Source organism: Ascaphus truei, chromosome 1, assembly GCF_040206685.1.
Source record: "Ascaphus truei isolate aAscTru1 chromosome 1, aAscTru1.hap1, whole genome shotgun sequence".
In the NCBI taxonomy this organism is placed as follows: Eukaryota; Metazoa; Chordata; class Amphibia; order Anura; family Ascaphidae; genus Ascaphus; species Ascaphus truei.
In genome coordinates, this window is record NC_134483.1 from 173463072 (window position 1) to 173535160 (window position 72089).

The 72089-nt window shown below is 41.9% G+C and overlaps 1 protein-coding gene across 3 annotated transcripts; it reads left to right on the forward strand.

The window, feature by feature from the left end:
- Positions 1–8004: 8004 nt before the first annotated feature.
- GCNT1 (glucosaminyl (N-acetyl) transferase 1) lies at positions 8005–42756 on the forward strand. 3 transcript variants are annotated; one of them, XM_075598571.1, is made up of 3 exons: positions 8005–8246; positions 19771–19919; positions 39118–42756. In XM_075598571.1, the coding sequence occupies exon 3, from the start codon at positions 39259–39261 to the stop codon at positions 40525–40527; it is 1269 nt and encodes a 422-aa protein (XP_075454686.1). In that variant the 5' UTR covers positions 8005–8246; positions 19771–19919; positions 39118–39258; the 3' UTR covers positions 40528–42756. The 3 variants fall into 3 exon arrangements, with proteins under 3 accessions (XP_075454686.1, XP_075454694.1, XP_075454678.1); XM_075598579.1 differs by having other exon boundaries at positions 19774–19919; XM_075598563.1 differs by lacking the exon at positions 19771–19919.
- Positions 42757–72089: the final 29333 nt, after the last annotated feature.

Consider the following 72089-nt stretch of genomic DNA (forward strand, 5'->3'; position numbering starts at 1 on the left):
TGCACACATGAAATAAGCAGCAAGAGGAGGGAGTCCAAATAGTGCACTGTTAGCACTCATCACAAGTCCCCAAAGGTAAGAACCCAATGATAATGGGCAAAGGTAATGATTGGGCAGCCCAGGGACAGAGAGCACTACAGATGGGTAGTGCACAGGGCAAAGAGGAGGTCCCACAATACAGACCAGCGTCCCAAGCTCAGGCACCAGCGTCGTCACGAAGGAAAGTCTTGAACATTCGAATACAGCACACGGGTCAGGAGGAGGTGGGGGTACTGTCACAGCTCTGCTCCGACGGCCGTTTCGCCAAAAAGGCTTCTTCCGGGAGCGTACAATGTCAGCATCCAAGCGCACTCTTTAAGTTGCTCCGTTTTCGCGCCAAAAGTTCTCTCGCGGCAGTCATCCAATAGGAATTTCTGAAAAATAGAACCGCGTCATCTGTTGCTATGTAAGGGCGAGAAGAACTTAAAGGCAATGAAGCATAAAGAGACAGACATGGAGGGACATAGAAAATAATATAGTGTGATTAAAAAGACATAATTTCTAAGCAGGAGGTTAAAAAGCATGGAGAAATGGATAAGGATAAAATAAATAAGTAATAGTAGTATCAAAGGAATGAGTAGAAAAGTAATATTCTCAAGGTAAAGATATGTGGACTGATAATATAACAAATGAGCAAAAATAAATAAGGAATAAAATGAAATAAAATAAAAAGATAAGAATCAGAGTTAGACATGTCAGAAAGTAAGAAATATATTAAGGAAAACCTGAAAGCATAAAGTAGACAAGTAAGAGCCTAAAGAAACATTGCAAAACTGAGATAGTTATTAAGTCCTGTTGGGATCATAGTACCCAACTGTACTATCCATCTGCATTCTTTTCTAGGAGAAGTTGCTCCACATTACCGCCTAGAATTCCTATATTTATTTTATCAATGGCAAAGGCCACCAGGGATGAAGGGTCTGAGTTATGCACATCACGGAAGTGTCGTGCCACACTGGTAATTTTTTAAAAAGATGCCAGATCTTTAGTTGCATTTTTAATGTTCCGTGTGTGCTCAAGAACCCTTACACGAAATTCCCTGGTGGTCATGCCAATGTAAATCAGGCCGCAGGGACAGCTCAGATGGTAGATGATATTCTTGGACTTACAATTAAGGAAATGAAAAATTCTGAATTCTCGGGTACCTTTAGAATTATAAAAGATATTTGTCTGTTTCATATATATCTGCAGGCAGAGCAGTGTCCACATTTGTAGTATCCTTTTAGATTAACTTGGTTGAGGAAAGTAGCTCCTGGAGGGGTAGTGTAATGGCTCCTAACTATCAAATTCTTTAGGTTGGGAGCCCTTCTACTAGTGAGATTGACTCTATCACCAATACTCATTGCTAATAAAGTCCATTCTTTCTACTTTTTCATTACATATTGTTTGAGTGCACCTTTTTGACCCTTCTTTTTCTTTTTGTGCAACATATTCTCTGTGGGTCGGTAGCACCACCAGAGGGTTACTCTCTACCCTGACCCTTGGTTATTTCTAATTACTAGGTCATCCAGGGGTGATTTGACTGCGGCATCTATTTTGTGTCTAATATATATATATATATATATATATATATATATATATATATATAATCAAAAAATAAATAGATGATACCGTTCTGTGGCTAACGAAATGCTTTTATTTGTGCGAGCTTTCGAGATACACTGATCTCTTCTTCCGGCGATGTTACAATGAATGAAGCAAAAGGTATACTTAAAAACAGTGTCTCTTGGAGTGTTATCTGTGCTGTTCCTTCCCCCGGTGTGGATGTGTTTTATGGCTAGAGGTGTCAAAAGGTTACTGAAAGCAAGTGAAGAAAGAGTGTGTTTGTGTATCAGTGTGAATAAAAATGAATGGAGAGCCCACAGTATATACAGTGCTTTACACAAGGTGTGTGTGGAGTGGGAGTGGATATAAATGGTGTGGGTGGGTGTGGAAATGTGAGAGTTTGTAGCACAACTAAAAGTGTGTGTGGATACTTAGTGGTCCCTATTGGTGTATAGGGATGGAAAAACAAGGAGTATTAGTATGTGTGAGAGACAGCTGTGTGTGCATACATATAGCACAGTATGTACAGACATGGCCTATAGCGCTCATGGGACGAGAGTTCACTAGTGTCAGTAATGACTCATAAAATTTCGATCTCTGTTTAGGCCACTGCTAAGTGTCCCGAACAGTTGCATAAATTTGTATTCATGCAACCGTCTCTCTTTCGGGGTTTTAAGATTACCTTTGAGTATGGCAACCCTCAGATCGTTCATCTTATGGCCAGAGTCAGAGAAATGTTTGCCAACAGGACTGTCTCTTGTACCGCGTGTGATGCTGTGGCGATGCAGGTTCATTCTCTTGTTTAGCCCCTGCCCTGTCTCACCTATGTAGTAGCAGCCCCCTGGGCATTTCATGCACATGATGAGGTACACGACATTGCTGGAAGAACAGGTGAACCTTCCTCTGATTTTGTATTCCCGATTCCTGTGTGGTATTTGTATTGTGTCCGCTGTGTAGAGCATTGCGCAGGTTTTGCATCTTGGGTCCTGGCATGGTTTTGTCCCGCATTCAGTTGTACTGCTGAATACTTTACTCCTCACCATAATATTCTTGAGATTATTGGGTTGTCTGTATGATAATAAGGGTGCTTCAGGGAAGACCTGTTGCAGTCTTGTATCTTCCTGGAGGATGGGTTGTAGTTTCCTGGCGATCTTGCGTAGGGCTCCTAGGTGTGGGTTATATGTGACCACTTTGGTATATATATATATATATAAAAGCCCCGTGACGTGTATTAATACAACTAACGGAGACTAATTACTCTATTAGGAAACTCAGTGTGCCAGATTTTATCCATGGACATCTGACATCTCACTGCAAACTGCTGTGCTATTTTACAATAGAGAATGTTTAGCTAACAGTAATGAGCTCACCAGCAAATGGATGGGAACTCTTGTCCTGCTTTCAATCCCCTACCTTTCTGAATAAATGGAGGGTTAATACTTTCCTCTATTGATAGGGTCAGTGCATTAGAGTTACTAGTGATCCTCCATACACAACATAGCATAATTTACCCAAGTGGATTTGTCGCTACAATCCCACCATCTAAGTGTATCTCCACGCATTCACGTCTCTGCCCTATACTATCAGAACAGGGAAATAATCTAGCTCGGTGACATGTATCTATACTACTAACGGTAGCTAGATACTCAATTAAGAGATTCAGTGTACCTGTTTCCAACTATTGACAAAACAATAGGATAATGCTGCACTCCCCAAAATAATCAAATATAATATAAATACCGGTGCTCCTGGTTCAGGAATCTCTGGGTGGTGCTCCAAAATCTGATAGGAAGGAAAAAACCTAGGCACTGCGGATTTCTGCTTTAGAACATTTAATGTGAGCCAATGATGACGTTTCGGCCTCAAGGGCCTTTCTCAAATGCAAATGGCATATGCATTTGAGAAAGGCCCTTGAGGCCGAAACGTCATCATTGGCTCACAATAAATTTTCTAAAGCAGAAATCCACAGTGCCCAGGTTTTTTCCTTCCTATCCAACTATTGACATTCATTGTCTCAACTATTGTGCTACTTTACACTAGACAAGTGTCCATCTAGCGGGGTCGAGCTCACCAGCATACACTGGCGACACACTTTATTCGAGCTCGGCTAGTCCCACGAATTCGGGTATACCCGGGTGTATTGAGGTTTGTGACTGTTTTCTGCCCGAGTGCATTGAGTTATTTTCCAGGCAGGGATTGAAGCATTTTATTCCCGCTGGCTGCAATACTGCACAGTATATATATATATATACTGCATTACAATTCATGAATTTATGCCATCTGGTAGACACGCGAAGCATTGCAGCCTATTAAATCCTAATCATTATCATTTAACAGATCAGCCGCCCATCAGCCAGGCATGAACCCAGGCTGGGAAGGCAAACGCAACGGGGCTTGTCAGAGGTGAGGAGCGGCGCATTCCAGGTATCTGCCAGGTACATACCGGGTATTTGCTCGAATAAAGTGTGTCGGTGCAGTATGTACGGGAATCTTTATCCCCATCTCAATCCCTTACTGTTCTGAATATATCCAGGACTAATACTCACCTTGGAAATAGAGTCAGTGTGTTAGAGAAATCACTGATCCAACAATTTGATATAGGATCACATAGCCTGGTAGTGTTGTGCATACTCACAGAGGTTTATTATCTTGTTCGAGTTTAGACGGGTATATTTGTTACCGCACCCAGCTCTAAACCTACGGTCTGCCTCACTCCACTGCACAGCGATTCCGTTCATGTTACCGGTTTTAATATTATTTTCTTAATGTTTTTCCACTCCATTTATTGCATTTGGATGACCTTTGTTTTTATATATTATTCAAAATAAAAGATTTTAAAGTCATAACACTTATATACCGGGGTGCGCCGTGAAGAGAATTCTTTTCTCTTTAGTACCCCAGTGTACCTTTGCTGCTCTGAGCCTTTCCCAGGCAGCACACAGTATAATTTCAAACATCAAGTTAGAGCGAGGTCCCCCACACCGTATGTGCTCTACTTGAATCTACCTTTGCGAAGAGATTAAACACATTTTCTAAGAACATTTAGCTGCATCCTTGTTTGTGTGCGTGAATTGCATTTTGTTCTAGTAACCAGGCGAACAAGAACTCCTGAGGGTGAGACCTTCAATTATTAGCATATTGAGAAGTAGTGTGAGGTGTTTGGGGAGTTATAGCTCATTTGTTAGTGCCCTGTGGGAATGCGAGTCAGCTGGAAAGCTGGAGGTTTTAACACCTTTCACATACATATGTAAGTGCAAGAGGTGTTCATTCATGGCTAATGTACATGTTAAAAATGATTGTGACATTCCCACTGTTGTTCTTTTATTAAAATATAGACATTGAAGTGGTGCTTTATATTTCTAATTGCAAGACTTATATGGCTCTCCTACTTGTAGATTGTTCCTCATTTAGCTCCTTTGGAACACTACAGTGGTTGACGAACCCTGATGCAGTGCATACGTTGCATGTAACACAAAATGAATGCCTTCTTTAACATGCATTAATTATTCCATTCTTAGCCATGTTATCAATCTTGACTAATGCCTTTGTCCCGATTCTGCAAACGCAACAACTTCCACATGCTTAGCATTCCTCTGAAACTCAACGTTAAATTGAAAGAAAATGTTCATATTAATCCTTTAGAATTATGCATGTAGGTTTTCAAGTATTATTAACAGATTTTTACTGCAGGGCTTTTTTTGGCTATAGGATGGGCCTAATTTTGCCTGATCTCAACTCTAGTTCTGGACGTTGGCCAGGATACAAGTTCATGTTGGGGGAAGTACTGAATTATGTACACAAAAGCTGGGCTTCTCAGTGCCAAGTGTATAGGGTCTGCAGGCGGGGCTTCTAAACACAGTGTGCAGGGAATGTGTGACTTCAATTTCTGCTCTCTAGTTAGAAGACACTTCAGACACAAATGTGTAATCATTGTCAGCACCTCCGTTCATATGAATAGTAGACACATTGTTTTCACAGCTTCTGCTATTTGCCACCCCACATCACTAGGAACAAAGAGGAGAGACACATTTTAAATGGGTGTGGGGAAACTAATATGATTAGTAAGACATTAAAATTAGCAAAACATGTGAAGGTTTTTTTTTCTATAAATCAGTTCCGTAGTATTAAATAATAGTGACTGTTTTTTTTATTATTATCATTCAACTCTTGATGCCATTTTTAATGAGTTTTAAATGACCCTTTCATTTTTATAGCAGGTTCTAGCGCACCACCCAAGCAGTGCAAGATCTTTGCAACACTTTCCTGTTTAGGATAATTTGTTGCTAATTTTCCCAACAGGTTGAGCAGTAAATTGTAACAATAGATAATGTCACTGTAATATTAGGATACATTGCAGCTGCAGAGTTACATTGGCTGAAACAGCCATTGTGTTAGGAAAAACAATCAGGATTTTTACATATTTATAACAAGAGCACCAAACGATTGCCAGCTTAGGTACGAATGTAAAATTATACTTTGTCACATGCTTTATATGTTAAGGAGAAAAAAAAGGGCAGGGGAATGTAGTATTGTTGCTAAAAGTAACACTACTTGAGGAGTAGGTTTGCGAAAGGGCATATAGCTTGAAACATTACCTATGTTGCTGAATATTTATAGACCTTGCTGACATTTGAGGAATAAAAGTATCTAGATCTGGTATTGAATCTGCATCCGTGTACTGTGGACTTTTTGCTTTCTTTGTTGAGGAGTGGAAGGTGAGAAGATTTTGCTTTCCTTAAACAAAAGTACTCGTCCTTAGGCACATATATGAGGGTTTTTTTCCCCTGAAAATTGAGAACATTTTCCTTTTCATTAGAGATTCTGAGAAGGTGAAAGTATGTGAAATATTCGCTTCACTCTTTACCTACCTCTCCGTTCATAAAATTAATAAGGGGAATGCCCAACACAGGGACAATATTTATTTATAAAATGTTTTACCAGGCAGTAATAAATTGAGAGTTACCTCTCATTTTCAAGTATGTCCTGGGCATAAAGCTATAACAATACATGGTTACATTAAATGAACAGGGTTTTACAGTCAATTCACAGACATTTCATGGACAGATACAGTTGGAAAACTGGGTACAGGGGGATAAAAGGGCTGGTTTTAGATTTTAAAGCTTCTCTATTTCAATCAACAAACGGCTCACACCCTTAAACCGCCCTTTGGCTGCACCAAAGGCTGTCTGCCTTTGGGGTGATGCAGATGTACACTGAAGGGGTTCCTGACGAAGCGAATCTTCGCGAAACGCGTAGAGTTTTACAAGCACCAGCCCAGAAGGAACCGGCCTGTGACGTCATCACGTGTGACGTCAATTGAAGCGTCTGCATCATTGTCGGGGAAACACGGAAGTGAAGCAAGCCTCCGGCTGCTGTGTGCGCAACAACAGCTGATGCGGTACACTTCTACCCGACACCCACAGCCGTTTTCGAGCACAGCGCCAGTATCCACTAGGGCGGACTTCGTACACTGTACCTTTTGGGGAGCAACATGTGAGTGATCATTTGCTATCTATGTTTTACTTGCGATTATAGTGTTACTCCCTACACTTAGTCCGTCTCCCTTGTGTTTATTTTTTCTGCTCCACACGTCCATCTGAACCACAGAGGTGGCTAGAAGAGAGTTAGAACTGCCAAGTTACAATCAACATAAAACCAAGAGGTACCCAAGAAGGGCACAACTGCTGTATTAATCACTGCAAAGTGTGAGTGTACACCTATATGGGGGTATATTCCATTATCTAACACACTTTATCTCAACGTTATTGCACTATATAGTTTTTTTATTTTTCATTCTTTTCACGGTTCCTGAGCTCCCCACATCTTTCATCATACAATTAGTAAATGATATATTATAGGTTAGAATACATGGTCAAGCAAGTGTATAAAGTAAAGCAATTGCCAGCATATAGGCAAAATAAGATTGATGGAATTGGTAACCATTGTATTGTTTCAGGTAAATAATACACTGATAACATTATTACTAGAGAAAGGTCAAAAGGAAGTACACGTGATTAAAACTATGGCATATGCAAATAGGTTATTTTGTCTTTGCAAATAGATGGAATCTGAAATGTTAATGTGAAAATATTGCAACAAAACACCTCAATGAATCACAATGGAGAAATAGTAAATTCTGTATTCATAACTAAATCTATCGAATGCACGAGGAGAGTGAGATGCTTCCCATGAGCTCCAGAAGGGGGCGCAAATTATCTTTAAAATATCTCTCAAGCAATTAAAGAAAAAGAAATCCGAAATGTGACAGGCTCCAGGCAACAGAGCCTGAGATGACTACACTGTAATCCCAGCCGGGCAGCAATATTCTTACAGTATAACTAAAGCACCCCCTGGGTAGAAGCCTAACCCATTGCAAGTGGCGGATCCGGGAGGAGTCGGAGAGGAGGTGCTAGTTCCTGCCCACCCCGCCCTGCAGTGATGGAGAGTAGGAGGAGGGGACGAGGTGGTGAGGTTTTGTATAGCTGCTGCTCCTGGTGCTGTGATCACCGGAGTGCACTCTTATAATAACCCTGCATGAGCTGTGTCTCTGCCCTGCCAGCAGTAACACGGGAGGTCCCTGTCTTCTGCCCCCACACTGCATGACTCCCTGGCCTGCCAGACTCTGGAAGATGTGCCTCTCACCTTCATGGAGGTGCTTCAAGGTAATTAAACATTTATTTAAAACTAGATCGCCTTTTCCCCCACCCCTCCCCTGAAGCTTTTAATAAACGCCCGAAACCACTAAACAGCCACAGCAGTAATTATTCACAGGATGGTTAGGTTTTGGGAGTAAATAATGTACTAAACTTTGTCTTTTTGCAGTGTTTTTTGTTGTTTTGTCTGCTAATGTAAGCAGACGTTTCGACCAACAGGTTTTGTTTAACATTTCTGTACCAGATAAACCTAATGCAACTATCAGATATACCTACTTTGTGATAAAAAACACACACACACACACACACACACACACACACACACACACACACACACACACACACACACACACACACACACACACACACACACACACACACACACACACACACACACACACACACACACACACACACTGTTATAATACATGCATATTGTACCTTCAGAGAGTTGTATGTAATGGTACATTTACACGTGTGTTTATACGTGTTACACAGGGTCCTACAGTCAGCAAAGAGATAACACATCTTATTGACCTGTTTAGAGCCTGTTAATTGCTGTTTGACCTAGAGCCATCTGTGATGTGCCTATGTTTACACAACGAGATGAATGAGGACTCAAGGATCAAGCAGTGAGCCTCTAACGTTTTTTATTTTATTTTATTTTGGAGTGGTTCAAGCAACAAAAGGTATAGGCTTGTAAATTCCACCTGTTGTGGGATTTGGGAGTAAGGGTGTTTTTTACCTGCATAGGATAAACCGGCAAAGAAAAAAAAAGTTGTTACAATATTGTAAGCAGAGTTTATAATTCAGTAAAGAGATGTTACTAGCATTTATTTAATTTTACCACAGATTATACTTGGAACGGTAATGCACATATTTGTGTGTTATCACCTGTATAGCTTATTACTGTGGCCTATCACCTATACTACTACTTAAGGCGATGTTGCTTCATGACAACCAATACCTAACAATTTTGCTTCCAGGCAACGCATTGCAAAGCTATGAATCGCAGCTAGCTCTGGCTGCAAAATAGTCATTTAGCATGTTACAAGAGGGTTATGTGGCTTTACAGGGTCCCAGTCTCTTCTGTAACCCTCACCAGTTCCCCTGACTCAGATACTAAACAGGAAGCCAGTGCCTTCCTGAAGCTCTGTGAGTTGCTGATGTGGTCATATTGGTCTGACCAAGTGAAAGGTTTTTATCTGTCCAGTCACTGATGAATATCCATCTCCTTGCATAGCCAAAACCTTTTTCTCCTTCTTTTTTTTTTAATGTATATTTTTCTTTATTGGCAGCTTTCCTCTTCTATCTCACTTTTTACCTACCTTGTCCTCCTCCTCGCTTCCCCCAATTTCTCCTTGCTACTTTCTTCTCTCAACTGTGTGTTTCTCGCTCTCTTTTTAGCACTTTCTGGGTGGGGAACTCTCAATAAAACCGTTACAGCTATTACTGAACAGTATTTGCCTCCACAGATTAATAATGAACCCTTCTCTGTGTCTTTCTCTATTTCTAAACCATGAATTTCTGCCTCACTGGTTTTGTCACAAAGTTTCTGAGATGCACATTGTGTAACTTGCATCTACCTTGTAGTCGTGACACCTCCATACTCCATAGTTTTGCCTTGAATCCCTCCCTGCGTCTGCACTTCAAATCAAACAAATTATTAGTATACTTTGTCATCTGCAGTTAAACCAAAAATACATTAAACCCTAGAGCAGGAGATGCAAACATTGTGGGCCATATTTGCTAAACAGTGCTATGCTCTTTCCTGCGCGGGGAGATGCCGTTTCTGCCCATTCAAGCGACTGTGATGCGTACGTTTTTTCTTTTGACTTAAAAAGGTTTCTTATCAGCACAGCTTGGTAAACAATGGCCCATGTACATCCTGATTTATCAGGATATTTACCTAAATGATTAACCTGTTACCTAATTGCTTCATAGTCATTTAATAACATTGTAACTGATTTTGTAAAAATGGTATTGATTTTGTTAACTAAAAATATTACAATAAAAAGGCAAACTTATGCTCTATTTTGAAAAATGTATTTGAACGTCTCATCACCTAGTGCAGGGTTTCCCAAACTTTTTTTTCCGTGACCCGGTTATTTTTTGAACTTCTCCTTCGTGACCCACTAAAAATTTTATCGCCTATACTGGCCTATAGGGCCTGCACAGACACACACACAGCCACTGATACACACACACACAGCCACTGATACACACACACACAGCCACTGATACACACACACACAGCCACTGACACAAACACGCAGCCACTGACACACACACTGATACATACACACAGCCTCTGATACACACACACGCAGCCACTGACACACACACGCAGCCACTGACACAAACACGCAGCCACTGACACACACACACACGCAGCCACTGACACACACACACGCAGCCACTGACACACACACACACGCAGCCACTGACACACACACACACACGCAGCCACTGACACACACGCAGCCACACAGATACACACACACACACACACTCGCTCTCCCCTATACCCACACACACTCGCTCTCCCCTATACCCACACAGACACAAACAGTGAATTACAGGCAACGACGGATGTGAGTGACTGGAGAGGGGGCCAGGGGCACTTGGGTGGGAGGGAGGGAGGGAGGGAGGGGGCCAGGGGCACTTGGGTGGGTGGGTGGGAGGGAGGGAGGGGGCCAGGGGCACTTGGGTGGGAGGGAGGGGGCCAGGGGCACTTGGGTGGGATGGAGGGGGCCAGGGGCACTTGGGTGGGAGGGAGGGGGCCAGGGGCACTTGGGTGGGAGGGAGGGGGCCAGGGGCACTTGGGTGGGAGGGAGGGGGCCAGGGGCACTTGGGTGGGAGGGAGGGGGCCAGGGGCACTTGGGTGGGAGGGAGGGGGCCAAGGGCACTTGGGAGGGAGGGTGACCAGGGGCACTTGGGTGGGAGGGGGACCAGGGACACTTGGGTGGGAGGGTGGGAGGGGGACCAGGGGCACTAGGGGGACCAGGGGCACTAGGGGGACCAGGGGCACTTGGGTGGGTGGGAGGGGGACCAGGGGCACTTGGGTGGGTGGGAGGGGGACCAGGGGCACTTGGGTGGGTGGGAGGGGGACCAGGGGCACTTGGGTGGGTGGCAGGGGGACCAGGGGCACTTGGGTGGGTGGGAGGGGGACCAGGGGCACTTGGGTGGGAGGCAGTGACTGGGTGGGGTGACTTACCTTGCCGCCGGACGCTTTCCCCTGCTGCCCCCGATATCCCCTGCTGCCTGGGACGGGAGGTGGGCTTGGGGGGACGGGAGGTGGGCTTGGGGGGACGGGAGGTGGGCTCGGGAGGGGGTGCCACGGGAGGTGAGCTCGGGAAGCTGGCTGCGGGGGGAAGCTGGCTGCGGGGGGAAGCTGGCTGCGGGGGGAAGCTGGCCGCGGGGGGAAGCTGGCCGCGGGGGGAAGCGGGCCGCAGTAGGAGCTTGAACTTCCCCCTCCGTCCCACGTAACGTGCGGGAGCGGGGGGGGAGGAAGGGAGCGGGCCCTGCTTGCCCTGCGCAAGCGCGCGGGACCGCAGGGGGAAATCGCCGGCATTTTTTTAAAATTGAGCAGGGGGGACGGGAGACACCGCGCGGCCAGCCTCGCTGCGACCCGGCAATTTTGGTGCCGTGGCCCGGTGCCGGGTCGCGACCCACCGTTTGGGAAACGCTGACCTAGTGCTTTCTGTGCCCTAACCTTTCCTATGTACAGTATGACTTTCTGGAGATAATCTTATTCATTTTAAACGAGATCAGCATTTTCTCTCTAGGCAAGAACAAAATCAAGTTCGTGTAATGTGAAATCTTAGGAGAATGTGAGGGAAAAAAATACACACACACATATATATATATATATATATATATATATATATATATATATATATATCTCATAATACTGAGTTAAGTTATGGTGAGTAAAAAAAGTGACAAAAACCCTCCACAGGAAAGTAAATATGCAAATATAGCTGTATGCTCATCTGCATGTCTTAGGCAGGTCTGCAACCCCGCCTTTCCCCATTATCACCCAGCATACAGCACTTCCACTGCAGCAAGGGATTCTGGGATGTGTGCTCATTTGCATGTCATTTCCCAGAATCCCTTGCTGCAGTGGAAGTGCTGTATGCTGGGTGATAATGGGGAAAGGCGGGGTTGCAGACCTGCCTAAGACATGCAAATGAGCATACAGTAATATTTGCATATATATATATATATATATATATATATATATATATATATATATATATATATATATATATATATATATATATATATATATATATATATATATATATATTGGTATTTCTGTATTTTCTCTCCTTCACGAAGGGTTTGCTTCTTTAGATCAGCAGCAGCACACCACCGTACACCCGCTGTATAAACATGTCACATTTTGCCCACCCTGGGTTGGTGGCAGATTCCAGTGGGATTTCCTTTTCTTTGCATTGTTTGCAGGGACAATAAATCGCAAGCATTTTTCGAGTTGCCCTATTGGTTATTAGCAGCGAACACTACAAGAAAAGCAATGCTACAGACCTTGCAAGGTTGATGTTGATCGCAGAATGTTCCAATGTAAGACATGCCTACATCAAACTAGGCAATAAATAACTATGTCATATTGCGCTTTTCTCCCAATGGGACCGAAATCACTTTGCAGTTACAGTATACAGGCATACCCCGCTTTAAGGACACTCACTTTAAGTACACTCGCGAGTAAGTACATATCGCCCGATAGGCAAACGGCAGCTCACGCATGCGCCTGTCAGCACGTCCTGAACAGCAATACTGTCTCCCTACCTGTACCGAAGCTGTGCGCAAGCGGGGAGACTATAGAGCCTGTTACACATGCGTTATTTACATCAGTTATGCACGTATATGACGACTGCAGCACAGTACATGCATCGATAAGTGGGGAAAAGGTGGTGCTTCACTTTAAGTACATTTTCGCTTTACATACATGCTCCGGTCCCATTGCGTATGTTAATGCGGGGTATGCCTGTAGTTAGCGCACGGTATGCAGCACGTAGGCATTTTTGCAGACACAGTTCCTGCCCAGATGAGCTTACAATCTTGGTTTCTGAGGCACTGGGAGATAAAGCGACTTACCCAGGGTCACAGGAGCTGACACCGTGATATGAACCAGGGTCCCTACTTCAAACTCTATATTTACAGAGTCAGCGCCTTTACTCACTGAGCCGCTCCTTCTCCCTGACGAGGGACCTATACTTTTTATTTATTTTTTTTGAGCCGGAGCATATTATTTTAAGATTTTGGGAGTATTTTTTGTATGTGTATGTGTGCAAATACAATTTTTTTTTTCTACATGTTTCTGGGTGTTGTAAAAGACTGAATACCCATAAAGGGTTTAAAATAACATTTTAGGTAGTTAGTGGCACATTTTAAAATGCATCATGTGAGACTCTCATATTTGTTTTCAGTGTACGCTTGGTTACAACAGAACTAAATGTGAAGCAGTGTGCAATGCTTCCAAATTGCTGACTGCGTTTCCTGTGGTTTGCATGGCTGAGTTTGTGTGCTTGAATTTTTTCCCTTGTTTATTTTTAAATTCCCATATAAGCATGAAACTTTCCGGCATATACACAGACGTATCACAGTACACGTGTGTTACTACTTTCTCCCATAGTGAGAAAATACATTCTATAACTTCTATTTATGTAGCATCGGCCAAAAGAGGGGTGGATAATAGTTCCCCCTGTCTAATTCAATGTATAGAACCTGTTATATTGATTCAACCGAGGTAATCTATGGTTTTTATAACTAGTAACTATAGACCTGTCAGGTCTCTCAGATTTAGTTCATTCATTCACACTCTTGAAAGTTAGTTATTTATTTGGATATCCTCTGGCTGCTCCCTTTTTGTGTAGTCTGCAAGTGCTGATACGACCAGAGGCCCTCTTCCTACCTTCGCTTATCTTTAGATGCTCTGATAACCCTGGTGAGATAAGGGTAAAGACACCTGATTTCTCATAAAGAGGCCCCTAAGTAATTCAACTGTCCGACAGTGGAATTGCAATTTTTAAATGATGATAAAACAAGGCCCATATGACTCTTTTTGTCCATGAGAGTGGCTGTTTAATATGTGATATGCATTGCTTTTGACTTTACTTGTATGGATGTGGTACCAGGTTTTATGCAGCTTGTGGAAGAATGACATTGTATTTCTCATCACACCCCACTCCTCTCAAAAGCCTTTTAAACAAAGTGCCCCCTCTGACAGAATGATGTCAGACAGCAATGGCACAAATTGCATCGGTTTTCCATCTGCGTCACTCCTTGGCTCTTTACTGTATGTAAAAAAAAAACCTTAACGTGTGAACCGTCTGACACCCAGAGCATTTCACTTACTCCAGTTGAGACCCGTTTTCCATGCTGGCTTGGCAATGCAATCGGGAGTTTGGAGATGGAGCAATCGGAACCTGTTGTAATCTATCCGTGTCCTGCTTTATTTCTCCCACAAAATTGGAAATAATTATTACATGGAATCCTACTCCACTCCCAAAGCTTCTGCTGCATCAAGCAGGTTATTAAAAGGGAGCGCTGCAGGCAACTGCTTTTATGCTGTGCTTTTATTTCTTTCTAATTGTCCTAAAAGTGGTTTGCCAGTGTTTCTCCTGGTATTTAATAGAGTTGTGCGTGTGTGTGCGTGTGTGTGTGTGTGTGTGTGTGTGTATGGAGTCTGGCAGGTGCAACAAAAGAAGCACTTCTTGTTTGGCCAGTAGTTCTTGCTTCTATGGCATTAGCAGTTTTGTTTCTCTAAGCTTTTTTTTTGGGTCTCCATGCAGTGTGCTTGTCGGTAAAACTGTGCTGTATTCTATCCCTCTCCCATTGAGAATATTTTCTATGCGGGACTGCTATGTTTTTAAAGTATTTTTTCTTTTCTAACCACTTCCTTGCCAGTAATGCAGAGCACAGGAATGCACTGTTTGCCCGCTCGCTGCTGTAAGGTCGGGGCACATCTTGCCTTGGTGGAAGGGGCTTAGTTTGCCGTAGAACTTTTGCAACATGCTCAAGCTTGCTAATTACAACTAATGCATTTCACACCGAGCAATACTATAATTATTCTGGGCTGATGTGGCAGCGTTGACCCAGCTCGTCCCCGTTGGCGGACCTGACGACATTAATGAATATCTAGTTGTTGTAATGTGTCGCTGTTCCCTGTGGCAGCAGGGTTGTCATTTTAAAAGCAAGCTAGTCAACTAGAAGACGTGGTTATGGGAAAACTGCTTCTTTACTTAAAGCCACAATCCCGTCCCCTATATGAGTTTAGATAATATAATGCTAGTATATTGTTCTGTTTGTGTGTGTTTTAAAAAGCATGATTTTCTTAGCAGCGGAGGTTACCATGGTGACCTTTAGACTGCACTGTGGAGAGTTCCATTTTCATCTCTGGACACTTATTACAGATGCAACTGCTGGTTTTAGACCACTTGCCACGGAAAATCTGTGACCATCTCGCAGTAAGACTAGGTCCCCAGTGGCCATGGTGGCGTATGCGGTGAAGACAAGGTACGGCCCTCTATGGGGCCGGCCTCAGTAGCTGCCTGCGCTCCCCGGCACAATGCGCGATGCACAACCACACTTGGCAAAAACAAGGATTTTGTTTTTTTTCTCGTGGCGACGGAGCGCTGTCCACGTCACGGTGGCGGTTCAGACAGTGAGGGCGAACCAACCACGTGACGTAATGGCCGCGTCCTCGCCACGCCTCCCCGGCGCGCGCTTCCAGGAGTCCACCAGGTTGCGCTGCTGCCGGGAATGAGCACCGCCAGGCACCCCATCACGTTCGCAGTGTGCACAGGGGCCTTAGACTCGTGAGATGGTCCACAGAAGGCTGTAATGGCCCATCGGATTAATACAGCGGGTGTCCCTGCATTTGAATGGGACTTGATGCCCAGTAGGATTCACACAGCGTGAGTCACATTCAAATGCAGGGACCCCCGCTGTGTTAATCCGATGGGCCATTAGTCTGGCTGCAGAAATTTCACAGCATTGGACTGGTTTTAGTGCAGAATTCTTAAGGCAAGTGGTCTACAACCGGCAGTTGTAGCTGTACCTCCTGTAGCTGTACCTCCTGTAGCTGTACCTCCTGTAGCTGTACCTCCTGTAGCTGTACCTCCTGTAGCTGTACCTCCTGTAGCTGTACCTCCAGTAGCTGTACCTCCTGTAGCTGTACCTCCTGTAGCTGTACCTCCTGTAGCTGTACCTCCTGCAGCTGTACCTCCTGCAGCTGTACCTCCTGCAGCTGTACCTCCTGCAGCTGTACCTCCTGCAGCTGTACCTCCTGCAGCTGTACCTCCTGTAGCTGTACCTCCTGTAGCTGTACCTCCAGTAGCTGTACCTCCTGTAGCTGTACCTCCTGTAGCTGTACCTCCTGTAGCTGTACCTCCTGCAGCTGTACCTCCTGCAGCTGTACCTCCTGCAGCTGTACCTCCTGCAGCTGTACCTCCTGTAGCTGTTTCCATAGCGCTACTGTTAAATGATATGCCAGCGTTGACGCTACGCAATAACAGCTGCTACATCTGTATCTTCTGAACAGAGCATTTAGTTTTAAAAAATAAAATAGTATTGGAAAGGGAAAGAAGAGATCTTGTGAAGTAATTACACAATTAAATTAAAAAATCCCCTGCAATCAGTGCACACTGCTGCTTTAATACTTATGACCATATGAAAACTGTTTCAGGGAGTTTGGGTAGAAAAATTAAGGAGATGTATATTTGTTTAACCTGTATTGGTTTGAGGGTATTTTCTTTGTTTTTATTTATTTTTTTATTCCCTTTCATTGCCTCCAACTCATACCTTTCCATAATGCAAAAAAGCATATAGACTGATTTTTTTTTTATTGTGGAACTGGACAAAGACACATTTATTTATCATGCATAGTGTTGGGAGTAAGGACAAATATTTTAGACAAGGGATGTAGTTCAAAGTTCTAGTTGGCATATCTGCCCTGAAGATTTTGTGTGTTTTTTAATACAATATATATTCCTGCACTTTTTTATTTTTTTTTAAGCTTTTTTTTTTAAATGTGGTGCTCCGTCCAGGAGAAGTGATTCAAATAGTAAGTGCCCGGAGCAGGTAAAAAATGTTTTCCCAGAAACTGTGGCATCTAAAGGTTACCATAGTAACCACGGAAGCTAGAGATGAAGAAAATCATAATTTTTAACACTCTCTTTTTTTTATTTTAAGAGCAGGACATGCTCACAGGACAAGACACAAAATATGTATAATTTAAACTCATACAGGCAGTGGCATCTGGGTGGAGTTTTGCGCTACGGGACTAACATGAGTTAGAGGAGATTACATTTTGCTACGTAGTATAAAAATAACATACTTGTGTTTAATTTCTTTTAATGTCTAGTAACCCCAAACCACTGGCTGTTGAGAATAGGGTAGGACCTCCTGAAGGATACCAGGTTGCTATGTAGAGTGACAGGTTTTGACAATATTGCCATCCTGGCTCATGTCATTATGAGACTAGTTCTGGTCTCCATTATCCAAAAAGAACTATTGATAACCAGAATGTACTGGAGTTAGAATCGAGGTCTCGATGTCATGGAGCACAGATGGCAAACTGCTTCTTGTGGCTGTTCTAGTAAGTTCCTCGTCTTCCAGCTTCAAAGCACAAGTTCCTGGTGTTTTGTTTTTGTTGTGGTGTTTGTTCTCTGGAAAATACATGCAAGATCATTTTAGAATAAATATGTCACTGGAGAATTATTCCAGGAATTGAACTTGCTACCTCTAGCGTGCAAAGCAAGCTATCTAGCACTTGAGCTAATTCCCTAGACCCCAATGAATTCCCCAAGTTTTCATTATATTTCATCAACTCTCTGAGGGCACTGACTGGAATACAAAGAAGTAATACTGTATCTGTTTTTTTTATATTTTTCAATGATTTTCTATTGTTCTAAAAACATAATTCTAAGATACTGTATGTTTGATGCACCCCCCCAAAGATTGTATGATGCACACCGCTGCTGTAGTCCGAAATGGTGTGCTTTCCTTATGCGGGAGTTGTCATAGCATGACGCATGTGTAACCATAGAAAATTGTATACAATCCTTTTATTCCCAGAAGTGCTTACGTTGCAGTATTCTGCAATTCTTTGCCAGACCTTGCATCCTTCAAATGGGTTTATACTGAACAATGTGGCTGAAATCAAGGGCTGCTGATGAGAAAATCAGCAAAGTAGGCGAATAAAGTGTATTTGCTGCCGTCAAATTCTGTGTTTTACTATGCTGCTCTTGCAGTCAAATCAAGCACAATTAGAGCTTAGTGTGTGTGTGTGTGTGTGTGTGTGTGTGTGTGTGTGTGTGTGTTTTTATTATTATTATATATTTTTTTTTTCTCAGAGTTAAAAATATTCTTGGGTAATAAAATGGTATTTCGTATAAAGAGACACAGGAAGGATAATTTTGAAGTCTTCGATATAAGCCTAAGGCTGCGCTTATAGTGACTTGCGACGTCGCTCCGAAACAAATCCATTGAATCCGTCGCAAACGCTTAAAGTAAGCGCGACGGTGACAGAGCAACTAAAAATTTGGAAGCCGGGTAAATTTGATTTTTTTTTTTTTAGAGACAGTCGCCACATGTGACTGTCTCTAAACCAATCAAATTGCGCGGCCCGCCCCCTCTATTGATGTCACTGGCCTTGTCGTCGCCAGCGACGCTGCCAAAAATCAAATTGCAACTTTCACTGGGGGGCGACAGTGACGTCATCGGTCGCATCGCCAGCACTATAAGCGCGGCCTAAGACTTGTTAAAAAGCATAATTGGGAAGCCATGTTTGTTTCTAGGCAGCACTAATTGTATTCGATGTGTGAGAAAAAGGCACATTTTTATGACTTGAGGCATTCACCAAACAAAGGTATTTTTTTTTGCTGTACTCTTTCCATTGTTAGGCAATTATACGTGAGCTGGTGGAAATGAAATTTGTAAACTATCCAAAACTCATTCTCTTGTATAAATGGATTGTAGTGTTTACCCACACAGAACTCATTATGCTCTCAAGCCAACCATGTCATTTCTCTACGTGGGTGTAGCGATTGTTGGAGGGGAATTTGCAAAATGCCCAAGTCTGCCAATCGGAGCTATTTTAATTAAACTAAATACTATATTTCTCTAATGAAGCCGTTCGTCTGCAGGAGGGTCTCGCTGATAAAGTTCAGTGTGCCTGGGTGCACTGTGACACTGGATGTTTACATTGGTATACAAGCAATCCATCTCTCATGATCTTTGCAGATATCAGTTGGTATTTTATTAGGGGATCAACTTTTTGGTCCTCTTTATAGGTATATGGTTGAGCTAAATACTAACAATTTGACATTCTCTAATAAAAACAAGTTGATATTTTCAGACAGACAAGGGCCTGTGTGCCAGTTTATCTCTTTAGTAAAGAAATATCCCTGTAACCGTAATCTTATTTGTCATGACAATTTTTGTCTTTTTTTTTTTTTAATCATTTGGTACAACTATATAAAAAGTGTGTATCTATCCTATCTAGAAGATGGGGAATACAGAGATCTGAATATGGTCACCGGCTTTCCGAATGGAGCTGAAATCTTCCCAAGAAAGGGTACACCGTGTCACAACATATGGAATAGGGGTCAAAGAATGATCTTTTCAAACAGATGATCACATTGACATTTATGGGTGAGCCAGATGTCTGGACTAGAAGGTCTTCAAGGAGCTGGGTAACGAGGGGCTAGATATATCAATATTTTTATCCTATATCCATTTGTATTTCCTAGTACTTTTAATTTAAAAATATGGATATACAAACAAAGCTACCGTATATGATGAGCCTAGAAACAGATTGTCTTAATGTATTAATGTAATCTGTTAAGGAACCTCAAGGGGTTGACTTTAAATCTGTGAGCGTTCTTATTAAATCTGAAACATCACAATGCATGTACTTATATAATTTTAGAGATGGGTTTATGCCCCTTCCTGTTCCCATCAATGTCAGTTTAATTTGTTTACTTTGTCCCACTGATTTTCTTTGCATGAGACAAATGTTTCCCTTTGCAGGTTTATATGGGTAATTGTGTGATGCACCTAAAAACACAATCACAAGATCAATGGACTTCCAAAATCACTCAAATCCAGCATTTTATAATTAACCCATTCTTATTAATATTGTGCTACTTAACCGCCTGCAAATCTTTAACGATTTTAAATTGGGGTGTTGGTTACATAATTTAGCCAAAAGTATTGATACACTTGCCCACGACATTAATGATACCCCAAACCAGGCAAGTCCTAACTTCTTATTTCATTATTTTGTACATTATTCTCTGAGCTGAATTCCTCCTGCCTCTTTAGTTTTTATGAAAGAAGAGTCTCCTGAGAGTCTTGTAACATGTACTTTGTGTACTTTACCGTTTAGCAGATCACTAAGGAGAACTCTGAAACCAACAATTAACCCTCACTGGGACACGCCATAAGCATTCATTGTAAACCCCTTAGTGCCAAAAGGACAAGCATGTGTTTGTTTGCAGTGGATGGTAGAATGCAGGTTCGAGGCACCCCTCAAGTGCTGGTAATTATCTATGCCTAAAATGTTCACAATATAGATTTGTGAGATATACAGTTGATCTCCAAATGATGGTGTGTGCCTGTCTTATTATTTTGATACTAATGACTGCAGTATTGATAATTTGTAAACAAACATTTGTCTTTTTTTTTTTTTTAATTGTTTTAGATTCAGTGGTACTGTCATGGAACAAGAATCATATTTCTGTTTGACCCCCCTTGCAGCTTCTGCTTGTCAGCTCCTTAGTTTCAGCTGCATGTATTTACACACACACACACACACACACACACACACACACACACACACACACACACACACACACACACACACACACACACACACACACACACACACACACACACATTGTGCCTGTGTGATATATTACTATGTTGCCTTTTCTGCCTCTGAGCATGTAGCCAGCGAGTTGCTACAGCAACCCCTGAGATCTGTTCTCAGAATGGGCTATTCTGCCCTCCCCCCTTTTGTGCTGACAGGTAGTCTGTCCCAAGACTATTCCTGTTACCCAGATTCCCCCTCACTTCCTTTTCATTCCTGACTTTGGCTGAGTGAGTACCTTCCTGTCACACTCCTATGACAAGGCCATCTCTTTCTACCTGCCCTTAACTATAAACTCACAACTACACAACATCCACAAGAACCTGTATTCACTGCTGCTTTTCCAATAAAGTGAAGGAAATATTATAGGACTTGGCGTGATTTGGAAAGGGGGCTTAGTTAAAGCTATCTGGGGCTATTCACACATCACACGTGACCCTGGCTTCAGAATAGGTATCAAATATTTTTTTAACTTGGGGAAAACCACAACAACCAATATAATGGAATATATAATAGCACAACATTTAATTATGTTGTGTAGCTCTCTCTTGGCTGTCTCCTAATTGGTTTGGATGTCCATTTGTAGAAGGGGTTAACTGTGTGGTCTCACCAGGTTCTGCCCCACACAATTTGCTTTGTCATTATGGGGTGCATGTGTGTGTGTGTGTGTGTGTGTGTGTGTGTGTGTGGCCATGTCCGTATCCCAGCAGTCAGTTCTTCAGAGTTCTAACTGCGATTCGTGTGTGTCCTACCCCAGCGGTGCGCAAACTGGGGGGCGCGAGACTGCCAGTGGGGGGTAGGGGCGTGGGGTTTACAGAGGCCCTGCGCGCTTCCCGAAGGCACTTAAATTAAGTGCCGGGGGAGCTGCAGGGTCTCTGTAAACCTTCACTTACCTAGGCTCCGACGGCTTCCATCCTGCGTCGCCATGGCAACGCGGCATCAAAATGGCAACGTGATGTCATGACGCCGGAGCACAGGTGAGTGGGGGTAAGCGGGGGCTCGGGAGTGAGGGGACCGCCGGTAGGGGGTGCAGGGAAAAAAGTTTGCGCCCCCCTGTCCTATCCTATGGGAGATATGGCGGCTACTAAACGTGTGGTGCGTTACCTGTGGCTCACAGGAGGCCTGAACCTCCGCTGCTGGGAGCCAGGAGTGTACCTGATCCGTCTGGTGACAGCGCCTCCACCTGTGCGGGATCCTACTATGTTTGATAACCTCGTCCCAGGACCCAATGCAATAATACACAGACTAATAAAGATAAGTTTATTGCATGCATACGAAAAAGGAATAACAATATAACACCCACACCAAATAGGCCACCCATGGCCGTAACCACACAGTGCCCACAATCGATGTGATATTTCCCCAAAGTACTGAGGTGCCCCTGGACACCCAACCACTCTGATGTCCACAAGAGTCAACCCACCCAATGTGTGCGACAGCGCTGCCCACAACTAGAGTGTGATTTGTTGGTGCACTTGAAGATACCTGCCGGGTGCTCCAGCAGACGGAAGACAAGAGCCCGTCCAGTCCCACGCCGTCGTCAGCAACGAGTCCGCCTCCATGTGGGGTGGTATCCAGCTGGAGTGTCCTACCATAATAGTCTCTCTTTCTTGGTCTGGTGATCTTGACCCAGATCACCAGGTCACTGCTGCATCCTGGCTGTGTCCCTCATGCTGGGTACTACAGGGGCAGTGTCCCTATCTACTGGGCCTATATCTGCAGCAACCACAAACTCAAAGGGAGAATCGGGGCCTAACTGGGTCTCTGGCCTAGTGCAGGGGACACAGATACATTGTACACACACATACCCCCCTCCTTATCCCAGCTCCGACTGGTGTGGTCCTCAGTGTGCGAAATGTATCTGTGGCAGGGGACTTCTTTGTAGCCCTATTGGTTGTGATCCAGCACCTGACTAGCTGCCCCTATGCATTGTTGGGTCTGTAGTCCCCATGAAGCCCCTTTGCCTGTAATGGCCGCTGGGCTGTCAGTACCCTTCTGCGCATGTGCAAGGTGTCACTGCGCATGCACGAGCATAAACATGCCTGCAAAGGTGAGCCACCGGGAGCCTCCCGCTCACCATCCATGTATCCTGTGCACTCCGCCACCAGCACCCGCACGCCCCCGCAACTTTCGTGGAGGTATGGGGACATGGGGTGCCCAGAGGGAGGACCTGGCCACAATAGGTTTAAGTGTTACTAGTCTGCAGCTTGCTATGTCTTTCACCTTTTTGTTATTTTGAAATTTAATAACATACCTGGAGTGAGGATCAGGTCGTTCATGTACAGTATAGGGAAGAGGTGTGCAGTTTATTTCAATAGGGTTGCTAAATCGGGAACCTGTATCGGTCGGATCGGCCCACTCGATAGGTAGAGGTGCAACACTGATTTCAAGCAGGATAATTCTCTTCCCATCTTTTTGCTATTGATAAATAAGATAAGAACCTTCTAGAGGATGATTCCCTAAACCTTCTATTTTGTATGTGTGTAACGGGTGTTCGTGTCTGGTCTGACCCATCCAATCTCACATTGGCCCATGTAGTCTATCCAGCCCCGTTACATGTCTGTGTATGGTGGTGCACCTGTAGGCAACAGGACTCCTGAGTCTCCCGCTTGATGGTATTGGGGGATGTCAAGGCGGACAGTATCTGAGGTAGTGGGTGTTGAGTCTTACTCGCATTACGTGCAGCGCCTCCACCTCATCATGATCTATGCAGATGCAGGTAGATGGTCCTGATGAGGAACTCCTTCTTGGTGGTGAGGGCCCCCGGAGAGTAATTGCAAACTCATACCAGGGGGTTTCCTTTTTACAAGTCATCTTTATTGTACCAGAGGTGGGCGAGCTGCCCTGTGCAGTGAAACTTCTCAGCCGCACATTCTCCGTGATTCCCTTCAAAAGGTACGCCCTCCCAATGGAGTGGGATTCCCTCTCCCCGTAAGGAGATCACCCCTGTTACAGGTCCCTGGAACCGTCGGCCGTAGCTCACTTTAAAGATTAGTGGGTACCCCTAGTTACGACACTAGGGGGCACCTTAAACTTGTAACTTCAACCTTCCACTTCTACTCCCGTACGTGCGCGCACTAACTTTAGGCAGTGTAGTGCCTTATATACCTCAGAGGCAGGCACATCTCTGAGGTCACTAACAATGGACTCAGAACATGTAGCCACTCCCATCCATACATAGAGCACCTCACCAGGGTGTGAGGGCAAACCTCCATAATTACTGCTGGCACTCTTGTAACTTACCAGGTCTTATTGCCAGCAGGAGAGATGACAGTAGGCATTGTTAGGCATGACTACATGTGTTTGTATCATCATGATCTGTGTCTACTGCCCATTACTAGTCCTACTTTCTCCTACGCCCAGCCAGGACCAACCCTATACAATCTATATGGCCCGAGAAACTGAGCATATACTTTAATGAACGATCAGATGTGATGCCGGGGAAGGGGAAGTGACCATTGTAATTACAAAGTTGCTGTTATCAGCATTTAGTTCAAAAACCCTTTCTTTACAGAAGTAGTCCCTTTTCATGAGTCTGCCAATAATAATAATAATAATAATAAAAAATTATATATATATATATAATTTTGCAGCAGCAATCTATATGTACTGTAGACAAATTGTGGTGTTACTGGTATCCGTGCTACCACTTTTGGGTGTTTTAGGCTGGGCTAAACTGTTGTGAGGAAGTTCCTGTATCAGTAAAGGTGCCAGGTGCTTTTGTATTGAAGAAGAATAATCCTGTTATTGAATTTCAGCATCACACATTAACGTCACTGGCCAGCAGGTTTCCTGAGATCCCACCAGCAGGGACATAATATTAATAATAATCTTGCTTGGAAGGGCTCCCCAGGGGGCGTAGCCCTTTATTGTGGTACAGATAAGACTACCCTAATCAACTTCCCCCATTACCTCACAGTTAATGGCAAGAAATTTGCTTGTGTTCACTGATGAATTGGTGAATTCCGTACCAATATCTCTTCTGTAAATTACCTTTGTATTACAAGTATCTGTTGTCCTTATTGCAGCATTTCTCAGAGGATAGGGGAGCGGAGGTATCAATATGCAATGAAAAACAAATAGAAACGCAACATAGTGCAAATAAAGTTTTTTCTTTTTTTTAAAGTTAGTGTGTTCGGTGAGGTTCTTTCAAGTGAAGACTCACATGGTTTCAATCAAAGAAAGGCATTTCAGAGATCAGCGGCACTTTGCTTGACTAGAAAGATGTAAAACACCAGTAGGAACAATCTAATACGGTGTTGTCACTCAGCGTAATCAAGTAAAATATAGCAATTTTTATAAACACCAATAAAAATTCAACACTTGCAGTGTCATAAGAATATCAGACACACAAAAGCGTGATGTATCACCAGCCCGGTTACTCCCCGCGCCCTCCGTCTCCGACCTCTCAATCACGGCACGGCACTTCCGGGTTGGAGGGCGCACCAGGACCCGGATTGTTGTCCTGATGAGAAGAGGGACTTTGCGGCCAGCACAGCTTTTAAAGGGGGAGCGGTCAGGAGTTCTCTGGGTACGTCACGCCGGCGACTCTACGCGTTTCGCTGGCCGTGTAGCTTCGTCAGGAGTCACTATTGCAGCACCATATACTATGTTTGTTCTGAACCTGTACATTGTAATCGTGACCAGAAGCAACAGCAGAATAAACCTGTCTGCTCTCTTCTTACCTCAGAATAAATATTAACTATAATAAGCAATAAAGGGCGGCTGTGGCCGTGTAGGCTTAAAAAAATAAATAATGGGAAGTGGTTAAAAACCCAGAAAAACGGCTTTGGAATCAATTTCCAAAAATGACGTCGTTGTTGTTTGTTAATATTATTCAGGGATTGCTAACCTCTAATTTCCCAACGGCCTTTAAGAAGTCACCCAATGGCCAATGCATGTGGGAAACATCTATACATCATAGCAAATTTCTGCTTATTCATTGGTTTGCCAGAAATGTAGACACAAGTCACTTTCATTTTTCAGCTGCAGGGCATTCGAGGCTGTGATTTCCTGAGCTAGGGGATTTCCTGTGGTAACATTCTGATGGTTTTGCATCAGGTATGTTGTCAAAAAGCACAAGTGTGTATTGAACCTATGAGTTGCTTTAACACTTCAGATACAAGACACATAACCATATGATCAGCATATAGATTTGCAATGTGAACCCCATTAATTTCAGTTCCGGGGACCTCCTGCTTCTGGAGATACTTGTAATATGTGCCGGCAGCCGTTCCAGCTGAGTAAGAAAGTGTTTAAAGCCCCTCCCCCCCCTCCGTCACATGGGCAATAGGAAGCCGCACCAGATGACATCATGGCTTCCTGTTAGCCCAGATGCTTTGAGAAGCAGCCATAATGTGAACCCTAGAGTGGCTACCAGCACCCCCTTCGGAGTTAAGTGCTGGAAGTAGGGGTTCCCAGGAGATGAAATGAATGGGGTTCTACTATAGAGACCCCCTGCTTCAATCCTGTATTAAAAATATGAAGATGCAAGACGCATTACTATATTGTCAGCATAAATAAAAAGGTCATACCTGCAGTAAAGGTACAGTACAGTAATTCAGTGGTTCTCAGCCTGTGTTTCGTGGGACCCTGGGTTTCTGTGGGTTGTTTTTCACAGGTTGTATGACACAGGTGTTGATGGCAAACATTTCACCTTCAAGTAACCAACATTTTATTGACCTTTTTAATGTATTATTTAAAAAAAAAATAACAAGTCCACAGCACTTGTATGTCCGTATGAATATAAAAAACTTACATTTCTTCCATGTGCCTATTGGCAAAAAATAAGCAACGTTTCCAGTCACCATTACCCTTTCTCAAGCTCTAAAAAAGTTACTGATATACTGTAGCATTCTAAATGATATACCATCAAGAAATCTAAATATATGCTGTACCACAACCATAGTATTGGCAAGGATGTAGGAAATGGACTATAATTCAGCAGCCGCAATACATTTTTAAATAAATCACTGCACGGATGGCTTTCTGTGTGTTTTGTTGTTTTGTTTTTCCCAGTCTTCTCTTATGACAAACTCCTATAATGGGTGATTCCTACAAATCTGAAACCCAAGCACTCTAAAGACATGACATGCTCCATCTCTGCAGCCAACTCATACATATTTTTTTCTTTTCCATTTTTTTCGGTGAAAAATATGGGGTGTTCAAGTTTGAGGTCTGGTGCAAGCTGTGAATTTGAATGTGCTTTTTGAGAGACATACCAGATTCACTAAATGGTGTCTGTTTGCATTGCATCTTTTTCTTTTGACCAAAATGGATAACACAGAAGTTGTGTGATACAAATGTAGTACATGTACCCCCACCCTCTGGGAGATGTTACTCTGCTACTAACTTAGTGTGATGCTGACGTACCTGTGAGGGTCAGGAGAGATGAGATGTCTGCGTTGGTTCGGAGACCAGGACAGGCTTTTGGGTAGTTCATGTTGTCGGCGCCTCCAGTTGTAGTGGCGCCAGAGTCTTGTGGAAACAGTCTCCACTAACACACGCCATCCCTGCCCAAAGACTGATATCCAGATAGGAGTTATAAAAGGGATGATTTATTGCAGTCACTGCAGTTCTTTATCATTCAACGACTCTGAGGATCCAGGCTTCTGGGTGGTGCTTGCTCATGAGACTGGAGCATCAGATCTTACAGGCCCAGTCAGCCATGAGGGCTGCCTGGCTTTTCTCACTCCCAGCGGGGAGGAGAAGCTCCCACTCCCTCGTCTAAGGAAGGAGAACAGACTACTTCAAATTGGCACTTCCTCTCTGAGGAACCAGAAGGGGAGGGCTCAAGGTCTGTACCTGATAGGCTATACACAGGCCATGTGTCACCACCACACTTCAGTCACTCAGAGAGGACCTGTCACAGCCTATCCTATTAAGGACTTATAATGATGGGGGAAGAGACGGGCAGAGTTGACTAACCATGTTACACAAAAATACTCTGATAGTTTAAATTAAAAACATTCTGTCCACCAATTTCAAATATTTACATTCATGTTCCAGTCTAAAACATAATACTTTTGAATTTTTACACATGGATCGAATGTTACGTGGTTGCCAATGCATGAAATTTATAGAGAGGGCCACTAAACCAGTTTTTAGGAAGGGTAATAATGTAAAGTGATCTATATTGTGAGTATCCAACACACCAACTGAAAGTTTGCACTTCTCCTATACTTGATGTTTTAAAGACATTATAAAATAATGGCGATCACAATCAATTGTTCCGATTGCACTATAATGTTCTTTTAAAGCCAGAATCCCGATATTTTTTTATTTTATTTTTTATTTCAAATATTATTTATTTTGCATAATCTGAATTAGGATGTGTACCAGAATATGACCACATAAGGCGTATTCCTTCCTCCGTTTAAATGACCCACCAGTCATGAGCGGCAAAGTCACCTTAACCGGTTTGATGCGAGACCGGAAATCCATTGGTAATGAAAAGGTTAACATCACAATCCTTGGAATGTAAAAACTTGGTACATTGCACGGACAACATTAATAACCAGCCCAACGGCCGTAATAACTTTTATCCATCATAGGGAATCGCATAAACTGCAGACTGTGACTTTAAAAAAAAAAAAAAAAATGTTTTGGGAATAGAGGTGTGTGTGTGTGTGTGTGTGTGTGTGTGTGTGTGTGTGTGTGTGTGTGTGTGTGATCACAATCTCTTTCCCCACCCCCATAGCTCACGTAAATAAAATAAAAAAATAAAATTTCAAGCCATGTGCATTGTTGCTTTAACCCATTAAACTTGTTACTGCCAGTGGCTCACTTTTGTGTTGGGGAAACTAAACCTTTAAGTGTAGGAAATGTGCAATTTTTCAGATAATATGTTGGATTCCAATAGTGGGATAATACTTGCAACATAACTTTACGTGTAACCCTTACTAAAAACTGCTGATTTTAAAGATACTTTAGTGAGCCTCTTTGTACATTTCATAGATTAGACAAACAACCAAGATTCTGTCTGTGCAAATGAGGTACATTTGCCTGTGAACAAGTGCGGTGGCTATTCCTAAAACCTGGTATGGTTGGTGGTCCCCAAGAAGTCATTTAGAAACCAGTGCTATGGCCCCTTCCGCTGAATTCTGGCATATAGGTTGAGAATTGTCCCTACACTATTTTTCCAGCTCTTGCTTTTTCCATGGCAAACGGTGACCAATGATGTTTAAGTACTTAATAAATCAACGGTGATGGAAAGAAAACATGCCTCATATCCTGATTGGTGTAAGAAGCAGCTGTCAAATTAGTTTATGCTTTTATCAGGACATACATTCAAGTGTAGCCCCCCCCCATCTTAGTAGTCAATGCGTTAACGGCCTTAATGGGTTGACTGGGTGGGATAACTCTGCTATTGCCCCTCCCCACTGTGTGATGTATGATGGCTTGTGACCAGTGATGTCATCAAGGGAGATAGAAGGGTATTTATAACACCACCCAATGTTCTAGTAGTCCGTTCCTCTGAGTTGTGGCAGAGGGCCTCATTGTGAGTCCTGTAAATACGTTTGTGTATAGGTATGTATATTAAGAGTGTCCTGTTACTGTTTATTGTTTCAATTAAGGAACCTGCCCTATATAATTTGGCGCCTCTAGTAATGGTATATAATACAAGGAAGGGAAAGGGAAGGAGGAAAACACTCTCGCGACTGTCTGATAGAAATTGAGGTGCTGGGGCTAATAACATATGAACAAAGGAAACCTATCAAGAAAGGATAGGAATATTTTATATTATATAACTATTAAAGTTTACTTTTTAACTAATACATCATTACATCTATTGGGAGTGCTACTATAGGGGCCTTCTTTTCATCCTATCCTTTCTTGATGGGCCATTACTATAGGCGCAAAGGAAACCTAAGATTTGTTCTCAGTCGGGAAGAGTTGTGAGCATGTACTTGGTAGGTGTTCTCAGAGTAGTAGCTCTGGAGCATAATCGGACCAGCCCTACCAGAAAGCCCAAGGTAAACTCCCAATCCAATATGCATGGATGAAGTATGCAGTACACAGAAAGCCGATTGTATTCCCAACAGGGACCCACTTGAGACGGGGCACTATTGACGCTATGCAGGAGATTGCCATTCTAACCAATAGTAAAGGCAATGAGCAGAAGTACCTCCTCACTGTAGGAGTGAAAGCTACCAGGGGAAAAAGCACTGAGTAATCTAAGGATTTGCCATTGGTTAATGTCTAACGTGAAGTATGTCCTTGTATGATGAGCCTTATAAACACATGTGAGTAAAGCTCTTTTTGTAATATAAAAGTTCTTGGCGACCATCATTGTTATATCTGCATATCCACGGCCAACCTTCACCCACCCAACACCCTGAATAGGTATGAGATTGGGTATTGCCATGTATATACAGTAGTTCAACTCATTTAGAGCCAGGCAAGGATGCTTACGTAAGATTCTACCACGGGTACACAACTGCAGTCCTCAAGGGCCACCAACAGGCCAGGTTTTAAGGCTATCACTGCTTTAGCACATCTGTCTCAATCAGTGGCTGTTATTTTGATCGAGTCACCTGTGCTGAAGCAGGGATATCCTTAACATCTGGCCTGGTGGTGCCTCTTGAGGACTGGAGTTGTGCACCACTGTTATACCATATGAAAAATTGCATGCGAATTGCTCTCAAATATAATACACTCATTTTTTTTTTCTCTCAGTGCATCTAGTGCTCTTTTTGGCACTTAATAAATTGCGAAGCAGTCTTTTTTTCCCCTGCTCGGGGCGATTTTGTGTTTTTGAGATGCTTTGGTACCGGCGCCAGTGAGGGGCACGTGCCTGACATTGGAACTTTCCTTCTAAATAACAACTTTCAAAATCGCTTTCAAAAGTTCTACAGGTTCTGAGCCTCCTGTTGCTTAGCAAAGGGGAGCACAGAGGCAAAAATAAATCACACTATACTCATTCCAAATATTATTATTTGTGTTTATTTGCAATAATTCAGCACTGAAGTGAAAGGTAAATGCATGTATGATGGGTACCTTTTTTTATTTTGACCCACAAAAAATAAAAGGCCAACAGTTAAAACCAGAATATGCAGGTAGGTAACCCTCGCACAGCCTATAGGGAAGAGGAGAAGCTGCACCTCCGGGCTAGGTGTACATGGAGACTATAACTAGAGACACACAACCCAGTTATTGGCGCACTGTCACCTTAAGTAATGAATTGAGGATAATAAATCCCGTTTTAATAAGTACATTTAAAATAAAGTACTGTAGTGACGATCGACGAACTGTACCCAGATTTTGCACGAAGTAGGTGCTAGTATATGCAAAAACATAATGTAGGAAATATACAACCTGCATAACCTACCCCACAAACTCTAATCGGCGTGAAAGCAACTCCTTGAGGGATAGATGGGGTTAAACTTCCTCTATTGATGCGAGGAGTCGCTCTCTCGTAGATCGAAAACACTATCCTAGTAAACTAGTTTGCAATGTAGACCAAATAATTTAGTGGGGGGGGGGGGTGGGGGGGAGGAGATCAATCCCCTTTATCAAGTAGCTAATGTATAGATAGATGCCTGTCAGTCTGGCTGCAAGGTATACTTGTACTGAAGTTGCTAGTACAGTCAAATAGTTAACTGCTGCATATGTCTTTACTGGAACATACCCACAATATAATGGTTTACTGTATGTGCAACCCAGAACCATAACAGTAGCAACGGTGCCACGCTGTACCCCTAGTAGTAAAACTACCCGGTCGCCTCGCACCTTATTTCCCAACACCGTGTTCAGAATAGATGTTAAGTCCCTTGGTCACTTATCCCAGTAGTGTCCCCAAAGAACCCACCCCTATAGAGAATGGAGGGGGTGGGGAGGGTATAGGGAAATATATCCTATTATTCTTAAGATTACACCTCCTATACTACATCCTATTTCTGAATTATGGAGTTATTTTCATTACTTGCATATTGGTTTTATACAGGCTTACTATCTAGAGTCTTGAACACGCTTTAAACTATTGCATATGTCACTGTTACAATACAGGCATACCTCGGTTTAAGGACACTCACTTTAAGTACACTCGTGAGCAAGTACATATCGCTCAATATGAAAACGGCAGCTCACGCATACGCCTGTCAGCATGTCCTGAACAGCAATACCGGCTCCCTACCTGTACCAAAGCTGTGCGCAAGCGGGGAGACTATAGAGCCTGTTACAAATGCGTTATTTACATCAGTTATGCACGTATATGACGATTGCAGTACAGTACGAGCATCAATAAGTGGAAAAAATGTAGTGCTTCACTTTAAGTACATTTTCGCTTTACGTACATGCTCTGGTCCCATTGCGTACATTAATGTGGGGTATGCCTGTACAGTCTTTAAGAAAAAGAGTAATCATTGTACACAGATAATAAACCTAGAGGCGTGAATTGTGTTTTCTTTTAGTTTCATTATTGGCCTCATTGAATAGCCGATTTCCTGTTCTCGTCAACAGCCTTTTCCTCTTCCTCTCTGTCTGTCTGTCCTTAATTGTAACCTGTTACCGCCCCCCCCCCCCCCTGTCTCATATCGGGGCCTTTACTGGAGAGCTACGCTGTTACTAGGTGTATGGTGCTATACCTGTTAGTTCACAGGAGCTTTGAGGTCTGTCTGCGGTGTTATGGAGATAGGACTGGCTTTAGGATGGTCTCAGAACTGGTGTCAGCGCCTCTAGTCCCATGGGTCCTGACTAGAATCAGGGGACTCCCTTTGGAACACACACATACCTCCTTTCTTCCACCCTCAAGAGATCCAGGCAGGTATACTTTATGTCAAAAGGGTATTCTTTATTGTATCCACTGCAGCTCATCACACAGCGACACAGTACAGCAGCAGATCACAGCTTCTGGGTGGTACAATGGTACAATGGGTGGTACAATGTCAACTTGTCAAATAGGTTTATACTTTTACATTATGCAGTGCCTCTTCTGTCAGTGAGATTAGTGCTCATATTTGAAGCTTTCTGTTGTTGCCTCTGGGCTTCAGGTCTTAATTAAGCTCTCTTTAATTTTTTTTTGTGGTATAGTATCATGCTGTATGGGGAAGTATGGGGACATGTTATTTCTGTATTTATTTATTTATTTATAAAATATTTTACCAGGAAGTAATACATTGAGAGTTACCTCTCGTTTTCAAGTATGTCCTGGGCACAGAGTTAAGACAAATAATACATGGTTACAAATACAGTTACATAAATGAACAGGGTATACATTATATACAAGACATTGCATGCACAGTTAAAGAAAATATATGTTATGGGAGAATGAAACAGTTACAGACCAGATTAAAATGTGAGACAGCCTTATATTTGAAAGAACTTAAACTGGTGGTGGATGTGAGAGTCTCTGGTAGGTTGTTCCAGTTGTGGGGTGCACGGTAAGAGGAGGAGGAACGGCCGGATACTTTGTTGAGCCTTGGGACCATGAACAGTCTTTTGGAGTCTGATCTCAGGTGATAAGTGCTGCGTGTGATAGGGGCGAGGAGCTTGTTCACGTAGCTGGGTAGCTTGCCCATAAAGAATTTAAAGGCAATACAGGAAAGGTGAACTTTGCGCTAGACTCTAGTGATGGCCAATCTAGTTCTTTGAGCATTTCGCAGTGATGTGTGTTGTAGTTGCATTGGAGAACAAAACTACAAATTGAATTGTAGAGGGTGTCAAGTTGGCTAAGGTGGGTTTGAGGTGCCGAGCCATATACTATGTCTCCATAGTCAATAATTGGCATTAGCATCTGCTGTGTGATATGCTTTCTGACCAGGAGACTTAGGGAGGATTTGTTCCTGTAAAGTACCCCTAGTTTGGCATAGGTCTTGGTTGTCAGGGTATCAATGTGCATTCCGAATGTTAAGTGGGAGTCAAACCATAAGCCCAGGTATTTAAAACTAGTGACAGGGGTTAGGGTGGTGTTAGTGTTGGTTCTAATATGGAGCTCAGTCGCTGGAAGCTTTAAGAATTTAGTCTTGGTCCCAAATACCATTGTTACAGTCTTGTCAGTGTTTAAAAACAGTTTGTTTTGGGAAATCCATTTTTCGAGTCTCAAAAAGTCAGACTGAAGTATGTGTTGAAGGTCAGAGAGGCTATGGCTGTGTGCATATAGGATTGTGTCTTCTGCATACATGTGTATTGAGGCTTCCTTTCAAGCTGTGGGAAGATCATTAATGAACACTGAGCAGAGTAGGGACCCGAGAACAGAGTCTTGCAGGACACCACAGGTGATATCCAGGGGGTTGGAGTTAGAGCCTGAGATGGACACATGTTGGGATCTTCCTGATAGGTAGGACTGAAACCAGTTTAAAGCATGCTTCCCTATTCCAGAGCTCTGGAGTTTGTTAAGCAGGATAGCATGATCAACTGTATCAAAAGCCTTTGCAAAATCTAGGAATACTGCACCAGTGAGTTGTCCCCGTTCCATTCCACACTGGATTTCATTGCAAACTTTTAGCAGGGTAGTTACGGTGGAGTGTTTGGGACGAAAGCCAGATTGGAATTGGCTAGGGAAATTTGTCTTTTTGTGTAGTAGTCGTTTAATTGGGAGTGGACACATTTTTCCATGACTTTGGATAGAATTGGGAGAAGTGAGATTGGTCTGTAGTTTGAGACAGTGTTTTTTTTCCCCCCTTTTGAAGATTGGGACAACTCTGGCAGTTTTCCAGGTCTTAGGGATATGGCCTGCAGACAGGATAGAGTTGACTATAGACGCAATTGGTTTGGCAATGGCTGGGGCACCAAGTCGTAGGAACCTAGATTGTAGCAAGTCAGGTCCGCATTGGCTGCTTAGTTTTAGTTTGAGGAGCGCTTGTGTAATCTCCTCTTCAGATACTGGGCCAAATTGAAAATTGTGGGCAGTGTTGGGAAGGGGTGGGGCTATGTGGGCACTCCCAGGATGAGATTCAGGTTGGTGGTTTGGGCTGCGTTTCGCTAATAAGTTAGTGGCACACCCCACAAAATAATCATTGAATGCATTTGTAATGTCAGTGGGGTTTGTCAGAGTAATATCCCCCTTAGTGATATTACTTGGTTGTTGATGGTTAGGAGGCTGGAATATATTGTTGATAACTTCCAGAAGTTAGCTGGGTTTGATGTATTTTGGTGGAGATTGTCAGAGTAATATTGTGCTTTTGCGTGCCTTGTTTGCCTTGTGCACATGTTCCGCAGGCATCTGTAGTGATTGAGATCCTTGGTAGTGCCAGTTACTTTGTAGCTTTTCCACAAGGTATCCCTGAGCTGGTAGAGTGCAATAAGGTCAGTTGTAACCCATGGAAGATGGGCCCCCCGTACCCTTATTTTGCATAGTGTTGCATGGGTATCGCAGAGTTTTAAGAACTCGGATTGGAAATAGTCGAGCGCAGAATCAGGGTCGGGAATTAAATCTATTATGTGCCATGGGCAGTTGGTAAGGTCATCCAGAAACTGTTGTGGGTTAAAGTTTTTAAATGTTCTAGTGAGGAGAACTTTAGGGCTTGAATGGGGCGTTTTAATTTTCCTTACACAGTACACTATTGCATGGTCACTGAAAATGTCCGGAAGGATGCCAGAGGATTAGATTCTGCTGGGGTTTGAGGAGAGAATCCAGTCTAGCAAGGAATGGTTATGCGATTTCAGGTTTGTCCGTGTGGGTTGGGAAATGAGTTGTAATAGTTTAAGTGACTTGAGTTGTATCTGGATTTTATGGTTTTTAGGGTCAAGCCAGTTAAATTTGAAATCCCCAAGAACTAGCAGCTCACTCTTCTCGTTCAGAGAGGAAATGGAGCCAAGAAACTGGGTGATATCAGCCAGGGATTGTAAAGGGGCTTTAGGGGGGCGGTAGATGCCAGCGAGCAAGATGGGCTTAGAAAAGGGGAGGCAGATTTTGCCAACTAGAATTTCAAAAGAGCGTGGGCTTGGGGGGCAATTTAACAGTGTAAATTGTAATGTGTCTGCAATATAAAATAACACCCCTCCTCCTCTCTTTGACCTATCTCTCCTAAAAATGGAGTATCCCTAAATGGCGATATTTGCATCAGGGGTTTTATGGGTTAGCCATTTTTCTGTAAGAACAATGGCTTTGGGTTTATGCATAAGGCACCATGCCCTTAGTTCGTCCAGTTTGGGCAGCAGGCTCCGAAAATTTATATGGGCGACAGATAGCCCTTTTTGGAATTTAAAGGTGGAATTCTCAGTGGCATGGGACAGATTTGAAAAGGGAGGACCTGGGTTTGGTTCAATATCAACTGCTAAAGAGAGTAATAGTATGAGCAGAAATTTGGGTAGTTGTTTGCAACTTGTAAATTTGTGGTGTTTGCCATTAGAGTGAGCAGTGGTTGGTGTGCTGGTTATTAGAGTTCTCCACCAACATTCCGTAGATAGTGAAAGGCTTTTGAGTAGTCCAGGGTGTATGGTGATGTTGGGTGTGGGCCAGGATGGAGGAGTTTGTAGTGTATAGAGGGAGTAACATCTCCATGAGGCCAGGAGAAAGAAAAAAGTTAAGATACATAGCCGGTTCATGATGCCAGAGGTAGGCAGTGCTGCATGGAGCTGTTGTGAGTGTGTGCAGACTAAACAGCAGGGGTGTGCCTGTTCCTTGTCAAATGTTTTGCTGCATTGCAATGCAATTCAGTTCTGGGTTTCAGTGGGCTGAGTTGGTGTGGGAGTTATTTTTGTGCAGTCAGTTTTGGGAGAGGCTGCAGTGAAATAAGTTGTAAAGGAGTGTGGGGTTAAAATATGCAGGTTAACACGCATGGGATCAAAGTGTGGTCATATAAGCTCACCGTTTGTTGACTTGAGTAAGAGTTTGCAGAAAGGATGCAGTCCCCAGTCACCTCTAGTCAAATTATAGTCTAACTATATTGTCACTTAAAATGATCACTATAGTTTAACTATATTGTCACTTAAAATGATCACTATAGTCTAACTATATTGTCACTTAAAATGATCACTTTAAATGCATCACTCTTAAGATGCCAATGCTTCCTTGCCAATTCAAGGGGAATATGTGTTTTATACATCTAAAGCAGTCACATGACCCTCCCCCGCCCCAATAAATCAGCTTGTTCCAGTTGGTCAATTAACAGCACAGAGTTAAGAGGGGGGAAAAAAAACACCTTTTGATATTCAAACATACCAAACTTATCACTGCTTAAGGCCACTGAGTAAATCTTTTAAACAGGACTTGCACATCATGAACATACCTGTGAAGAGAATGCAATTAGATCGAAGTCATATCTGCGGAGGTTGCATGAAGAAAGTAAATATATAACTATAGTCTAACTATATTGTCACTTAAAATGATCACTTTAAATGCATCACTCTTAAGATGCCAATGCTTCCTTGCCAAACGTTACATGATTTGCCACATCCTAAAATGACAGCATCCAACACAAACACATGTATGTTAATATAAACAATCGTTCTTTTAAAAGTGGAACCCTATGAAAAATTTTTGAAGAAACGTTCTGTGTGTGTTTTTTTTTTCGCTGTGAAATCTGTGTTATTTATGAAGGGGGGCATTTTTAATATTTAAAATTTTGTTTATTGGTTTTAATGAAAAAAAATAACACATTTGAATTTAGCGTTTATACACTTTGTTTTGTTTTCATACTTCCTTTGGCTTTTCATTTGCGTCCTTTCTGTGGCTAGGTTGCTAATTCAATAGGAAATGATGGTTTGTTTTACAGTTTTTATTGGTTTTACCTGGAAATTCAAGATTATCAGTCTGTGTGTTTTCAGTTAAAACCTAAAACCAGAATCCTTGTTTACTCGAATCTAAAACTTGCAAGCAAATATGTCTGGAGTGCTGCACCTTAAGAATGTTTAAAATCACTGCACAGAGATTGAGGGAGTAATAATAATAAAAATGATGCTCTTATTAAACACAGATTCTGAAATAACGGACTGTGTTTTTATTTTTGTAAATTATATATTTGATGTGGAATTATCTAGATCTCCTCCTCTCCAACCTCCTGTACTCCGTCTCCTCTGCATTATTCTTAATATTTCTGTGCAGGTAAGCTCAGCAGTTCCTATTCTACCATACCCAGGTTACTGTAACTGATGACACCAGTCATTTGTGTTATCTAAATAAACTTGCATGGTGGGACCTTGGAAGAAGGGATTATCTTCCTCAAGTACTGTATGTTTTCACTTTTTAGTGCTATCAACCACGCCTGGAACTACTATTCAGCTATTGGTATTACTAGAAGTGTTAAATCTCCAGCAGTGCGCGGCAGGTCTGTCTGATATAAAAGAGGTGAAGCGTAAGGCTGCGCTTATGGTGCGATCGCTGGAAAAATTGACTTGACTTGGCTTGGTCGTGATCGCTGGTCAAGTCATCACGTCGCTTCTACTATAAGCGCACGCAACGGTGGCAATACATTTGTTTTACTGCGCCGTCGCCGGCACTATAAGCGCAGCCTAAGGAAACATGCTTCTTCCTACAAATACTACAAGTGTGGTAACATTTATTTAGGCGGCTGATCCCTGAAGTCTGTAAGGTAAAAACTGAGACAAATGCATCTTGTTCTATTTACCTCACTCGTGTATCTTGTAATGTTTTTCAAATAGTTGGACAATGTTGTGTTTAAAACTGCAGCTATAGTATGTTGTAATAAAAATAAAATGCATATTACATAGCCACGAAAAAGTTAAATAAGGGTTCCTCTTCCGCCTCAGCACAAAATATGCAAGTGCCAGAAACTCGCTCATTCAGACGCTGTCTGGGTTTTCAAATGTGAAATGTACTGTGCATTTGTTCATAAGATTGGTATCTCTGTTGGTGAAACAGTCCTAGCTTTGCTCCACGTATTTAGTGAATTCAGAGTGACAAATTCACCCTTCTCCCCTCCCCTTCCCCCCCTTTTTTAAATCTTGATTTTTGCTGTAACATAATAATGTTACTACTTTGCAATAGCACTGCTGTTTTCAGTTAGTTTTCTAATTTTATGTGATCAGAAATGTATAATTTTACTAATGTGTGTTTTTCTTCATCTTTCTGTATCTTAGGATATATCTGCTTCATCCTGCCAAGAAATGCATAACTATAGTTGACATCTGATTCCGCTTCATTCCTTGCTGCAGAACAAAGAAGGCTTTTTTGACTGAAGGTACTTTATGCCATTTTGAAGATCTCGGCTCTTATCTGAAATGCTGAGAAGAAAAATCCGTCATTGTCAAGTTAATCGAGTCAACGTTTTTCTTTCGATTGCTCTCACGGTGGCAACACTTACGTTGGTGAAGAATCACCACAGCCGGAACTTGGAACTTGGAGATGATAACCCCGACATTCAAGTTAACTGCACCAAGGTTTTAAAAGGGGATATAGAGGAAATCCAGAATGCCAAACTAGAGTTGTTAACTGTCAAATACAAGAGACGGCAGCATCACCTCACAGAAAATGATTACATTAACATCACAAGAGATTGTGATGCCTTCACCAAAGACCGTAAATATATCCTCTATCCACTCAGCAAAGAGGAGAAGTTGTTCCCTATAGCATATTCCATAGTGGTTCACCATAGGGTTGACATGCTGGAGAGACTGTTGCGCTCTATATACATGCCTCAAAATTACTACTGCATTCATGTGGACAAAAAATCTTCGGAGTCTTTTTTGGCTGCAGTTAAGGGCATTGTGTCTTGTTTCGGAAATGTTTTCATTGCCAGTCAGTTGGAGAGCGTGGTTTATGCATCGTGGACTCGAGTGCAAGCTGACCTCAACTGCATGAAAGATCTCTACAATGTTAATGCACAATGGAAATACTTAATAAACCTATGCGGTATGGACTTCCCAATAAAAACCAATAGAGAAATGGTAGAGAAGTTAAAAGCATTGAAAGGGGAAAATAGCCTCGAAACTGAAAAGATGCCCACACACAAGGAGATAAGGTGGCGAAAACATTATGAGGTTGTGAACGGTGGTATTAGGAAAACGGAAGTTGACAAAAAGCCACCACCATTTCAAACCCAGATATTTTCTGGCAGTGCTTACTTTGTTGTTAGTAGGGGGTTTGTTGGCTACGTCTTAGGAAATGACAAAATTATATCTTTTCTGGAATGGTCTAAAGACACTTATAGCCCTGATGAGTTTTTATGGGCTACCATTCAAAGGATTTCAGAAGTACCGGGTTCTGTTCCAGCTAATGGCAAATATGATGTTTCGGACATGAATGCAGTTGCCAGATTTGTGAAATGGCAATACCTGGAAGGGGATGTATCCAAGGGAGCTCCTTATCCACCTTGCACTGGAACCCATGTCCGTTCCATTTGTGTATTTGGTTCAGGCGACCTGCAATTTATGTTACGGAAACACCACTTATTTGGTAACAAGTTTGACATTGACGTTGATCCTACTGCCATTCAGTGTCTGGAAGAACATTTAAGGCACAAAGCTTTGTATCCAGAAACACACGTGTGACATGTTCATACCTCTGGGGTGTTGTTGCACAGCATTGAGATCTCTGAAAATGATTTGAAATTTGAACTTGCACATTATTTGGTAGACCTGTCATGATGAAGATATCACAGAAGAATTGCTCATTTAAAAGGCAATTAACTATAATCTTATGTGGTGCGATTGGCCAAAAAAAACCATGACCTTGAATGGAGTTTGTTGGCCAATTGCTCGTTAAGATTACATTATATTACCCCCTTCGTGTCTAACATGGAGATATCTCTTTAGTTTGAATTAAAGCAGCAGAACATGGTGACACTCCTTTTTTTTCCTCCAATAAGATTGAAACTGGTGACCTTGCTTCCCGAAATACTTGACTTCATAGTGGGTGCCGGCATCTCTGTGCCGACGGCAGCTCTGACGGGGCTGTGTCGGGCTATCAGAATGGTGGTGTTTAAATGTCCCGCGGGCCAAAAGAAAGCCATGAAGTCATCCTGTGCGGCTTCTTATTGGCCCACATGACCAGGACATTTTAAACTTCACAGTGATACTGGTACTCCCTACGAGGGTAAGCATCTCGGGAAGCCATGGATCCCCAGAACTGAAATTAACACCGTTCAGCTCCAGAGACCCCCTGCTTCAATCCTATTACTCGGAAAAAAAACACGTGGTTGAAGTGTCAAGTTAATGGAAAATGTGTGTGCCCATTTTGTGCTTCCCTACACTGCTCTGATTGTCCCTTTTTTATCCTTTGGAATGAAGGATCGAGCAATTAGCAGGTGTAACATGTTCTACAATGGTGAGAGAAAAGAGTGGATAATTGCAAGGCTACCAGAAGAGTGATCTTTTCAGTCCGCTCTTTGAAAATGCGTCTTGTCACTCTTGATAAAGGATCTTTTCTCTGTTCTGGTTCAGTGTTTTTTTTAAAAAAAAAAATTTTTTGTCATGCACCCGTAATAATCCTAAAAAGGTATTCCTCTTGCATAACATCCAGGTTTGCAGCTGACCCTTCTCTCTTCCCCCCCCCCCCCATCTGATTGATTTTTGTTCACTCGTCATTTTGTCAGGAAGTTATTGAAATTGAAATTCTTGTCCATATAGTTTTCATACTGTATTTGGCATTCTTTGTCGAGCATACACACTGTCTCCTGGTTTTCATCCAACTTTTTTTTTTTTTTTTTTTAAGAATAAAATACATTTTTGAATAGTAAAAATGATGAGGACGCAACCGGTGGATTACACTTATTTTTAGCAGCGCACACTCCTTTTTTTTTTTTTTTTTTTTTTTTTTTCTCTTGTTTAAAACATTTGGATGTTGCACATAATGTGGTGTTTTGTTTTTTTTCTAATTTCTGACAAAGTGCTAAAATTCTACAATTTAACACTGGACATGTGCACACAGCAAAGACACTTTGTGACAGATCCATATTTCGATATGTACTGTAGTTTGGTGAGGCAGTAACATGCTTTTTCTCATAACCAAATTTATGGAAAATAGATTGTCGCGCCATCTCATTATAAATGCTCCATTTTTGTAGGTTGTTTTTTTTTGTACAAATCAAAAGTGTATTGTAACGTATTTTTTTTTTTTTTTTACAGAATAATGTGTGTAAGATGAAGCAGGACAGGGGACTATTTATTATTATTATTATTTTTTTATAGTGGGCAATCAACTTTATAAAAATAAAAAAAGCTTCTGTTCTGATCACTATAAAACAGGGTTGGGGGAAAATCTGCATAACATGAACAATGGCAGAGCTGTTGTTGTCATTGTTGTATGAAGGGCCTGAATACAGTTGACATACAGTAACGGGTGTGTGGGGGGGTGGAGTCCTGTTCATTGCAAGTGACAGCAATAAGCTTCTGTTACCTTTAAATTATATTTAAAATGTCATGCAACATTTCCTATTCATTTTGATACCAAATTGAAGTGTAATGAACTTTTTATTAGAGAGATTTTAATAGGCATGGTTAATTTGTTCAGAGATCATGTCATGGTTACGGGTGCACAGCTTTATTTCGGGGGCATTCTGTAACCTGTTAAGTGCCTGTACTATGGTTGTGTGAAGAGCAGGGGCCTTTATTTTTGTACATAATGAAATCAAACGTCTTTATTTTTTTCCTGAAATATTTCTGGGACAAATTAATTTGGGAATGTGATGATCTGGGTTGTGCCCAGATAGCAGTGCAATGTCAATATTGAAATTGTTGCTACTGATTTGGATAATTAAAGATGAACTGTATAAATTACAATGTTTCATTGCATTATTTCTCTGCCCCCCCCCCCCCGATCCCCCAAATCAGCCACAGCCTATTTAAATATCTAGCTTGCAAATAATATTTGGACAATAAGCATTCATTGTTAGTGATGCTGTTGATCAGTGTATGTGGTATAAAACAATGGGAATTGGCACAAGCCTAAATTTATTTTCCAGGCAGGAAGTGTGGGTAAAATATTACTACTGACAGAGTCTTTACTGGTTTCCTGTGCAGCTTAGATCTGTCACACGCTTCAAGTACCAATGTCCATCTTGCACAGTTTAACCCTGTGCGTGCCTCAAGACATACACTAAATTGTCCATGCCTCTGCATGATATAGTGCCGGGGTGCGCAAACTTTTGGTGCTGCGCCCGCCTGCCTGTTCTCACCCTGTGCTCTCGTGAGTTCTCCCCCCCTTATCTTTGTGCCAGCGTCAAATGACGCAGCTGAGTCACATCGCATGACCCCGCGGCATATGACGCTGTGTTGCCAGAAGCTGGTTGAATCAAGGTAAGTGAGTTACAGAGGCCTGATGCGGTCCCCCGGCATTTAATTTAAATGCCTTATGGAAGCGTGTGGTTTTTTTTTTTGTTTGTTTTACTAGTGTACAAAACAGGATTTTCTTTATCTCCTAGTTTCTGAGGTTACTGTGGCAATACCTAGACTGCAATGAGCTTCATTTTAAGATCCCAGACATTTAAAGCAGCAATACAACTTTCCAACTTTGTGTGTGTGTGTGTGTGTATACTATATGTATGTGTATATGTAGCCCCCTTTCCCTGTGCCTAAGGGAAGTATGCGTGCTGCTGTACCTGTTGCTCACAGGAGGCCTCTGACTCTAGGAGCCTGGGGTGAGCTCTTTCTCCTTGCGTGCAGTGCCTCCACCTATGAGGGATCCCAGCTTGGTGGGATAACCCCTCACAGGAACCAATACACAGTAAAGAATATATCACACAATGTATTTAAGGTTTACTGTATACATATACGAACACATACACTAACGGTAAGAACAGTACCCATAGTTTACACCCAATGACCCAACACGTGGTGGTTCCCCCAAAGTACTGAGGGTGCTATGACACCAATACTCCTGTGTCCTGTCCCAGCAATTCCCACCCAAGTGAGAGGTAGCGCTACCCGCTGTGGATGTAGGTGCAAGTTGGGTACTCCAATACCCAGGTGCTGCTTGGCGTAGTGAGTTGGAGCAGGTCCCACGCAGCTGGGCCTCCAACACAAATCCCTCTCTCCTAAAGCCTCCTGATCCTCCTCGCAGTGTGAGCTCCAGCCGTAAGGTTTCACACAATGTCTCTAGATCCTGTGACCTGGTCCCAGGCTGCAGAGCACCGCATGGCCGTCCAGTCACCGGTGCAGAAATAACAATAAGGATGAGTCGCTATCTGGGACCTTCTCTACAACACTTCTCTCTTATGGCTCAGGGCCTAACTGGAGCCTAGGTGCAAGATCTAGTCCTAGGCCAGGAAGCACTGCTCCCTGGACACTACCATCTTCTTAGCCTGCGAGTCACTGGACAGAGGAGGCATTCTGCGCGTGTGGGATATCCTGTTCCTCCCAGTGCTCGCATCCCACTGGCTGGTGTAGTCCCATGTGGTGCGGTCCCTCCCGCTAGGGATTCTGAGACTTGTAGTCCCGCGGTTGTGTCTGCAGAGCCGTCCTAAGATGGCATCGCACTCCTCACACAGCGCATGCATGCCTTGCCGCATGCGCGATTAACAAAATGGCCTCCCCCACACTCCGTTCGCGTGGAACTCTGGCCAACTACTTGACAGCTTCCCCGCACCGGACACAGGGTAGGGGTCTTGGCTACATATATAAAGCATGTGACCATGTATAATTCTACATTACATACCCAAGTTAGCAATTGTTTGGTGCTCCTCTTATAATCCTGATTAAGCCATTCTGTTAGTCACTAGTCAGTGTAACTCAGTAGCTACAATGTATCCTTATATTACTACAGTAAGGTAACATCTACTGTTACAGTTTACAGCTCCAACTGCAGGGAAATTTGGCAACAAATTATCACAAACAGGTACGTGTTGCAAAGCTCTTGCACTGCTCGGGAGGTGGTCTAAACCTGCTATAGAAATCAAAGGATGCTTTAAAACTCATTAAAAATGGCATGGAGTTGAATAAAAATGTAGGCTCGTGCATGGAGGTAACGGGCATGGAGGTTTAATTTGACAGCTCCTTCCTGCCCAGCCATATAACAAGTTATACACCATTAATATTCTGCAAACCACTTAAAATTAAGCATGGATTGCGAGGATCAAAAGTGATAATGGCTAATGAGGTTCCATTTATAACGTAATACAATAAAGATTTCAATAAGATCAAAACAATAATAAAAAGTGATTGGTACCTCCTGCACCAAGATACGATTCTGAAAGATCGCTTACCGCGAAATCCGAGAATAATTTTTAAAAGGACAGACAATATCAAGACTAAATTAGCACCCAGCTGGTTCAAATCACCAGCAGTGACGAATCCTTCGAAAAGGTTTTTTTTTTTTTTAAGTGTCTAAAATGCAAAGTCTGTTAACAAGGCACTACTGATGAGGTACATTTTAAATCAACAGCAACAGTAGAGCGTTTTAAAACAAAATAGTTTATTAACTGCAGAACACCCTTTGTGATCTATATGCTCCAGTGCCCGTGTGGTCTGTAATGCGTGGGGCGTACAAGTAGACCGCTAAGGGTACGTATATTAGAGCATATAATTTATAACGCACAATAACCACTTTTCTGTAAAACATAACAGTGATCCGAAAGGCCGTGTATATCGATCAATAGAACAAGTTCCAGCCAATAGCTGTGGAGGAGACAATTGAGATTGGCACATACGGAAACATTTTGGTTATACAAGCTTAAGACTCTGTCTCCATCAGGTTTAAATGTGGATATCGACATAGGGGCATTCATCCAAGTTAAATCCACCTTTAGCAGTCCTCAATTTTATTCAACACTATTCTGCACTTGCTAACATCCACTATTTTCGATCTTTCTCAATCGACGTATTGCATTAATTCTTTAAATGTACATTTTTAAATATTTTGTATTAGAACTGTTATTTACAAAAAAAAAATTCAAAACAAATTTAAGTGTATAAAGAATCGTAGTATCAAAGAACTGCCTGCATTAATTATGCATCTTTCTTTAAAACATATGTTCATGTATGTGTATGGATTCAATGCTATGTCATGCAACTTTAATTTGTGATGATCAGTTTGATGCATGTGTATAACATATTAGAAAACTCTGTTACCACAAGAATTGGTTGAGTTTTCAACCACATAATACACTTTTAATCAATTGTAGTAAGACATTGTTTTTAATTCTGGGACATCAAATTGGATTCCCTATTTCCAAACGCACGAGTAGAGATCTAGTGATATATTCTGTAACTATGAATGCATAATCTTCTGCATATTGCTAACTTTAATTCACACATCTCTTGCGTGTAATAAGCACTATGACACCACGATTAGCGAATATTGAATCAATGAAAAATCAATCATGAATAGGTATAAGAAGCACGTTAAATCCATGATCCCACAGGAACCTGATGAAGCATTGGGTAATGCAAAATGCGTTGTTCCGAGGTGGGACATGGAGCTAGTTTGTCCGTAGCCCTACAGAGCGATCTGTCTACAGTCCCACTGACCGGACGCGGGAGCGGGAGTCCACTGCACCAAGGGACAGAGAGAAGCTGCGTGTAGCCGGGACGTGTGTTTTTAATGTGGGTTACTTGATACGCTTTCAATAAATAAACTGCATTTTTACACATGGCCATTTGTCATCCAATTCAGTCATATTGAGAGGACGCCGGGCGTCTGCATCCATATCTCATTGAGATTCAAAGAACCAGAGGCTGACTGACAAACACCGGAACTAGAAAAATTACTTTATTGATGTGAATCCTACTCGCACATACAGTAGCTGTGTGAGTAAAACATTGTTGGAAATAAATCAATCAGTCACTCTCACGTCCCCATTTCTCCCTTCGCCCCCACCCCAGCCATTCCCTCCACCGCTCCTGTGTGAACTCTGATCTACTGTGATTAGCAGCATTCACATTACTTGAACCATTACTGTACACACTATTTCTATTTTCTTTGTGCTCACTGAAATGTAATACTAGAGTAGGAATGCGGCCCACTTATAGGGTTTAGGGGTTTAATGTTCAGGGTGATGTGTCCCAGGAGCTAAGCACTGGTAGGGGAAAAGTGGTATAAGAGGTACATGGGTATATGTCAGGTTGGGGTATAGCTAGTGATTTAAGTACATTTCATACGGAGGAGTGCTTTGGCCAGTATAAGAGGGATGTGCAGATGGGGCAGTCTCTTCTTCCCTTGAGGATTTGGCAAGGGAGGGGTCGCCGGATTATACCAGCGGTTCCACCAGATCCAGTGAAGCACGAAAACTACTGTTCTAGGCCGAATTTAAGTTTAGTTTTCATTGTCTGAAGTTTATTATATTAAGCAGCTGTATCTGGAAATACAGGAATAATGGCTGTTTACATTATGGATTTAGCACCGAAGCAGTTTTAGTTGGCTGAGGTTAGTCAGCCTTTCTATAATGGTTTCTATAATGGCGCGCACACGGCAGTGAGCGTGGAACCGGCCGACAGGGGAGAGGATGAAGAAAAGAAAGAATTTGCGCCGCTACCGCCGCTGAAATGTATGTATATGTTTGTGTATGTACAGTATGTACAATATTATTAAAGTATTTATTTATTTCGAAACTTATTTAAACACACATACATGCACACAGTACCTCATTCGCTCACAGCATGCACACAAAAAGCGTGCGTCACGTGCACGTGCGTTCACACAGGCACGCGCACGGCCGCACACACTATAGAACAGCCCTAAGCCATGTGTATGGAACCACTAGCCAATCACATACGTAGAAACCCAGGTATTATGGGACTACAAATGAACACCCAAACCTATAAGGTTGCTCTTTATGCGGATTATGTGTTTTTGACAGTGTTGAGACCTCTTACCTCCTTACCCAACCTTTTTCACCTCTGGGGTTCCTTTAATAAAATTTCAGGCTTTAAGATAAACAATAATAAATCAGAGGCACTAAACATCAATGTTCCAAAGGAACAGGACACGTTGTTAGCAATTAATTTTAACTTCAATTGGCAGCCCCACTCCATTAAATATTTGGGAGTGAATCTCACTAATAATTACAATACGTTGTACCAGGCAAATTACCCCAACTTGATTCGGACTCTAAAAGAAGATATCAGAATTTGGTCAACATATAACATGTCATGGATAGCCAAGATACGCTGTATCAGAATGAATCTTCTCCCCCGTATACTTTATCTGTTCCAGACTGCCAATACAGGCTTCGCTTTACAACGAATGGCTTATCCAACGCTATGCAATGCATACCTATATTCATTTTTACAACGCCAAAATGGCTTATCCAACGCTCTTACGACGCTTTGCAACATTGTGTGTGTGTGTGTGTATATATATATATATATATATACACGCATTCACATAAACAACGTTGCAAAGCGTCGTAAGAGCGTATATATATAATATTATACTATATAATATTATATTATACTATATAATATATTATTTATTATGTTATATTATATATATAATACAGTATATACACTATATTATTTATGTGTGTGCTGCATATCTTATTGCCTGCATAAAATATTTGGTGTATTTTAGTGTTAAAAATGCCTTCAGGAATGGAACCTTTCATTTTAACAATGTTCCTATGGGGAAACGTGTTTCGCTTTACAACGTTTCGCTTTACAACGCCATTTTGAGTAACGCATTGTGTCGGATAACCGAGGACTGCCTGTACTGATTAGGTTAAAAGATATCCTTTCTCTACAATCCCTAATCACCAAATTTATTTGGAATTGAAAAAAAAAAAAGAATTATAGGTAGGGTTCTGGAAAGACCAACATTGGCAGGGGACTTAGTGGTACCTTGCTTTGATATCATACTATAAAGCGGTTCAGCTAAGTCAAATTTCAAAATGGCACACAGATCCCAGTCGGAAACAATGGGTAGAATTAGAGGGAGAGATGTGTTCTCCAGTCAATTTATATAATTTAATCTGATCTCAAAAGTCAATATTTAAATCCTTCAAAGAGCCGCTATCCTCGATGTCCAACGCATTGGAGGTATGGGAAGCTACTATATTTCGAGGCGGGTTAACCTCTAAGAACACGCTGATGACCGCAATATTTGATCATACGAACTTTGAACCGGGCCTGAATAATAGAGACTTAGGCATTTGGAAACCTAATGGAATTCTTAGGCTTAATGATTTGCAGGCAAGAAAAAATATTAAAACCTTTGAACAAATTAAAGCAGAAAAGAAAATTCCCCACTCTAATTTTTTTTAGATACTTCCAATTAAGCGCATGCTACATAAACTTATCACCTTTTCTCCCCATTAATAAATTTTGAGCAGCTCTGTCTTTTGATAACAGACACGTGGACTAACTTCCCAATTGTATAAGGAAATAGTCTGTTCTGGCCGTGTGTACCCACAACCCTTACAATTAATTTCCCAATGGTAGGCACGCTTGGGGGAAACCCTAGAAATAGCTGATTGGGATGAGACATTTTTGGCCACAGCGGAAAGTTCAATCAGTTCGTCTCTGAAGGACAACGCATATAAAGTAATGATGAGATGGTATCTCACTCTGTTAAACTGATCCAAACCTGTTGCAGGGTACTCCCCATTGTGTCCTAAGCAATGTGGAGAACGAGCAGACTTGTTGCACATGCTGTGGTCTTGCCCTCGGATCCAGCCATTTTGGAAGGAACTTCACATTTGGCGTTAGAGATTTTGGACCTCGAGATCCCATTTGAGCCATGGCTGTTCCTGCTAAACAGGCCAGCCCAGCAGCTGTCCAGAGAAGAAAACAAGTTTATTGTGCATATAGCAATGGCAACAAGGTGAGAGATCGCAGCATTGTGGAAACAAAAGGATTCTCCAGTAATCACAAAAATTAAAAACAAATTCTGTTTTTTATGTCAGATGGAGAAGCTCACAAGCCTGGTAAATGAAACATGCACCAAATTCCAAAAAGTATGGCAGCCATGGCTATCCCAATCAAACATACAAGGGGTGAGTTGACCACACTTATGCAATGATAGGTCCAGATGCATTCTCGTTCATTGACTAACCGGAACTGATGGCTGGGTACACCCATTGAATATATACTAAAGCAGAAGCTGGGAGGGCCCAACACGGTTTAGAGTAACAAACCAATGCTCATAAGAGTGGAACTGTTTAAGATTAGAGACAAATTGGACTCGGAGTGGAAGTACCTGTATCCCCCCCCTCGCACACCTTCAAGTTCTTTTTGTTTTCGTCTTTAGTCCAGTTCCATGTTTTAATTGTATTCTGGACATAATGCCTTAGATGTCGTCAAATGTCATGTATTGTATGGATATTGCATTGTGTCGGTGCATATTGAAAATAAAATTTAAGTTGAAAAAAGAGTTGAATAAAAACAAAAAAGTCACTATCTACTGTAATACTACAGAACTGATTAATTAAAAACAAAACACGTAGTATATTGCATGGATAGCTCCTTTCATTGGCTGATTTAAAAAAAAAAAAAAAATTTTAAATAATTTTTAAAGCAAGTAGAAGTGATGGTTTTATGCTGCCGAAGATGGCGGCTTTATTGTGTAACTTCCAGAGCAGGTGTAAGTACAAGGCTATTTTGCAACCAATGCTGGTTAATAAATATTTTTCACTGATTGGGAATCTAAACTGGTGTGTAATGATGCATGAAAAATCTCTTCTTGTCTTACATATACTAACCTATCTATTACATGAACCACTTCACTGCCAAAACAGCCAGCGACATGAACAATAGTTTTTAAAATGCATTTCTGTTTGTCACGGTAGACCAGGTGTCTTAACACATTTATATTTCAGGGATCAGTCAATTGGCAAAACAAGGCAGTGAAATAAAATGGGGTTTATTTGGGTAAAACCGCGGAAATACAACAAAATACAGACATATACACACTTACTGGGGTCTGGGGTATGAGATATTGTCCCGATACTCCTGGAACTGTTTTCGGTAGGAACTCCTGACCACGTCCGCTACATTCTCAGATGAGAACTTAGTCCTCACATCTGACAGGGCAGACTTTCCTAGCTTCAAAACGAAGCCGGTTCCTCTGCTATTTGGGACAGAGCAACTTTGAAAAGCCCGCCCTAGCTTCATCGACTCAAGCCATAAAATCGTCTGGTTCTCTGACTGGGGCTTCTCCTTACATATCCTCCACTGAGCTATGTTCAGCATAGAGGAAGGAAGAGCAACCAATCAGAGCATGGGAATTCTTCCCCGCTATCCAATAGAAACGGGCTTGTCTCTGTGCTGACGTCAGAGGAGGGGCGTGTCTCTGGGCTGACATCAGAGGAGGGGCGTGTCAAGCCGACTCGGGATGCCCTGTGGGGGATATGAATCGACCATTGGGAAACACACCGACATTCTGCCGTTTCCCATGGTCAACCCATTGCCACCTACTGGGCAGGCTCCACTAAGTCTGGCAGACCAGAGCGTCCTCCCTGCAGGGGGTATCTGTTCTACGGACTCAGTACTCTGCCCTGCCCTGGCCACTTAGCACCCCAACACCTCTCAACAGCTCGTCTCCTCTTTGATCTGTGGACTCTATACAGACTTGCTGGCACCTCAGGCAGATACCTTGGCGGACTGTATAGAGCCTTATAATAAATGTATCAAACGCATTAAACATATTTTAATATCTCTTTGGGGAGATTAATGACTGTACGGGATATAGGACTGAGATATCGGGGCTCGAAAACCAGGAGTCTGGGGGACACGGGGCAGCCTCGGTGTAATCCCACTTGCGTACCGGCAAATCATGCCTGCTCGCTGGGAAGAATAAAGGTACTGCCGGTAGCTCCGGTACCCTAAATCCTGCAAACAAAATAATTGCAATCTGACCCAAATATCCCACCTAAAACTGACGCACAAGAAATCTCACCGTTCTAAGGATAAGGGAATATGAAATCAGAAAAAAGCAGGGGTCACTTTATTTCCCACATGTATTATCCCTGGCTCATAGAGCTACCAGGGACCCCATGGTCCCAGGGCTAACCAGAGGGCTTAACCTTTACTATATAGCCTGGTTACCCTCTACCGTCACATTATTTTAAATCGGGGAGGGGGTGAGGGGGGTTCCAACATTTTCGGTTCCAGTCTTGTCCTTAAGGCAAACTAAATGGCTGTCAAACCATGAGTCTTTAGAGGGCTGCAAAACATGACTGATATCTATTTGATAAATGCAAGTGCATCTTTTAAAAATAAAAAAAATAAATTAGGTAGTGCACCAGCACCCAAATGTTGTCTGGAACTGCGTGGTCCCTGGAGCAGAAAATCCCCAGTGGCCATCCTGTTATTTTTTTATTTTAACATTTTGGATCAAATTGCTTCTTTAAATGTACAGTCCAAACAATGCACACCTTTTTAATATTAATGTACAGGCAGTCCTCATTTTACAACGCTTCGCTTTACAACGAATGGCTTATCCAACGCTGTGCATTGCATACCTATATTCATTTTTACAACGCCAAAATGGCTTATCCAACGCTCTTACGACGCTTTGCAACGTTGTGTATGTGTGTATATATATATATACACATTCACATAAACATTGTTGCAAAGCGTCGTAAGAGCGTATATATTTAATATTATACTATATAATATTATATTATACTATCTAATATATTATTTATTTTGTTATATTATATATATAATACAGTATATACACTATATAATTTATGTGTGTGCTGCATATCTTATTGCCTGCATAAAATATTTGGTGTATTTTAGTGTTAAAAATGCCTTCAGGAACGGAACCTTTCATTTAAACAGTGTTCCTATGGGAAAACGGGTTTCGCTTTACAACATTTCGCTATCCAACGCCATTTTGAGTAACACATTGTGTCGGATAACCGAGGACTGCCTGTACACTTTTCCATACATAGGCCATTTTATAGAATCGAATTGCTCAGCTTATGGTTGCAGAAAAACTGCTTTATCGTGTGGTTTCCATAACGGGGGTTTCTTGTGTCAAAGCCTAGAAATAAGATCAATGAGTCAAATACAGGGTTCAAAAAGTAATACATGAGTTTATCTGTACCAAGGCACAATTTGGGAGACAAGAATTCAGAAAGAACTCAAGAATCTGAAAACATATTGCTTAGTATCACATTTTTATACATTTCAAAATGAGTAATACACCCCTTAAGGGGGCTGGCTTACAGATAAGTGATGATATGATGACATGCAAAAATATATTAGTTGATACATATATATGCTTTACATTGCTATATTCTTATCGATAATTTACCATAATGTGGGCCTCCCAACCCTGTGACATAAGGGAGTTACTGTGTTCAGCCCTGTATGTATGCTGTGGCTGTCAGATAAGAAAGAACTCAGATCAGCAGGAATGTCTAATCGCTTACGAATGCTATTTCAATTCTTGCCTGCCTTGTAGGAATTAAAAAGGGTTAGTTATATCTAGGAGCGATACTCTGCAGATTCAAACATTCACAGTTCATTCATTCACGAATGAGACAAATATACATTCATATAGCAAACACTCAGAAAATGGTGGTTTAGGCCAAAATGGAGGTGATGATAGCCACTCACATTATCTCAATCTTCACAGTCCTCTCTTTTTATTCTTGAAAACATAGTCTTTTAAGGATAATTCAGATAAAACTCAGAAGCGTTGCACTGGCCTGGAGGGCCCCAATTTGCATGGCTCCGATAGTTCTGGAAACTCACAGAGCTGCTGGCTATCATCTCAGCCAGGTTGGTCTTTCTGCCATCATCTTCATCTGTATTCCATTGAGGAGGACTGACTTTTCCTTCTGAGATTGCATCTTCCGTAGTGTCGTCTGTGATCAGTGGCATGGCCTGGGTAGAGGGTTTTACACACCTTTGCAGTATGGATTTACTGCACATGGCACAGACATACAAAACAATCAGAACTGCAAACACACAGACAAATCCATTCATCAGTTTCGCTTCTAGAAAACCAACCAACATGGTAATTCCTAACGAAACCCACCTCTTATCTCCACCTTTCCTTAATCTCTCCTGTATCTTTGCGATCTTCTCTACCTCATGCTCAATCTTACCACTTTGATCTCTAAATAACATAACATTGCTCTTTAACTCGGGCACACACGCTAAAATATAGTCCAGAGCCATTCTATTCTGTAGGGCCATTAATCTAATCTGTACCTGTTCTTGATTAAGTAAATTAATGAATGTAGTTGTATGATTGAGAACATCATCCAGTACATCCGTAAGTACATTGAGCCTGTCATATAGCAACTCAACTCCTACATTAGGAAATAAGCTAGCCCAAAATTATTCTTTCCATAGACTACTTTTCAAACCCTGTGTGTTGGAAGTGGCTCTGCTATTCCTGATCCTGCCAGTGGGTCATTGTAAAGGCAGGTACAACTGTACCTAGATAGCAGGACCCTGTCCAACCACATGGTAATACTCTGTAGGCCTATTTTCCACAAATCCAATACACTCCCCTAGGTAAACTAGAATTTGTGCAAGCACATTTTACTATCTTAATTAAACTGAAAAATTAAGGCTACATCCTCCCTGTAAATTTTTAGTTCAGGGCTGTAAATACATTTTCATACAAGTTTCATCAGTTGGTGGAGACACCTGACCCATAAATTGATTGTTGTTCCCAGTGTAATTTCCACCTACAGGAACCTCATTTACCAGTGGAATTCGGTTTAGAAAAGTTTCCTGTAAACAAATTCAAATTAACATTTCATCATTTTAAATTCGGCATTAGTGTAAGGTATCCCTACTCAAGGGGTTAAATGTAATTCTCTCTTACATCATTGGGGGCCACTAGAGTATGGCAGGGATTCATTGTATATATTCCCTTGTGACCCATTAACCTGTGTAGCATTGTGCAAGATTGTATGATTATCTGCAAAATTATGTGACCATAAAACAATAAACATTACAAATATTTCAAAATTGATCATCCCTTATCATCATCTGGATGGTGTAGGCTGATCTTGCCTAGCGGGGCATTTATCTTAAAAACACACTCTGAAGCATAAAAATAATATGGAGTCCTGAAAAAACAAATTGTTCATTTAAGTCCGGGCCTTGATAATATTGAGTTCAGAAAAAGCAAATTGTTCGTTTAAGACCGGGCCTTGCCTGAAGTCTTAATTCCTCGGTGGTTAAATGTTCTAGGATTATTGTGCCTAGAAACACTAACAGTTGGTAAAAAACGCTGGCTTGATGATTCTTTATCTTTGTTAACTGTTTACGGTGGTGCCGGCACTTTTTTCTTGCGATGATGCTGCTTTGTATTCTCCTTGGTAGACTGTATAAGCTGCACCTAAGTTTGGAGAGACTTAAACATTTCATTAATAAAAGCACAAGGAGAGCGCTTTTAGCCACTATAATTTAGTATCAGCACAAATTTTTTTTGTTTTTCACCACTATCTTGGCATCCGCGTATAAAATAAACACAAAAAATACCTTGCTCACCAACTTACAAAAGAAAGAAATCAACGGTGCATAGGAAAGTATCGTAAGAGAACACTGATAAGTGGCAAGAGGTTGTCACTAAAAGTCCCTAAAGCTTGCACTCATTGTAAACTGTAAAATATACATAAAGTACCAGTTAAATAACTAATACCACTAATATCAAATTTATTACAGACCAAATGGGAAATATCCACATAAACTTAACTTTAACACAACTAAAACGTATACAACTTTTTTACAAGCTAAAAACTTACAAAATGCATAAAATGACAACTAATAAATCATAAATAAAAGAGTCCCCATGTGAACGAAACAGACAGTATACGGTAAACAAAAATGCTAATATGAACACAAAGCCCTATCAGAACATGAGGGGCCAGTGACCATAATATACTAACAATGCTAATTAGCTTCACCACAAAACACTGCGTAGTAGCAGCTTATCACATTAATACTTAGTTCCCAAACAGACTCAAAATAAAGCTATCCAATAGTTATGCTGGAAAATGTAAAGAGATGGGGTATATCCCTCTCTATATGAATATTCATGAAATAACATGTTGCTATGTGTAGCAATGAGTAAACAGCACCAAAACACAACACAATATGAATGGAGTCATTTCGGCAAGAAATGTTCAAGGATAAATAACAAAACAACACACATAAGGTAATGTTGCAATTAACAAAATAGGCAGAGTCCGCATATAGACAGGTGTGTAATGGAAAATCATATAAATTATCCTCTCTTTTGTTCATATGCAAATCCTATGACATGTGAACAATATACGACATAAAGGATGATGGTATTTAAAACATCAGCAGCTTGAGATTTAAATATATATTTATCATGAATTTGACAATAGCTACTGCTTTAAAAAATAAAATCTAGATAGCCTACAGTTGCATTCTTTAAAATGAGAGGCTATAGATCAGGGTTCAAATTAAGACACCTTTTGGAGGGAAAGGAGAGGTAATGGTTAAAAGTTATAAAAATACATCACATATGCAGTTAACTTTATAGGAAAAATTATTTCATATCTGATTTTATGCTTACTTGTTTATATTGTACGCTTTGTGAAGTACTGAGTATACTTTTGACACTATTCAAATACGGAAATACATATTAAATATTATTGTATTGTTAATGAAACAATTATAACAAATAGCGTTAAAAAACATCTCCTAATTAGAACAAATAGAATTGAAATGTGTTTACTGGTTTCTGCGTAGAGGTATTTTGGATACTGCATGTGGGGATTATAACCCCTTCTTGTAATAATTCCTACATAATGGGAGCTATGCCATCTAAAGCATTTCATAAACTATGAGGTATTTATCCTAAAATAGATACAAAAAACAAAAAGCATAATTTCACATTTCTCTGATACAGAGCAAAATGAACTTTACAAAAAATAAGATAAAACCCAAAACAGACCTGTTTGATCCTGCAAACTCAGTCCCAAAAATAAATACATTACAGTATCATTCTCTTTCCCCATACTATAACTAAGCTGCTTTTAAACATTTCTTTTTTTTCTCTCAGCTCCTAGTTAACTTTTCATGCCTGGAACGTGGTCTTTGTACATTCCTTAAGCTGGAGGAGGGGGGCCAGCCCGCTTGGCTGCTTTTAACCTTCCCTCTTTTAAATGACTACTGTTCAAAAATCAGACGAACAGTGTATTTAAGAAAACAAACCGTTAGTTTCCTAATATAAGTTTGAACAGAGAAACCTTGATAACTACAAACAAAACAAAACATCTCTGCAACCCTTCTTATAAAAACATAAATCTTATTGTTTTATTTACTATATATTTATAATTCCTTATCTTTCTTACACACACCCACATAGACACATACACACGTTCTCTGAGTTTATCTTCTTTTAACATTCATTCTTCTTTCTACAAAACTCCAACACGATCTTAATCTTATGGGCCAGAGTAAAACTTAATAAAGCTTCCTTACTCCATAAGATCAGACTCTTTCTTTTTGTTTAAATAAAAAATAAACATTTACTTTTTAAAACTTTGCATTCTAGATATACCTTTCTTTTAGTCCTGACTCCTCTAAATCAGCACATAAAATTTAAATTTAAAACTTCATTTAAATATTGTTACACAGTATTTCCTACGCCCAGGAACAAACATGTGCTACTGTAAAAATACAAATTCATATTTGAGTCGGGGTGAAATGACTTCTTTTTACAACTGCCAAATTTTCATTCTCTTTTAAAATATTACACTAACAGACTTTAACATACAATACTTCCTAGGTTTATTTTAAATGCTACTGTCATGCCTTGTAAATGGCAGCAGGCTTAATACACTTTGACAAAAGGGTTTAAACTTAAATGACCCTTTTACAAGAGATTATTTGTTATTTTTATGATTAGTACAACAAGTGACAATGTGAAGCGCTATGTACACTAATGGCGCTATATGAATAAAGACATGCATGCATGCATACATACATTAACTATCAGAGTGACACACAAACACTTCACTCCATGACATGTATATTATTATGCCATCAAACTAGTTACTATCTGAGCTTTCTAAGATGAAACAAACAAAAAACATTTAAAGAGGATGTCCCCTTCTTTTCCATGCAATATTAATGCATTCAGTCCTAAAAAACTACTTTAACATTCTCAAATTCAAGCCATTTCTTCCTAGGTTAATAATTAACTTCCATGTCTCACAGACATGTAACTCCTGTGCCTCACAAACATGCAACTCCTGTGACCTTTCAGTGAAAAAGGGTGAGGGAAGGGAGATGAGGAAAAGGGGATTAGAAAAAAGGGGGGTCCAATAATGCTGCAGTTATTTTTAAAACCGAGCCTGATATGTTTCACTTTCCTTCTTATTCAATATATTCTGCGTCACTAAATATCCATTTTTAAAACATTTTATTGCCATAAAGTCCACACAAAATTTCAAGGGACGTACCCTTCGCCGGCGACTGCTGAGAACGTAGGTTTCCCCATAATTCTCCTCTATTACACCGATCAACGTTAGCTGACCATGTACCTTACACCGATCAACGTTAGTTGACCATGTACCAATAAGGTGCCCCAACCCTTGGTATAATATAAGTAGAATATAGAGTTAAGGAACAGTGGCCTTAAAAACAGTTTCCTGCTGTTCCTTAACAATAGTTCTCTCCCCAAGTTCTAGGAGACTTAACACCTTATTAATTATTATACCTTCCGGGCCCTTACTTGGCCCTGCCGTTTAGCGGCACACGGTATAACCTGAGTTTATGGCAATAATACAAAAACAACAATAACAATACCTGATCAGTATAATATTGATAAACTCACGTGATACAGGGTGTCCCGTCACTCAGGTAGGTTGACCATAAAGAACAAACTGTCTACAGATTACTCAAACTTTAATCTAACGGCTTTTTCTGTTAAAAAGGATAAAGCCATACCTTATTCCAAGTGTGCACGTTTGAGTAATGTAGGCAGTTTCTCCGTCTGGGTTTCCTGGTCCCGAGATGTTGGGTGTCCCTTTCAAGGGCCGCCATCTGTCAAAGCCTAGAAATAAGATCAATGAGTCAAATACAGGGTTCAAAAAGTAACACATGAGTTTATCTGTACCAAGGCACAATTTGGGAGACAAGAATTCAGAAAGAACTCAAGCCTCTGAAAACATATTGCTTAGTATCACATTTTTATACATTTCAAAATGAGTAATACACCCCTTAAGGGGGCTGGCTTACAGATAAGTGATGATATGATGACATGCAAAAATATATTAGTTGATACATATATATGCTTTACATTGCTATATTCTTATCGATAATTTACCATAATGTGGGCCTCCCAACCCTGTGACATAAGGGAGTTACTGTGTTCAGCCCTGTATGTATGCTGTGGCTGTCAGATAAGAAAGAACTCAGATCAGCAGGAATGTCTAATCGCTTACGAATGCTATTTCAATTCTTGCCTGCCTTGTAGGAATTAAAAAGGGTTAGTTATATCTAGGAGCGATACTCTGCAGATTCAAACATTCACAGTTCATTCATTCACGAATGAGACAAATATACATTCATATAGCAAACACTCAGAAAATGGTGGTTTAGGCCAAAATGGAGGTGATGATAGCCACTCACATTATCTCAATCTTCACACTTGCTTGTAAGGCATTCTTCCCAACAAAACAGTCTAAAAAGCAAATGATCCATGAAACAAGGTGAGCACGTGTTAGAAATAAGATACAATCATTAGGCTGAGAGGGCACTTCAATTGAAACAAAACAATCAACCTGCCGAAAAGACTGTGCTCAATTCCAGGGTTTATCAAGTGGCAAGTGTTAAAGCAGAACAGGGCAATGGTCCAGTCAGATGGCTTGAAACAGAAACACTGCATGACTGCAAAATTGATTAATAATTGTAAAATAGCACAGATACATTTGATATAATGTATCTATTTAAACCAACAAAGCTGTTTTTTCACATGTAATTTACTAAATAGTAGGAAATAGAGGTGGCTCAGTATTAAGACCATACTGCCTCCCAACGGTGTCTCGTATTGTGACTTTTGGTACATTATTTCCCTGGGCTTCTTGTACCAAAATTAGATTGCAAGTGCTCACGGTGCCAGTAAAAGTCCACGTATAACACTGCATACATTGTTGGCAGTACAAAAACTACAGTAAATAATTTAAATCACCACGTAGCCAGGAGTTCATTGCGCTTTATCCTTTACACCTTCCACTTGCTGCCAATCTCTGTATTTATCATTTGCAGCTGTCTTCCTCGGAAACTTTCTGCAGTGCATCATTTCCCCTTAGCAGCTTATAACAACATTTAAAAAAAGTAAACGTTTAAAATCCATTTCCTGCGTCCAGGATTTTACATTTTTACTGTGTGAAATTACCACTGAGTTTGCTGCTTGTGCTCTGGTGCACTAAATTAAAATAAAAAGTGTTGATCCAGGGTATATTGTTTTTTCTTAAAGATTTGTTATAGCACAAAAAGCACACAACGTTTCGTCCTTCTATGAGGACTTTTCAAGTGACTGCCAGTCACTTGAAAAAGTCCTCATAGAAGGACGAAACGTTGTGTGCTTTTTGTGCTATAATAAATCTTTAAGAATAACTGATGTGCCCTGGATCAACACTTTTTATCCTATACATTGGATTTTTTAGCTTGCATTATTGGTAGGCAAAGGAGCACAGCAAAAGGTCCATCCATGTAGCAGAAATAAATTCAGGGCAACTCTATATGAAAAGTTAAGGGGTATTTATTCTGCATACAGTGCAACAGAGGAAGCTATGGGATGAAACGCGTTGGTGCTTTAGCTCCCTCTGTTTTTTTCCCATAGTACCAACTGACCAGAATCCCACCGGCATTTGCTGCTTCTGGTTACCTTTATTGCTTTCCTTGTATGATCCCAAGGATATCAAATTGTTGGTGCAGTTCAACTTGAAAAAAGAAAATCCTGGCTTCGGAAGGCCTAACCCTTGATGTTGAGGTATTGGCTCCTTAGCTGCTTGGAAGGCACTCTGTTGTTCTATTCCCCATGAGAATTGCAAATGTTTCATGGGTATCGCAGTGATGGATTTCAACGCTTTGGAGGGGATCTGTCGAGTGGGCCCGTACCATACCACAACCAAAATCCTGGATACCACATAGCCTGGATTACTTACAACTTTGGCCACCTTGGAGTGCGTTAGCCTACTGAAAATAATTTTACGCGTGTTAACTGGCTGCTTAGAAGTTGCTGGCAGCCATCTTCTCCGATCCCATGTCAATAGCAACTTCAGACACCTGTCATTCACAAGGTACTGTATATGATGATGACTTGTACATGGCTTTTGAAGTCTCACTGGTCTATTTAAAGTATACATACAGTAAAGAAACAATGTGAGGTTTTGAAAACTTTTCACACATCTATGAAGAATTCTCCTGTAGGTAGATTGCAAGGGTATACTGCAACAAATATATACCTCTGAGTTCTGACTAACATGGACTTCCAGATTCCCAACAAGCTCTGAGAAAACCCCAAACATTACCACATTATATATATATAATATATATATATATATATATATATATATATATATATATATATATATATATATATATATATATTTATAACTGCAGTGGAAGTGCTGTATGCTGGGTGATAATGGGGAAAGGTGGGGTTGCAGACCTGCCTAAGACATGCAGATGAGCATACAGCTATATTTGCATATTTGCTTTCCTGTGGAGGGTTTTTGTCACTTTTTTTACTCACCATAACTTAACTCAGTATTATGGTTTAGCCTATCCCATAAGCCTCTCTTGCATTCCCAGTAAAATCAACCCCACACTGATGAGACCCATCAAGGTCGAAACAGCTGGCTGTGGGTGGTTTTCTGGGTATGCACCTTAACCCTGGCTGTGCTCAAAGCTGTGACCATGCAGCAAGCTTAAGCCTATAGGGAACCATGTTAAAAATGGTTATTGAGGCAAAAAGTGACACTGTGTGCTCATTTGCATGTCATTTCCCAGAATCCCTTGCTGCAGTGGAAGTGCTGTATGCTGGGTGATAATGGGGAAAGGTGGGGTTGCAGACCTGCCTAAGACATGCAGATGAGCATACAGCTATATTTGCATATATATATATATATATATATATATATATAAAAGTGTCCAAAGGAGTGCTAGTGGGCGTGGCTAGATGTATACAACAGAAAACAAACAAAGGTGCCCAAAGCTACTTCCAATGTGACAAAAATACACAGTGCAATATCTATATATTCTCTTGAAAAATGGTCATTTAGTTTAACCCTTTGGCCAAAGCATCTTAAGCCTGCTGCCACTTTCAAGGCAGGACCGTTAGCAGGTGCTAACACTCCCTGAGCTAAAATTCTTATTTACCTGTATAATTAAGGAAGAATGATCAGCATTGGATCTGTCATAGTGGTCACTAACTGGTGCTAACGGTCATGCCTTGAAAGTGGCAGCAGGCTTAAGACATCGTCATTTGATGACGAAACGCGTAGGGCGTGGCTAGAATCCGGCCGCCATTTGCCCACAAACATTGATGCAGATTGACTGAGAACTTTTGGCTCCCGTGTGCTGCTCTCCCGGCCTGTTACCTTATACATATTATATCTGAGGTGCCTGTTTCCCGGAGGGACTAATGGTATGGAGCACTGAAGGTGAAAGATCCCTCTTCCGGTTCCGGTTCACGAAGGTGATCCACGTGACGACGCCACTGACTGCGGACGGATGCTGGTGACTGAGCTGCAAGGCACATGAGAGCCTATCTCATAAACGCTTTTATTTGCTGTATCCTTGTGAGTGGCCATTTGTCAGATTTTATGTTCATTCAATACATTTTTATTGTGGTAATGCACTAGGTGTGCGCCTGTTTCTTTTTTGTTCTTTTTTCCAGATATCACTAGGGACTGGTGATCCCTTTGGAACGGGCTGCAAGAAACCAAAGACATTTCCACTGGAACAGGACTTTATGTATTGAAGGTTTTTTTTTTATATATCTTTTGACAATTTTTTCTATACACTACCGACACAGTTTATTGCACTGCGGCCAGTTCCGCAAGCCGGGAGATTTCCCGGCTTGCTAGTGGCCGCCCCTCGGCGTGCCGCGCATCACCGACGCGCGGTCACGCGTCATCGGGAGCCTGCGCCCCCTGCACGCGCGTCCAGGGCTCCCCGAGGGAGCCCTGGTGTCCCGCGATGTGGGGGACGGCGGCAGGGGGTTCCGGGGGACCCGGCGGACCCGGCAGCGGGAGGGAGAGCGCCCCGATCGGAGGGCGCTCTTCCGCTGCTTCGGCGCGCGCCTGGCACCCTCCGGCGCGCGCCAGTTTACTGTTGCGGCCGAGAACAGGCAAATGCTCGAATAAACTCGGCCGCAGCAGTACATTTTTTATTAATAAATACATTTTTTAGATTTTTTACATTTTTTCCTTTAGGGTTTTGTCAGGAGATTGTATTGCTATTTGTAATTTTTATAAAGTTTTATCATAGTATATTAGCCCTTTCTAGCTGCCCCTTCAAGCCTATCCAATCAGCTATTGTCTCTCCTACTAATATCTATAATTAACTGGTTATTTAGCGGCGCTACTTCATATTGTTTTTTTGTGATTATATAAAATATATATATATATATATATATATTTTATATATATATACAGTGCTTGACAAATCACCCAAAAATCTACTCGCCGAACCAAAAAATCTACTCGCCACCTAGTCCCGCCTCTAGTCCCGCCCCCAACCCCGCCTCTAATCCCGCCCCCAGCCCCGCATTTAAAAAAAAACCATAAATGAAATAAATTTAATAAATTTCTAGTAAGAACATTCGTTTTTGACATAAGTTTATTTATTGTATTACATTATACTACAATTAGTCCTTGTTTTGTGTGTGTGTATGTATGTGTATATATGTCGAATCTAGGAAAACATGCAAGATGTGAATGACTAGTTTCCTGCACCCCTTAACTAGTGCCTGGATGCCCCCGCTTCAGAATGTTTAAAGCAGCAATCCCACCTGGGATCTTACCTGATCCGCAGACCCTCAATGTCCAGGTACCTCATTCCCACAATGTTATACATTGGAGGGGATGTGTTCCCTACCTGTCTTCTGGGTTACGGGGGATTCCAATGTCTTCTGTGTGAGTCAGATCTGGAAGAAAGCAGTATAGGTTATTTCGGTGTAGTATAGGGCAGTTAAGATATACAGGGTAAATAAAATATCCAGATCCAGATTTTGAGACAGAGAGAGGGTGAGACAGAGAGAGGGTGAGACAGAGAGAGGGTGAGACAGAGAGAGGGTGAGACAGAGAGAGAGAGAGAGGGTGAGAGAGAGACGGAGAGAGGGTGAGAGAGAGACGGAGAGAGAGACGGAGAGAGGGTGAGAGAGAGACGGAGAGAGGGTGAGAGAGAGACGGAGAGAGGGTGAGAGAGAGACGGAGAGAGGGTGAGAGAGAGACGGAGAGAGGGTGAGAGAGGACGGAGAGAGGGTGAGAGAGAGACCGAGAGAGGGTGAGAGAGAGATGGAGAGAGGGTGAGAGAGAGGGTGAGAGGGAGAGAGAGAGGGAGAGACAGAGGGAGAGAGAGAGGGTGAGAGACGGAGAGAGGGTGACTGTGGGGGGATGGGGTGACTGGGTGGGGTGATGGGAGACTGGGTGGGGTGATGGGGTGACTGGGTGGGGTGATGGGGTGACTGGGTGGGTGATTGGGTGGGGTGACTGGGTGGGTGACTGGGTGGGGTGACTGGGTGGGTGATTGGGTGGGGATTACTGACTGACTGGGTGGGGATTACTGACTGTCTGACTGGGTGGGGTGACTGGGCAGGGGGGTGGGATGACTGACTGGGTGGGGGGTGACTGACTGGGTGGGGGGGTATGACTGACTGACTGGGTGGGGGGGTATGACTGGGTGGGGGGGGTTATGACTGACTGGGTGGGGGGGGGTTATGACTGACTGGGTGGGGGGGTATGTTTGACTTGGTGGGGGGGGTATGATTGACTGGGTGGGGGGGTATGACTGGGTGGGGGGTATGACTGACTGGGTGGGGGGGGTTATGACTGACTGGGTGGGGGGGGGTTATGACTGACTGGGTGGGGGGTATGTTTGACTTGGTGGGGGGGGGTATGATTGACTGGGTGGGGGGGTATGACTGGGTGGGGGGTATGACTGACTGGGTGGGGGGGGTTATGACTGACTGGGTGGGGGGGTATGACTGACTGGGTGGGGGGGTATGACTGACTGGGTGGGGGGTATGACTGACTGGGTGGGGGGTATGACTGACTGAGGGGGTATGACTGACTGGGTGGGGGGGGTATGACTTACTGGGTGGGGGGGTATGACTGACTGGGGGGGTATGACTGACTGGGTGGGGGGGTATGTTTGACTTGGTGGGGGGGGGTATGATTGACTGGGTGGGCGGGGTATGACTGACTGGGTGGGGGGTATGACTGACTGGGTGGGGGGGGTTATGACTGACTGGGTGGGGGGGTATGACTGACTGGGTGGGGGGGTATGACAGACTGGGTGGGGGGTATGACTGACTGAGGGGGTATGACTGACTGGGTGGGGGGGGTATGACTTACTGGGTGGGGGGTATGACTGACTGGGGGGGTATGACTGACTGGGTGGGGGGGAGTATGACTGACTGGGTGGTGGGGAGTATGACTGACTGGGTGGGGTGGGGGGATGACTGGGTGGGATGGGGGGATGACTGACTGGGTGGGATGGGGGGATGACTGACTGGGTGGGGTGGGAGGATGACTGACTGGGTGGGGGGATGACTGACTGGGTGGGGTGGGGGGATGACTGGGTGGGGTGGGGGGATGACTGACTGGGTGGGGTGGGGGGATGACTGACTGGGTGGGGTGGGGGGTACCTTTGGTGTCCTACACGTACACACACACACACACACACACACACACACACACACACACACACACACACACACACACACACACACACACACACACACACACACACACACACACACACACACACCCCTGCCTCGCGCGAGCAGCCACGGGGACAGGAGCGGAGACCAAAGGGGAAGCAGGTTTGGGGGGGGGGGGGGAACATTCCCCGCTGTCATCTCCTGCCCCACGCGAGCAGCCACGGGGACAGGAGCGGAACCGGAGGGCAAGCGGGACCGGGGAGTGGGTGGGGGGGAAATCCCCTGCCGTCATCTCCTGCCCCGCGCGAGCAGCCACGGGGACAGGAGCGGAGACTGAGGGGATGAGAAGGGAAGCGCGAGCAGGAGACAGGGACCGCGCACGCGAGGAGCAGCCATTACTTACCCCTGCAGAGAAGGGCTCCATTCCGCGTCACGACCGCGTCACGGCCAATCAGCCAGGAAGATATTTTGTTTTGTTATTTATTTATTTTTTTAAATTTGTGGGGGGGTGGGGAAGCGGAGACAGCCACGGGGACCGAGGGGAACACCCCTGCTGGCATCGGGAGCAGCCACTGGGGGAAAGCGGGGACCGTAGGGCAACCGGGACGGGGGAACATCGCCCACTGTCATCTCCTGCCCCGCGCAAGCAGCCACAGGGACAGGAGCAGAACCGGAGGGCAAGCGGGGCAGGGGGGGGGGAGATGGGGGGAGAAATCCCCTGCTGTCATCTCTTGCCCGACAGGAGCGGAGACTGGAGGGGATGAGGAGGGAAGCGCGGGCAGGAGACGGAGACGGACCGCGCGCGCGAGGAGAAGCCATTACCCCTGCAGAGAAGGGCTCCATTCCGCGTCACGACCAATTGGCCAATCAGCCAGGAGGATATTTTTTTTGTTATTTTTTTTTTTAAATTTTTTTAAAATTTGCGCAGAGCAGGGGGGAAAAGTAGCTGGCCACGGGCCAATTTCCGTTCGCACCTGGCGAGTGGGCGACCGGGTTTGTCGAGCACTGTATATATATATATATATATATATATATATATATATATATATATATATATAAAAGTGTCCAAAGGAGTGCTAGTGGGCGTGGCTAGATGTATACAACAGAAAACAAACAAAGGTGCCCAAAGCTACTTCCAATGTGACAAAAATACACAGTGCAATACCTAAATATTCTCTTGAAAAATGGTCATTTAGTTTAACCCTTTGGCCAAAGCATCTTAAGCCTGCTGCCACTTTCAAGGCAGGACCGTTAGCAGGTCCTAACACTCCCTGAGCTAAAATTCTTATTTACCTCTATAATTAAGGAAGAATGATCAGCATTGGATCTGTCATAGTGGTCACTAACTGGTGCTAACGGTCATGCCTTGAAAGTGGCAGCAGGCTTAAGACGCTTCGGCCAAAGGGTTAAACTAAATTACCCTTTTTCAAGATAATATATAGGTATAGCTCTGTGTATTGTTGTCACATTGGAAGTAGCTTTGGGCCTTTGTGTGTTTTTTTGTTATAACATGGACTTCCACAAGATGTTACTTTGTCCTTTTCCTACAGCTTAAAGAAGCAATCCAAGCAGCATAAAAAAAAAACATTTTGTTGTGTTTTAATATATGCAGCATTTTATTTCCTTTAGTGAAAACTAATTATCTAAGATACTAATCAATTGGTTCTCCCGTGATCGATCAGCAAAATCTTGTTTCAAAGGGTTCACTAAATGGCCGCCTTTCAGTTTTAAACCAATCCTTCAGTCAGTGTAACTAAGCAACTACAATGTATCCTAATATTACTAAGGTAACATTGACTATTGTTACAGTTTACAACTCAAACAGTTGGTAACATTGGCAACATTGATCACAAATAGGAAAGTGTTACAAAGATCTTGCACAGCTGGAATGTGGGCTTAACCCTCTATAAAAATCAAAAGATGCTCAGTATTTTAAAAATAATTAAAAATGGCATTGAGTTGAATTTTATAATAATAAAAAGGTAGTAAGTAGTATCTAATACCACAGAACTAATTTGTTGAAAAACAAAACATTGCTTGGATTGTCCCTTTAAAGAGCATAATAGACTGTTTCTGGGGTCCAGGTAGATGAACAGCAAGAGGTAGATTTAGATTTAATCCATTTATATTTATATATTTTTATTATTTTCAATTTGAATGAATTATCATAATTAGTTATAATAATACTGATATTAAATTTATTGATTTATCATTGTATTATAGTTATTATCATTTATTAGTTAAAATTAATAAAATTAACAAAATTTATTATTTTGTTTGCTTTCCCAACCACTGTTCATGCTCTTTTCCATCAGTTATACTCGTATAATAATTTGTACTATGTATACTTGTATTTCTTAAATTTCTTCCAGTATACTATTAATTAATAGTCACAATTGGGTCAACTCATAATATTCTGTTGGCTGGGTCACTACAAGAATTACTAATGCATTTAATTGTGGAGATTTATTATGTATTATAATTTTATAGTTGTTATTCTTAACACACCAACAGAACTATGTATATGTTCCCTTCATGAACTATAACTATCATCTTGCATGAGTTTATGTCTGTGTATATAATAATAATCATCACTAGAGGGATAGTTAGCTATATAATAGTATGATCACTAATCCCCCTCTGGTATTATACCAATTAGCTTATACTGACTGTACTCATGCTAGTTCGCTGCTTGAACATGATTAATATTGTTTTTAATCTTTGCAAATGTTTTTATTCTTATTCTTTCGCCGCTTTATTTGTTTTTTTGTCAATAAAGTTTGTTTTAGAAAAAATTAGGTAGTAAGTTAGATTTGGCATACCACATGACTTGCCTAGCCAATGGATGTGTACGCACGTCACCGCGACTCGTTTGAGACGCCGGTGGATGACGTCACGCCCAGTGGCGCGACAAACGATCAATGTGAGTATAAAATAAGCAGTAATATGTTAGGTTATCACCTTGATAAAGTGCCTTGTGCACGAAACGCGTAGGTGCGTTCGTGTTGTCCTGTTGATGTACCCACCTACATTAAACCTGACCTATTGCTTTATTGGAGTGTGTACTTTTTCATTATATCTTCCGGTCTCCCTGGGAAACGGAGTTTCATGGCTGTGCAGCTTATCAACATTCTACCTCTTGCTATATTAGAACCAAATTTATTGACCATATCGAATAACACAGAGGATAACCTAGAGTGCAAACACACGCCGTTTAAACCAGATCTAAGTTCTATCCGGCTCACTCTAAAGGGCACTATGTGGAGACATTCTTCAATATGGCCAATAATGACTTCCTCAATTTAACTAGAAATTTCAAACCAAAAAGCATTAAACACAATATGAGCTTCAAGGAAAATCTAGCATTAAGATTTTTGAAAGATAATTCCAATCTTATTATTAGACAGGCCGATAAGGGAGGCGTGTGGTTCTTCAGGATAGATTGGTCTATGAAGCAGAAGCACACCGTCTCCTTTCAGACACTGCCTTTTATAAAAAGATCCCCAAGGACCCGACGGTAGAATTTACAGTTTCATTGAAGAAACTTTTCGATAAGGCCCATATTGATTTAGTTATATCTAAAAATGAATACGAATTCCTGTATTCGAAGTGCCCGAAGGTACCTATATTCTACCACCTGCCAGAGTTGCACAAATCATTGATTAATCCACCAGGTTGACCGATTATTTCGGGGATCCAGTCACTTACAGCGAATTTATCGCAATATGTGGATTTCTTCTTACAAGGTTATGTAGCCATCTTACCTTCATTCCTAAAAGACACCTCCTCAGTCCTGCAGACTTTTGTTAACTTCAAATGGAAGCCAACATATAGATGGTTGACCTGCGATGTGCAGGCACTTTATACACATATCCCTCATGCTAAGGGACTATTGGCAGTAAGATCTTTTTTGGAGGGTGACTGTACAATACACCCCCTTAATATAGAATTTATTCTTGACTCAATCGAATTCATATTGACTCATAATTATTTTATGTTCCTCTCCCAGTTCTTCTTGCAGGTTTGCAGAACTGCTATGGGGACACGCTTTGCCCCCAGCTTCGCAAACCTGTATATGGGGCACTGGGAGAAGCAGAGAATATGGACCAATAACCCATTTCATCAGAATGTAATTGTTTGGCGGCGTTTCATTGACGATGTCCTCTGCGTATGGGACGGTGATGAACTCAGTATGAATGAGTTCATTAACTATCTAAATGATAATGACTTGAATTTAATCTTTAGTCATAAATCTGATATGAGCTCGATTGATTTCTTGGATTTGAAATTAACTGCCACTGATAGTAGGAATGTCTCCACAAAAGTATTTTTTAAAGAAGTGGATTCAAATAACTTACTGATGGCAACCAGTAACCACAAGAGAACGTGGATTTCAAATATTCCAAGGGGCCAATTTGTTAGGATAAAAAGAAACTGCAGCAATCCTGAAGACTTTGAGGAACAAGCTCAGCAGCTATTCTGTAAATTTATCGAAAGGGGATATCCTGAATCCAGTTTATTACTTGATTTGGATAAAGTAAGATGTATGAATAGGGATTCCATGATTGCACCAAGGGTGCCTAGAGTACCAATAGATAGTGGCGGATTACTTTAGATTCCTTTCATTACAACATTTAACTCAGTCAACAAAAAAGTTGAAGAGATTATTAAAAAGCATTGGGCAATTCTATGCAATGAGCTAATCCTTGGAGATCATATTTCATTAACATCTAAATTTATCTATAGAAAAGCTAAGAGTCTTCAAAACACACTGGCTCCTAGTGATGTTTTTCCTCCTCATAATGCTAGAGAGAAGCTTTGGTTAAGTAAAACTATTGGGAATTTTGCATGCGGAAATTGTTCTGCATGTAAATATTTACATAAGGATAATACTACATTTAAGTCAACTATAACTAAAGAAGAGTTTAAAATTGAGGATTTCATGAATTGTAATTCAACCCATGTAGTATATTTAATAGAGTGTGCTTGTAATATTCAATATGTGGGACACACTAAGCGATGTCTTAAAGTGTGAATCCAAGAGCACATTAGAAATATAAAACATGGTTATGATAAACACAGTCTATCTAAACATTTTTTAAGGTGTCAAAACAAGGATCCCTCCACTCTTAGATGTAGGGGGGTTAAGATTGTCCCTAAAGGTAGGAGAGGAGGTGATAGAATGAAAGATCTGTCTGTTCAAGAGACTTATTGGATTTACCAATTACAGTCCCTTTCCCCTAAGGGGTTAAATGAAGATGTTGATATTTGGTCTCTGTAATAAATTCACTGGTTTTCCTTTATACCTATGGTTATTACCTGTGGTTGTGAATGATGTAACTAATCCTTTGTTTCTATATCCTTTAGTACCAACATGGAGCTGAATCTTTGACAATTGCTAGCCATTTAGATTTTTTATTTAGATTTTTATGTATTAAATTGTATTTTAATTGTTTATATAACTTTGTATTGTGCACGTATAATTGCTGATCAGTAGGTTAATCAGCTCTACAGCTGAATATCAATGCGGTGTGCCTACTGCCTATTGGTTGTTTTGTTATTAACAATTAACCTATTGCAGATCTCTAGAAGGTATTTAATGTGACCATTTGCTCACAGTTTTAATTCCCTGATGAAGTGGCCTTTATAGTTGCTACGAAACGCGTTGGAATTATACGTTTATTGATCTGTTAGTACCCTAGTATTTTATCATTTATCTGGCCAAGTGAAGCACTCGATTTCGGCACCATCCTGGTTGAGGCCCCTCCGGTGACGTCATCTGTGTTCGTCGGCGTGTATCGGCGTTCAGTGTGCTGGTGTGAGAGGCAGAGCTAACACTGCTCGGTGAGACTGTCTCTCTAACAGCTACTCCTTAACGGAGTTCGGGACTCATCCACTCTGACTACGTGGAAGCCACAAAGGGATGCCTTGCTTCCAAAAAGCCCAACAGATGAGAGCACATCACGATATGACTGCACGATATGACTGCAGACTCCCGAGATCGGGTGATCCGCTGCAGCTTTCTCCTGTGTCCTGATGCTCGAGCGGTAACAACTGTCTTAGTCACAGTTACATGCCTGTTTTACCTTTTTCTGATGTACGCAGAACCTTGAATTACTTTTTAATATAAATTGTTCATTCATACTTCACCATGAGCGTTGTGCGCTGTTTTGTGTTTTGTTTTGTCTAGATTCTGGGTTTTGGACCACCCTATCACAGCAGCAGACGCTCCTTATTGGTAACCTAGTTACTTATACTCACTTGTTTTTAGGGGTTAATTTACTTTAATTCACGTTGTTTATTCAATATAGTTGCGCACCTGTACTGTGTTTTTCTC

Coding starts and splice junctions, on each gene's coding strand:
- GCNT1 (XM_075598571.1), top strand. CDS start 39,259: ATGCTGAGAAGAAAAATCCGTCATTGTCAAGTTAATCGAGTCAACGTT.